This window comes from Dipodomys merriami, unplaced genomic scaffold (genome assembly GCF_024711535.1).
Source record: "Dipodomys merriami isolate MVZ:Mamm:240054 unplaced genomic scaffold, mDipMer1.0.p SCAF_526, whole genome shotgun sequence".
NCBI lineage: Eukaryota > Metazoa > Chordata > Mammalia > Rodentia > Heteromyidae > Dipodomys > Dipodomys merriami.
The window spans coordinates 301,730-373,818 of NW_027206098.1; the positions used below are offsets into that span (position 1 = coordinate 301,730).

Here is a 72,089-nt window from a genome sequence, read left to right on the forward strand (position 1 = left end):
AATTCATAGAAGGACTACCAGAGAGTAGGTTAGTTAATGGTGGGCTTTCTAAGGAAGAAGATGACTGGAAGGGCGTTTCCAGTGGATCAAGTCAAGTTTCCTGGGAGGGGAGGATAGGAAACTGGTAATGCATTGAAAGTGAAGAGAAGGGCTAGAAAAAAATAGTTAGTACTAATAAATGCAACATAAGACTACCATTTTCTGTCAGTGTAGAATTAAATTACTTTTATGTATGAGAGAGATACTGGATAAACTAACCAAGTAATTCCTTCCTAGTGAACTTTTTCTAATAAAACCACAGATCACATCAGGCTCAGGGGAACAAAGTAGATTAAGACATATGAAGCACTGGACTTGATTCCCCACCACCACCTTTGGAACACAAAAACTATAAACTGTCTCATTTAGTCATAATGGACACTCTATTGTCCTCAAATTATGAATTAATAGAATTTTTCCTCTGAATATTTTAGAAATACTAAAATCAATTAAATAGTAATGATTTAACTTTATGCTTCTATATTGAACCTAAACTAAAACTAAATACTTAGCAAAATATAAAATATACAGAATGTTCAATCTTCCAGCATTAATTTTAATCTAAAAGAATTTAAAACTAGAAAATTGTCATATGGTGAGATTGCAGTATGGTTTTCTTTTCAATCATCCAAATGGTGACTTGAGCAATTATCATTGGATGCACCAATACTTAAAACGTATCCAAGAATATAAAGCAGTACTATGCAGACCCTGAAGAAACTCAGAGGGCACCATAAAATGATTTTGGAATAAAATTAATGACTGCTTCCACTAGGAATTGATCTTCATGAGGCCCACAAATATTTTCCAGAAGAAAGGTCTATATTGAAAAATAATGTAAAGAAATCAGGCAAGCAGACCATGATGTAAACATTATCCAATGAACAACATCTACTGAGGCATGATTGAGACCCTTCATTTACCTAGGGTACAGTACTGAGTTATGTTCTTCCCTGAAGGCAAATAACAGGCAAAGCAGCGAAAATACAGTAATCATTATCAAGATATTAAATGTACAGAATGAACTCAATGAATGTATTGCTAGAAAGTAAAGATATATTTATGAAATAAAGACTAAATTTAATATTCCCAATATCTGGCCCTCTGCTCTGAGAGGGGTACAGGCCAAGTCACAAGGAGAATGGAGTGAAGTAAAATAGTATATATCAGTAGTTCCCAAATACAGTGATGAAAGCAACAGGGGAGAAAATCAACATGACCATCATAGGATTTACAACAATGAAAATCAAAGGAGAATTACAAAGGATGCCCTTGCATATTTGGCAGAACAGTGAACGCATATATGGTCAGAAATGTGTCTGGCAGTGACTTCTAAAACATGTGGAGTGATTACAGGAAACTACCTGGTACCCACATAGTGCCACAAGAAGAGATGAACTTATGAATTACAGGATATTGAATAATCATAAAGGTCTTGCTTCAGTAGTACAGAGATAAACTTTAATAAACTATTGTGAAAAAACTAACACATTATAAACCAAGACAAGGAAAATTATATGTATATATATATATGACTCTACTGTGTGAAACAATAGAATTCAAGAAATCAAATTAAGTAATGTACATACCAAGTAATAAAAGTAATGCAGAAGAATAGCATAATTAAGGTAATCTTTCAACAATACGTATTTTATTTGAAGAGTGCTGTTTATGAATAATTTGCTTTCTTTACAGATTTTGAATGAACAAAAACAACAGCAAGAAACAAAACAAAACAAAAACACTTGATAATAAAGGTGGATGCCAGTATCCCATCAATATTCCTATATAAACAGGAGGCTAAGATTGAAAGATCAAGGTTCACAGCCTTTTGCAGTAGCAATCCATGAAACATTTATGTTCACTTGTGCAGACAAAGGCAGAGTGAAACCTTGGCTCAAGTAGTATAGCTTCAGTCATGAGTGAAAAAAACAAGCAAGAGTTTGAGGTTTGGAGTCTAATCTCATTACTACACACACACACACACACACACACACACACACACACACACACACAGATTTGAGGCTTGGAGTCTCTCTTTACTACAGAGAATAGAGGGAGGGGGAAGGAGAGAGAGAAGGAAAGGAAGAGGAAGAGGGAGAGAGAGGCAGAGGGAGAGAAAGGGAATATTAAGCTTATAAAGTGAATCTATTCTATAAAAATATCATTTTCAAAATAATACATCTGTAAGAATACATGTGAGGATTTCTACAGTTGAGTCATGAGACCTGGAAAGGGATAAGAGATCGAAAAGCCATCTCTAACAGCACTCAGAAGAATGAAAGCTATGCCCTGGAAGGGTCAAACAGTCAAGTGAAGACAGACACATAATTTTTTGCCTTAAATTTATTTAAGTTAGAGCTGTTAGGACACTAAAAGATTAAGGCCTTGGAGATAATATTGTTGTCTGTGTTACGGTTGATATGATTATTGCTCCCTTCTGCACCCTAACAGTAAGGGAGTTACATACACAGTGACAACTATGTATACAAACAATACCTCATGTTAATGACGAGATTATGCCATAGTTTGTGCACATACCTCTAACCACTGACCAAAACCCTGTAATAAAATGAATATAAAGCATATTAAGAAGGATTTTGGGATCCAGAACAATGAGCCTTCTGATCCCCAGGTGTCTTCTTTCCTATCCCTCTCTGTGATTTCTCAGTTCTTTGTCCAGGTATCCCATCATCTGTGCTGTTCTATTGTTGCAGTTAGTGACAGTACTGATATTCAGAACACCTCAAAACAAACTGTGGAAACACACTTTCCCAACTTTTCTTTTTCCAAAGAAGATCCTCAACAGTAATGATATGAACACCTCTAAACAAACTGTTGATACACTTTTTTCCCAAAGAAGATACATAAAATTATATGAGCATCTGGAAAGACACCAAAGCAGTCATCCTGTGATACACTAGCAAGGAAGTACATTTCTGGAGTATTGTTACTTCTGCTAATATAAGAGATGGATAAGTGTCCCTTTTATACATTTGGTATGTGGTTTTGCATAAATTTTCACAAAAATATATACATTGTGAAATAATATGATTTATTTCATAGGTCACAAACTGACTGGAGTGAATGACCCTAAAGTCTTATCTCAGTTGCCTGAATCAGACTTAGATTAATCTGAATTGGTTAATTATTAATATTTCTCCATGAAACTCAACAACATAGAATGAAGTTTGAGGGTCGGGTCATCCCATACCTCTAAGGTTTATATGTGTATTAGAGTAATACACACCTACCCTGCTCACTGCTCACACTCATTGCACACAGAAGTGTTATAATTGTCTTCAGATCAGAAATATGCTAGAGCCTAAAGTAAAATGAGATGAGCTGTACATTCTCAACGCAAGAGGGAGGATCACCCCTGCAATTTTTCTCAGTGGAGAATACTTCCTATAACTTTTACTGACTTAGCTTCGACTCTGTACACTACCATTATTAGGGAGGGTCACACTGAATATGCAGCAACAATACTGCAGCAACCTTAGCTGCCTTTGAATTGTACCTCCAATGTTGAGACCAAGGTCAATCCTGCAATTTAATCACATATTTAATGACATCTGATCATTTCAAGCCCTGGTTTAAAATCCAGCTATCAATGCTCTTACCAGTGTGAAAGGTCTCACTCATTTAGGTTTTTTGTTTATCTTCTTGTATTTCAGATACTGATTAGATGTTGGTTTTTGAGATCGAGCTTTTAGTTTGCATTTGATTTGTGGAGGTGTTAGTGATTCCAGGTGAACTGCATATATTGTAATGTAAATAATTTGATGTTTTGACATATAAATTTAATTTTGGCAATTGAGGAAGTGAATACACATCACTTACAAAAGTTTCTTTATATGTGTTAGTATTGCTTTATTGTGAACTTCCTTAAAAGCAGTCATAGTAGCACATATCCTTAATCCCATCTCTTCTGTCACTGAGACAAGGCTTGAAACGTCTAGATCATTTGTCACTTCATAGTGAGAACCTTTCTACAAAGAAGGGGGAGAGAATAGCAAAAAGAGCAAATTAACCTACCATCAGTTTTGTTATATATTCCTTACACTTTGTCATTAAGACCACCATAATAGTACTTTTTATTATTCCTTACAATGCTCTTTCCCTGTTCTGAGCTATCCTTTATGGGTCTAAAAGAAATTAGAAATATACTTCAGGAAAGTATTAAGCATATAATATGCAATGTTTGCCTAAATTGTCTTGTTATTGGAAAGACACTTGTATTTTTTATTCTGGTAACAAAGATTATAAACTAAGTTACAATTGTATTCCAGATGGAACACAGACTAGAAACATGAAGGGCAGCACTAAAGAATGCTACTGGTACCACTAATATAGTAAATAAATTTAGGCAAACCTCCTTCAGAATAAAAGCCACAGGACAGCCCCAACATTACTTTCATTGTTTCATGTGAAGAATAGAACATTTTTTTTAGTAAAGACAAATTTTCACAGATATTACCATCAATTGGGTAAATATTTCTGAAGGCATTCAGAAAGGATGCTGTGACCATGGTGAGAGAAGCAGATTTATCTGGGACTTATTCAAAACACCATTCCAAGCACTGCACCTGCACTAGAGTATTTATAGTCCTCATGACAGTTCTGCAATTTAGGAAAGGAATTCAATATATCACTCAAAAAGACCTAGCCAACAAGGCCAAGCAAATTTCCCAAGTACCTAAGACTGACCATAATTCAAATCCAGTTTTCCACAAGGCATATCTGAGGCAATTTTTTAAATGTCACATTCATTACCTTTTAAGAACTATGGAGTAGATGAAGCCACATTATCTTCTTCATTATGGTTATAATGGCAACAAAATTGCTACAGAATATAAATATTTTTAAATGAAAAGGGTATGGGTAATGACTTTGTATCAAATGATCTTTGTATCAAATAAAGATCGGTTTAATTTCTAGAGATATAGCTGAATGAACATCATACAGCTTTCAATGTTTGTGGAAGTAATTGGTGTAATAGTTTAAGGAGTAACAAATCCATGTCAACGACACCTATGCTTATGAACACAGGCTTTTATCATTAAGTACCTTGAATGCACATGGAATAGTTTGTTAGTGATATATAATCCAAAAGGAATATTTTTTTGTGAATAGGTACTTTGTTGTACTAAAAAAATCTATTCACTGTTCTAAAACATGTATTAATTTAATGGATAGTATTGTTATTACTATAATGTATGTATAATATATGTAATGTTATTATAATATATAAATGATATATGTATAGTATAATTACTGATATTCTATTACTACTATAAATTATATATGTATAAAATTTGTTTTATTATTATACTGTGAAGGATACAAGGAATGACTTTATTTAAATAAACATATTTGTATGTTTTAGGTGCATAAGTTATTTTGCCAGTACTGAGGTTTGAACTATGGCCTGGTGTTTTCCTTGAACCATTTTGCTCAGTGCTAGCAGTTTAAAACTTGAACCCCAGGACAACTTCATACTTTTTTCTTGGCTAATTGTCTGTATGAGTCTCAGAGTTATTTTCTGTTTGGGCTAGCTTCAAACAGCTATCTTCAGATCTCTACCTACTAAGTAGCTGTGATTATCCGTGGCATGTTCTTAAGTCATTATTATTGAGTGTTCAATAATATTTTGATATTTCATTTCTAAACCAATTCAGAATAAACAACTACTTATTGGGTAAAATTTTATTTTGCAACAGAAACTGTAAGGACCCTTACTTTAAAATCAGTTTTCAAAGGTATTGCTAGTATAATTCTTTGTCTTACAAGCAGAAAAATTACATAAACATCCCTATCTTAACCGTCTCATTTTCAACAGTATACAAACTACAATATAAACATTCATCTTCCAGAAATCACACCTCTCTAATTACATATTCACCTTTGATTATTCTCCACATGATTATGAACATCCTCTAAGATAGGCTAAACTTATCCACTAGAGTCAGCCTACCACAGCAAACACATTGTAATACTTACTGAATAAATTTGCTTGTCCTCATCCTTATCAGATTTGCAGCTACTTCAGTAAAGAGTATTTTCTGCTGCTTTGCTTGTAGAAAACATCATCCTGTTCTATTTCCCAGCAAAGAAACTGTGGTTGGAAGGCTTGAGAACTGTTAGATTCAGAGGTTCTTTAGTTTTGAATTTTTCCTTTTCTTTCTTGGTAGGTAAGTTGGAATAAGAAAAAAAATTAAGCAGTGTAATTTAGTTTAAATGAAAAGACATTTATTTGAAAATGTATATGTCTGAGTCAAGCAGAAAAGTTCAGATAAGTTGATGTTAGGAAAATGAACCCTAAGATATGTATTCAAATGTTTTTTTTCTTTCAGGTGATTGTTTCTAACACATTTATAAGATTATTTCTTTCTTGCTTTGTATGTCCCTCCCTCATGGTATAACCCCTGCTTTCACTGTATTTGAGGTTGGTATAATTTGTGGAGGGGAAGGGAAAAAACAAATCGTTTAAATAGGTATACAGGTGGATTCATTGCAACAATGAGATGTACAAGTAGTTATGTGGAAAAACGAACTTTACAACTTTGATGGGTGGGGAGACTAGGATTGGGGGAGGGGTGAGGGGAGGATGGGAAGGGATGGGAAAGGGAAACAAAGGAGGAGGCTACAATGCATGATTGGAAATGTACTTATTATCTTGACCATGTAATTGTAACACCCTCTGTAGAGTATTTTCACAATAAAAATGAAAAAGAAAGAAAAGAAAGAAAATACTACAAGTTATTGTTATTTAAATTAATTTTTAATTCAAATAGAATAGGGTTGGGTTTAGTGGTGCTTGACTTACTATTTAGAAGGCTGAAAGTTGAGGATCATAGTTTCAAGACAGACAAGCTAAAATGGACCATGGTACTCACAGAGAAGGTGAAATGGACTATGGTACCCTTACCTTCAACTAAGAACCAAAAAGCTAAAGGTGGATCTGTGGCTCAAATGGAAGAATGCCAACCTTGAGCAAAAAAGAAAAGCAAAAGGACCTGAAATTAAGTCCTAGCTCTAGCACATAGATAATATATATATATATATATATACATATATATATATATATATACGCACACTATATGTATATATATGTATGTCAATATGTAAATTATATATGTATATGTATGTATATATAATTATATAATAAATTATTTGCAAGTGTCAACTATATAAATCAAGCATTTAGTCTTGCTCTTAAAAACAGAATCATACACAATTATGAATCCCTGTGATTTATAGGAGCCAACATATATAGAAATGTAAATGACTAGATTAGGAAATTAATAGAATGATTTTTGTTATAGAATAGACTGTATGCACAAGATTAGGCAAATGATACTAAGTCTTATAGTACAAGAAATCGCATTTAGATATGGACTATGCCACTCAGTAAACAGGTTGATCAGGAAAATATGATAGCTATATGCATATAAATATGCATATGTGTGTATAAACATTCACAGTGGAATTTTATTTATCCATTATAAAGAATGATAATGCATCATTTGCAAAGAAAGGAAAGAAATTGGGGGAAATCATGTTAAGTGAAATATGGGAAGAAAGTCAAACCCAGGGAGATATGTTTTCTTTTATATAGGAAGGTAGACATGATCAGGATCAATACAATATGCACACTTTGGGGTGGAATCCAAGTATACACCTAGTTATGAACTGAAATATGGTTGGTTCAGAGAATTTAAATAATGTAATTCCTTAGACTAGCTAACTAACCTTCCAACAAAATAAACACCAGGAATCAAGTACTCAGAAGTAGGGCTGGGATCAAGGTAGGGAGAAATAGATATATGAAGCAATAAAGTGGGGATAAATGCAATGATCTAACTTAATGCATATCCCATAAAATGAAGAAATTGAGGAAAAGTTGGTAGTGAGAGCATTGGGGAAAATTATGAAAGAGGTGACATTGATCAAGATCCAGTGTACTCATGTACTCATGTATTGAATGTCAACTCCTATGTACATGTTGAAATCAAAATAAACTTTAAAAGCCCAATATTCGGTATGCTTATGGAAATATTACAGTGATGGTGGTTCTCTGAATAACTAACCAAGAACGAAGAGTTCAAGAAAGTAAGTAGCAGAAAGGAAATCATGTTCAGCTGGGGAAGAAGTTTAAGATGGGGCAGATTAATGAAAACAGGAAGGGATAGCAAATACAATCATAATATTAATGATACATATGTAAAAATGGAACCAGGTAACTTGGAGGATGGGTAGTGTTGGGAAAGATGGGGTAGATCAATGTAACACTAATCAAGATGCATTATACTAATAAACTCATTGAATTGAAACCTCTTTGCACAACAACTTTACGATAAATACAAATGAATGAAAACAAACACAAGAATTGAATTTGTATTCCATTTCTTATAGCACAAGTAATATATAGTAAGCTATAATTTGGACAAAATACAAAATTAATAAACTACATGACAAAATAGGAAACTGGAAATATGGGTAATATTGCCTTTGGAAATATACATGCCTTATACATTTCAAAAATATCAATATTGTGATTACTTCGATTTTCTTTTGAAAATAAAGTGATCTATAAACTTTGACACACGATTATCATAATGTTTAATGATACATAATTTAGCTAGATTTCCTAAGAAAACCATTTTTATTTATCTTATATTATAAAATATAAGGAACTGTTATGACACCACTATACTGTAACACAGATACTGAAGGTTCGCTCTTAAATCGCTCCACAGGAGACTGTTACATATAAGCTGCTACAAGTTGCAAAATCCCAAATATAAGTTAAATTACTTAGAAGGAAATGGTAGGAGGACAATTATTATCGTTCACAATCAATATCAGCCTTGGACATCCTGAAAGAGAGTAAGTCAGAGACAAATGTGTTTGTTTCACCAGGCCTCTACTTCCAAACTAGAAGTGTTGGAAAGACCCATCATGGCAACCTACTACTAAAAGCCAGACCACTAGATAGTCAGATCCTCTAAGACTCCTACATGGAAGACTATCTCTGACCCGCATGCTCTTCTTTTCACCAAAGAAACAGTGCATTTAGTAATTTATGTTTTTTGAATTTAGATAATGAATGAACATTTTTCATACAAATCAAGTTTGAAATACCTTTGATATATTTTCCCATGCTTAAAACTAGCAATACAATAAATAATAGTAGCCACAACTTGGAACTTTTATGCATCAATGGAAAAACAATCTTGAAAAAATGGATTCTGGGAAGAACCTATTAAATCCAGGGATGCATCTATTTTACACACAATTGTTCAAGTGGAAGGAAGGCCAACATAGTTTCATTAAAGTAAGAATTAGTCAAAGGTCTGCACATCCACACTTAAAAAATATTATATTTGTTTTAAACTTGCTGATTGTACTCTAGGTAGACTTTGTAGACTTGGTTATTGTTGACAGACAAAATCTACTTGAGTGAGACATAGGAACCTTAAGCAAGACTTCCTGATAAAGCACATGGTAAGTTAGAAGAGGAAACCAGAGTCAAAAAATGAAACTTACTTTTTGTTGGTCACAGCGCATGAACTCAGGGACTGAGTACTGTCCTTCAGCTCTTTGGTTCAAAGCTAGCCCTCTCCAACTTTGGTACAGAGTACCACTTCTGATTTTTTGTTGGGTAACTAGAGAGAAATCTCATAGACCTTCTTCTCAGGCTAGCTTAGAACCCCCATCCTCAGATCTCCGTCTCTTGCATATGTAGGATTGTAGTTATAAGCCATCAGTATCCACCACCCCCAAACGGAAACGTTTGAGATTCTAATAAGTTCAATTTTCAGTGAAAACCTCAAAAAGTATGGCAAGGAAAGACCTCCTAGAATTGTTCTTGCTACTAAAGAATTGAAGCTACAGAGTGAGCAACCAGGAAGTTGTCTGTTTGTATAGATGCAAGTCTAGAAGGGTGCCATTAATTTCAGTTATTTTTTTCAATATGATGATCTTCAGTACAAACCTGAACTTGTTGTCACAATGCATCTACCTCTTGGCATGAGCTGAGCCTGGACCTATTCTACCTCAAATGCAAGAGATGCAAAAGAATAGCTCACAGTTTTGGAATGAGTTTCATCAATGTACACCAAATATGCATATACTTCAGTCGAGTTGACCATGCAAATGAATCTGTTTTTCTAACCTTCTTCCATCTTCTATCATTCAACAGCTTTTGATGAATCTCATTTTGTACCTCTTTATTCAACTTCTCAAGATAATTTCTTATTAAGCTTCTAAAATTGTCTTTTCCCCCAATTGTTGCCTTCTTAACATTGCCTCAAATTATAAACTATATATGATTGTCCTGTATGTGTTCACTGATATATTTAAATTTTGGTCTACCATCCATATATTATAGGATATCTTTAACCTGCTATAACTGCTCTGAAAATCATTATGGAGGTTCCTCACCAAAGCAAAAACACAATGCCATAAAACCAAGTGAAATTAAAATTGTGTATATCCAAAAATATTTTTGAAATGAAATAGTAGAAGCATTCACTTCTCTTATATCCCAGTATATGTTTATAGCTATGAATATTACATTTTATTTATTCCCTCTTTCTGGTACACCTAGGTGGACTGCAGAGATTGATTGTTATGAATGCTCCTGCCATGAACATGGATATTCATGTTGAATCATATTCCTTCAATATGTATCCAAGTTGTTGTAAAGGTCATTAAAATATGTGTCTTTTTTGGCATTGTGTAAACTTCCATTCTGAGCTGCTTATGGGTTGCACTAGTTTATAATGCCACACAACTGAATATTCCTGATTTATTTCAACCTCTCCAGCATTTGTTTTTATTTGTTTGAGTTGTGATAAGTATTCTGATGTGTAATATGGAATCTCAGTGACTTTTTGATACATATTTCCTTTGTGGATAAGAATTTCAAATATTTCATTTATTTATTAAACATTTATATTTGTAATACATTCCTAATCAGTGACTTTCTTTTTTTTTGTTATTTGATCAATTTTTAAGTTTTAGAATTTGTGATTTTTTTCCCATTCCAACTATTCACCTTAGTAAAAAAAAATTATCACTACAGTGCACAATTTACTAAAATCAAGCGATTGTACATTTATAACACTGTTTTTGTTTTGTTTTTTTTTACAACCAGGCAATTATTTCAATAAAGACGCCCAACTTCTTTCACTAGAAAGATAGATTGAAAGGATAGTATCTCATATTAGCCCTAAGCTAATCTCAGAATTACCAGTCACAGGGAAGGCCCCAAGAGTTGGGCTAAGTAAAATGCACTTACACAGTAAAAACAGCATTTCAAGTGATCAAAGGGCTTCATAAATTTTTTAAAAGGCACCACCTTCAACAAGCAAATGGTGCAGTTCACAAGCAGACCATAGGAATCTGAACATCCAGAAGATCCAAGGATAAAAGTATACAGAAGGGGGGCTGAGAAGGTGGTTCAGTGGTAGAGCGCTTGCCTTGCATGCCTGAGGCCCTGGGTTCGATTCCTCAGCACCACATAAGAAAAAAGAAAAAAGCCGGAAGTGGCGCTGTGGCTCAAGTGGTACAGCGCTAGCCTTGAGCTGAAGAGCTGTGGGACAGTGCCCAGGCCCAGAGTTCAGGCCCCACAACCGGACCCAAAAAAAAATTTATAAAGAAAGACAACTTTAGAACGTTGACTCAGAATTGGGGGGGGGGGGACAACCACTAGATACCAAAACTCAATGCTGAAGTGAAGAAGTGTTTTACCCCAAACCTCAGCTGTGTTTGATTCTCTCACATCACACAGACACAGACACACACACAGACACACACACACACAGACACACACACACACACACACACACACACACACACACACACACACACACACATACACACCCCTCATGTACACAAAGAACCCTAGGGGCAGTTGTTTCTGGGACAGTGAAGCTTTTTTATTCTTCCTTTTAAATAATCAAATGTGATGTTGTGGTTGGCTTCACAGCCACCCCACACCTGAGCAGGAGGGAAAGGATTCCTGAGACTGCAGGATGGCCTTGTGTACCCCTGGCTTCCTGTGTAAGATTGTAGTTCGTGGACCCCTAGGCCAAGCTGAACAGCGGGTACAGTTTGGCTGGAGGATGGCACCCCAGAGCTCTGCATGCATGCATGAGAAACCCTGTGAGCATGTCTGGGATGGCCTTTCAGCAGTGTGGAGAAGTTAGTTGACACCTGTAGTTGGACATGGCAGCAGGCAGGAGAATAGCAGGAATCCTAAAGACAGGAGAGGCACAGGAGTGAATGCGCTTTTCCATGGAGAAACCTAGACTACACGAATGAAGTTCCCAGCCCACACAAGACGGCCACCGCTCAGGTCCCCAGATGCCCTATCTGGTCTTGTCCACAAAGCCTGGTCCTGATCTAGAGCTGGAACCTCCCCGGCTGTCCTGGGCTCAGTGCCGCAGGAGCAGTGAACTCCAGATGTGCTTCCTACGCCCAGTCATTGCAACTCAATGATTATAGTCACAATTCTTCTTTCCCTGGTATCCTAGTTTCTGCTACTCTGTTCTACTACCCATAATTCATAGTACCATGGCTCCAGCCACCTGATTCCCTGACACCCTTGACACTGATACTCCATTCCCTAAGTAAAAAAGTGCAGAGTGGGCACAGCCAGTCGACTTTGGTACTCCTGGCATCTTTCAGGCACATTGGGACCAATTATTCCTCAGGTATTTAACATGAGCTACTAACTGCAGGTGGAAAGGGAAAAAAGTTATACGGAGGTGACTAAAATGTAGAGTCATCAACATATCATCGGTTGCTAGGAAAAGAAGGCCTTAAGGTAAAAGTTAATGAGAAGAGAAAATTTTACAAAGAATGTTGGGGATGATGAAATAGGTTTAGCTTAGTCTCATACTAGTGATCTGATTTATTTTATGACACAGATATGCAACTTTTGCATTTTAAAAATTGATGAAGATGCATATATGTGGTACTTATATTAATTTATGGAATAGTTGCATATAATTAATGCTATTCAATATTTTATGTTCTATGATAGTTAACTCATGAGTCTACCATTGTCAATATGAATTGAGCTATTAACAAATGGAATTTCACTGTCAAATACTACAAGGAGATTACTGGTGCTAGTACCGAAATGAAAGCTAGTAAAACTGAATAAAGCTACAAGTTTGAAAGGAGGGGGTAGTGTTAAAGACTTCTTCACCATGGAATCTGGGAAGACTAGAATGTGTTTTCTTGAAATACTTGTTTTTTTAACCTTGTTAGAAATCAGAACATTATTATTTATTCTTGCTTTTTGGGACCTTTTTAGTGAATGGTTTACAAAAAATTATCAACATGACTTTGAAAATTCACTGATGTGAATTATCAGATGAACATTATATGCAAAGCTTCCCTGAGATGCAGGCAAGCTGGATTCCTTTTCTATTAAATTAATGAAATGATCTTAGTTTTGAATGGATGGACAGTCCATGACATTTGTTCCCAAACAAGAAAAGATACAGGAGAAAATAAAAGAGAAAGGAGACCCAAGCCTCCTGAAATTAGCGGAAATATATAGAAATATAATTTAAAAAATCATGGTTCAAAGTAAACCATGGTTTTAAAGGTTGAAATAATATAGTTAATATATATTGCTGTAATAAAACATAATATTTCTATGTTCTGGTTCTGTTTATATCACTGAAGGAAAATATTAGAAAATAGAAAGTATATGTGGCACATGTTGCTTCCGGTCCCAAGAAGGGGAGTGGAACTTCTGAATGTGTGTCCTGGGAAGGTCCCCATCACCAGCCCACGAAGACCCATCAGAGGTCCGTGTGGTGACCTTGCAGGGGCTCCAGGGTACCACAAGGATACTGCATTGTATCTCTAAAGCCTTCACCTTTGTACTACACTGAGATTTAGGGAGTAAGAGGGTAATGGGGCTTAGAAAAAGAGTTGTGATATTCTAAGAGAATATCTAAAACACCAGTCCACAAATCCACATTTTCAGTAAGGTACCTTTCTACCTGAATATAGGGAAAATACAGTGAACCAAAGAAAGTGGGCCCTAGAACTAAGCAAATGTTACTAACCAGATATGACTGAGGCAAGCAAATTTAACCTAACACATAAATATGCAAAATCTGCACTGTTTATACGAATACACTTGGAAACAAAATGCAATAGAAGATAGATACCTTGTATTAATACTTACTCAGCTAGGCCACGGTGGCTCGTAACTACAGTCCTATATAGGAAAATTGAGCTTTTGTGAATAACAAGTATACAAAATTCCATTTCACAAATAACCAGGAAAAGATTAGCTGGACCGGCACTGGTGATACATACCTGTAATCCTACTTACTCAGGAGGCTGAGATCTGAGGATCGTGGTTCAAAGCCAGCCCAGGGAGGAACGTATGTTAGACTCATCTCCAAATTACCAGTAAAAAAACCGGAAGTGGCACTGTGGCTCAAGTGGTAGAGCACTGGCCTTGACTTGAAGAGCTCAGGAACAGCGCCTAGGCCCAGAGGTCAAGCCCCATGACCAACAAAAAAAGCTAGGTTGGAAGCACGACTTAAGTGGTAGAGTGACAAGCAAGCAAGCTGAATCCTTGAGTTCAAACCCTGGTACAAGCTAACAAGGAAGGAAACATATTCCCAACATTTTCTTTTCATGAAGGGAAGGAATGAGGTGGTTGTTCCATCAATCTTATCTAGGGAAATAATCAGTGATCCTTCTGGCAATCCCCAAGATGACAGAACCGATATCTTCTCTTTTTAAGAGAAGTTCTCTCTCTCTCTCTCTCTCTCTCTCTCTCTCTCTCTCTCTCTCTCTCTCTCTCTCTCTCTCTCTCTCTCTCTCTCTCTCTCTCTCTCTCTCTCTCTCTGTGTGTGTGTGTGTGTGTGTGTGTGTCCATTGTGGGCTTGAATTCAGAGGCTGGGAGCTGACCCTGAGTATTTTTGCTCAAACTAGTGCTCTACCAATTTGAACCAAATTGCCACTTTCAGTTCTGGTGGTTACTTCAAGATAAGCATCTCATGGACTTTTTCTGCCTGGGCTTGTCTTTGAATATCAATCCTCAGATCTCAGCCTCCTGAGGAGCTAGGATTATAGGCCTGAGCAACCTGTGCCCAGCTAAGGGAAGTCCCTAACAGGATGATCATCTGAATGCCAATGAACGATTCCTACCATTCTCTGTCTGATGTACTGTTAGACTCAAATTTTGTCTGAGTACTTACTAATAAGTTGTTTAACCCCTGTGCTTCCATGTAAGAAAGTTAACAGTTAACTGCTCAGAGCAATCCAGAGTTCAGTGAATTAATACACAGAAGTTCTATAAAGAGAAGATGTTGGCACACAGTAATACTTAGGAAATGTTATTTTTTATAACAAAATACAAGTAGTGACAGTTATCCTCACATATTATTGAACATATGGGACAAGGAACATTTCAACTTCCTCTAAGGAAGCAACATCAAAAAAGAAGAGCAACTGTGATTGTCAGTAAAAAGAAAACAGTATCCATCTAGAATTTATATAACTGAGAAGTGCACATTATATATTATTGAAAGCAGCAATGTTAAATCAGTATTAGGCAAGACTGAGATCAGCCAGTGTTACTGTCATTTGATATAGTTTTTCCAACTTTCAAAAGCTTGACAAGGGAGTACAGAAACAAGGATTTCTCAGCATGGTTGTCCAACATGGCTACTCTATAGGGCAGCACCAGGAGTTCAACTAGATGCTTAGTAACAGCTATAGTCAGCAGAGATTTGTTGACTAGACCTCATGGAGATTGCCATCTCTCAGATAGATCACACAATCGTTAGTCTTTTATGAATGCTACAGTATCTCCATAAATATGAAGGTTAGGATGATGTTATAATTCATTCTGTTACTCACCCTTATATCACCCAACTATATATAAATGTTCATTGGTTCAGAAAGAATATTATGTGTTCCCAGAGGTATCCAGTTCACATAATTTCCCAACATTCATATAAATTTATATCTCTTTAGACAACTCATGGCTTAATTCATCATATTAAATATTAATCCTATTTTTCCAACATATTTTGTAGTTTTTGTTAAGAAAAATAGAAAAAGAGATAGGAGCAGGTTGGACTCTCCATCTTTTCAAAAAATATTTACAATATTTAATATACAAAAAGTAATAAGAATTAAAGATTAATTTTATAGTTGTTTTCCTTACTCTGATGTCTTTGTTTTTAATGGTTTCCTTTGTACAATTTAAATCTATTGTGTTATCCTATTTATTTAGGTCTGATACTTAAAAATGTTGTTTCTTCTTTCCTTGTATATAATTCAGTGACTGTGAACTCAGTTTTTCTCAGGTTTTCATGTGTTTTAGCCTTTAAAATTTTTCAGAAGTTTAATTTAGAAGTAAAACAGAAAGATCCTTGATAGAAGTCAGTACTATATTTTCATGTTTAGTCATTCTCAGAAAGAAAGTCGTCAATGAAAATATGTATTATGCAAAGTTATGATATGCTTGAGTGTCAAATTTCTGTACAAACTGGGGAGATGTTTAGGTTATTATGAAAACTGACATGTGCCATGCATTCACTTGATTTCAATCTCCTCCCACTCCAATCAGTGCCAAATTAAAACATCCTTTCTCTCCCACATCATCTGAATATTTCATATTTCTGATTTTATATCAAAACATACAAGTAAAAGAAGTGAAATGAGAACATCATGTGTAATAAATAAAAGGATATCTGCTAATCATTCAGGTAATATAACCAATTTCCAACCTCAAAACAAAATTGTTTCTTATAGTGGCATGCAAAATTCAATATATTCTGGCCAGATACAATGGATTGAGGCTTATGTTTTTTTTTTTTTTTTTTGTAACACTCAGGGACTTTTACATGCTAGACAAGAGTTCTACCACCATGCCATACCACCAGCCCACAGGGAATAACCCTTGCTTTCATTGTATTTGATGTTGGTATGAATTGTGTAGGAGAAGGCAAAAACAACCCATTTAAATAGGGATACAGGTGGACCCATTGCAACAATGATATATACAAGCCATTATGTTGAAAACTATCTTTACAACTTTGGCCGGGCAGAGGGGCAAGATGGGAAGGGATAGGAAGGGGAAACAAAGGAGGAGGCAACAATGCTTGATAAGAAATATACTCATTACATTTCCCATGTAATTGTAACCCCTCTGTATGATATTTTCACAATAAAATCTTTAAAATAGAAAAGAAAAAAGAATGTAGTAAATCTTAAAAGCTGATATAAACTTATAACAGCTCTTACAGCCTCACCCACTCCTTGTCGGCTGGTGGTATGGCATGGTGGTGGACTCTCCATCTTGACAGGCTAGGACTACTTACTGAGAATCAATAAGGGGCAACCAAACTTCCTGGAGGAATGGAGGCTACAAGGAGGTGGGGTTGGAGGTGGACTTTTGTGGAGTCTCAGTCAGGGGGCAGAGGTTATCAAGGAGGTTATCAAAAGGCTATTAGGGCTGAGAGATGGGGACATTCAATCAGCTCACAGTGGAATGTTGGAGGCCAGGCTTGGGTCAGACTGCCCTGCCTGCACATCAAGTCCACACATACCTGGGTTTTGCTTGGTGTCCATATGCACCTGGGACAGTAGGGGGGTGGTCAATCTTTCATATTCCATCCTTAGGTATATAAGAAGTTTGGGACAAGACGGGAGAAGTAAGTCCTTAATATAGGTCTTTGGATAGATAAAAGGATTGGGCTGGAAGAAGAGATCAGGAAAGAGTTGTTATACTCTTCTTGGAGATCCTTCATCTGGTCCTATTGGGGATTTATTATCCAAACTGTTCTGTTTGGAATTTATATTCCATTTGGGATTTTCTAACTGAGGTATCATCCTAGTCGTGAACTTCCCTTTGCTTTTCTTTTGTCAGTCATAGGGCTTTAACTCTGGGCCTAGGTGCTGTCTCTCAGCCCTTCAGCTCAAGGCTACTTCTCTACCACTTGAGCCACAGTGCCACTTCCGGTTTTCTGGTGGTTAATTGGAGATAAGTGTTTCATGGACTTTCCTGCCTGAGCTGGCTTTGAATTGTGATCCTCAGATCTGAGCCTCCTAAGTAACTGGGATGACAAGAGTGAGCCATCAGTGCCCGGCTTTGGTCTTGCACTTCAGATGGGGTCAGGGATGAAGTACTCCTGAAAACCAGGAAGGACCCGGAGGTGGGAGGGGTGGGAGGTGAGTGATCATGGGAGAAATGTGGAGTTATGAGAACAAAGCAGCTTCCCATCAACTTTGAATAGCAAATTAATTCTTCTGATAATCACCAATCATTGTGGCCTTTTTATTCTTATGTCACAGTGATAACATTGTTATTTCTATATCTATATCTATATCTATATCTATCTATCTATCTATCTATCTATCTATCTATCTATCTATCTATCTATCTGTCTATCTATATATATATATATATTCACAGTGATATTTCTATAGTGCTAACCAGATGCTAGGCATTATGTTTACATTCTCTCCCTTACACATACACACACTCCTTAAAACAACTCTGTAGCATAAGTACTGTATTATTACAATTTTACAGATGAAGAAAACAGAACTACTGAAGAAAGATTAAATAAATTTTCCAGTCTGGTGAGTGGTGGAGCTACAATTTGTACTCAGCACTCTGCATCCAAGTCTATGCTCTTTAGACACGCTTCCTTAAAAGTTCTAATGGTTTGAAGGTGAAGATGAGTGGAAGAAGTATAGAGAACAGGAAATCAATACTTGTGAAAGCATGTCAGATGTGAGGATAGTAGGAGAGGACAGGTATATGTCTGAGATTAAAAATAGGAGACATGAGGTGAACCCAGGGAAGGCACGGGTGGAACTGGGGGTCCTCTGGGGGAATGACCATGTAGGACTGTGTAGGTCAGGTCAGAAACTAAAAAAGAGCAGGAAATCACTGGGGGGAGGTATCCAGTGAGGTAGAGGGAACAGCAGTCTGAATGCCACTTTGGTACACAAGGTGAAAATGCAGGGAGCCATGTGACAGCCAGATGACTGTGCTGTTGGAGGTATGGTACAAATCACACAGAACAGAGGGACGGATTGAATTTTGGAGAGGGAGTCACAAAGGGAGTTCCATAGGTTATTCCTAGGCTTCTACTTTGTGGAAACAACTGAGGAGGCTCAGAGGCTTGTAATGAAAGTAATTTGCTAAATCCTGGAGATGTGGAGTACAAGGAATATATGGGATCAGGGGAGGTGGCCAGAATTATACTGAAGGAAGGACTCAGAGATAATTCTGGAGATATACCTGACAGTTTAAGGCACAGGATACATAAGATCCCACAAACGGGCTCTAGAAGAAGAGAAGCTGAAAGAGATGGCATTTTAAAAGACCTACAAGGCAAGGATGAGCCTTTAAAGGAGATGTTGAGACACAGAAGGAAAACCAGTACTGTGATATCAGAAGCCAGTTAGAGGACATGTTTAAGAAATCAATAAAGTCCAATGATTCTGAGAACCAAGAAGACTCAGGTTGAAACATCCATTACATCAGGAGACATGGTGACAGCTTCCAGAACACAAAGAGGGCAAGAGTGAAGTGAGGAATGAAGATGGGGTATGTAAATGAAGAAAGAGTGCACACAACTCAGAAAGAGGGAATCATGAGAGAATGGAGGCTCAAGAGAAGGGTCAGCAGATTTCTGAGTGCCAAGCACCAGTGCCTCACACCTGTAAGCCTAGCTACTCAGGAGGCTGAGATCTGAGAACCACAGTTCGAAACCAGCCTGGGTACACAAATCCTTCAGACTCTTATCTCCAATTAACCAGCAAAAATAGCAAAACTGGAGGCATGGCTCTAGCAGTCATGAGCAAAAATCCAAGTGACAACACGCATCTCTGAGTTCAAGTCCCAGAACCAGCATGAGAATGACTGTGTTTAAACTGTTGATTCCAAGACCAGAGCTGGGAGAAATGAGATGAATACAGAAGGGAAAAACCTGACATATGAAGCTTCTATGAAGTAGAGAGAGAAGACCAAAAGCTCTAAGAGCTGTGAGAAGATGGGCTTTTACCAGGAAGGCAGGAACTTAGGAGATGAGTGGCTATAGACAGGTTTGTACCTTTGACAGGGAAAAAACTGTGAAGTTCCCATCTGATGACTCCCACCTTGTTTATCACACAAAGCTGCACAGGGAGAATGAAAGAGGAGGTGTGGGGCGAAAGGGAAAGGGTAGTGTCAGAGTTCTGAGTAGATAAGAAGGACTAAGCTGTAAGGTGGTAAAAGTGAAACCCTGAAACAGATTGCTATGTGGAACTGAGGACTCATTTTAGAATACTGGGGGTCAAGCCTTGCAGAGATTTAAAATGATTACAGTGCCTGCCTGTGGGTACAGGCACGTAGGACAACTGTGAGAAGTCATCCTGCTGGGGTTTGGCTAAGCGAGATCCCATACGAACTCCAAAGGAAAAGTGGACTTAAGGTATAAACCTGCTAGATACGGACCAGGCACCTGAGCAACAAGAAGTAAAGAGAGAAAAGAGGGACTTGGTGATAATAACAGGAACAGAAAAAAATGAGTTGAACAGCTACTGATGGAAAGAGGTGGGTAAAGAACAGAATATTTGAATTTAACCCATTAATTTCATTAAAACCCATTAGAAGTAGACACAAGTGGGTCATGCTTCATGTTAGCTCTTCAGAAGACAGATACAGAGGATTGCGGTTTGAAGCTGGCCCAGGCAAAAAGTCTACTAGACTCCATCTCCAAAATAACCACCAGAAACCAGGAGGTACAGCACTAGCTGTCAGCAAGCTGAGCAAGAGCTCAAGGCTCCAGTTCAAATCCCAGTACCTAAAAAAACCACTCATTAGCAATTGTGTAGATTTTAAGTCAAAGCCCAGCAAAATAAGAACCAGGAAATGGGTGCTAGTAAGAAGGGAAGGGGGAGGGGAGGAGAAGGAAGGGGTTGATGAAGGGGGAAGGTTGGAGAATGCAGGCAAGAATCCAAGCCACAGAATTGAGACATAATAAGGGAAAGGGTGTGTCAAAAGGGTGTGTGTGAAGATGTGACACAAATCAAGATGCAGAGTACACAAAAACAGCTTTGGTAAATTGCACAACTTTCCATACATAACCTAGAATTAAGATAAGTAAAGGAAGGGGTGGCTTGGAGAATTGTGGGAGAATGCTGAAAAGGTAACATTGATCAAGACGCATTGTATTCATCAACTGCTTTGTACAACTACCTAAAGATAACAAAAATATTTTTAAAAGGAAACTGAGAATGACTATGGTCATAATGCAAGACACAATGCTATCTACTGTTAAGACAGAAAAAAATGGGAATGCAAGTTTTAGAACCCAAATAAGATGATTATGCTAAAAAAATTACTCATTAGATAGCTTGAGCTGGATTGCTCCTTATTAATACATTAAGATGTATGAAAAGATTACAACCTAATGAGGAAAATACGTGAAACACCCTACTTAGTTGGAGACTCTTCATCCAGGACACACAGGGTCTCCTCCACTGAGTCCTCTTCCTTCAAGGCCATTAACTCCACGCCATTGAAAAACAGCAAAAGCCTCTGCAGTCATATGAATGCGTTTACACTAATGCTTTTACAACCATAAGATTGCAAAAGCAAATTTTAATGGCCCATTTCTTCTTTTTCTAAAAAAATGCTTTATTAAATTTTAAACTTAAGAGCATTGCACTGAAGCAAAATTTTCCTACTTATGCTTTCTGCATAGCTGAGATTACAGATGTATATCCCCATGTCTGGCTTGTTGATATTCAGTCTTTTCCCCCAGATAACCTCAAACCATGATCCTCCCAAGTTCCTAGAAATTACAAGTGGGGGTCACTGAGCTCAAATTTAGTGTCTTATTTCTTAAGTGTTTGCTTTTCAAGGAGTTATGTGCACATACAGTTGCCACAGTAAAATGAATTTTTCATCCATATAAATTTCCAGAATATGAAAATTAATTTTATCACTAGAAAATTCCATAAAATAAGAATGGGCTATATGCCAGGCAACAGTGGCTCATGCCTATACTCCTAGCTACTCATAAGGCTGAGATTGAGAATCACAGTTCAAAGCCATCCAGGCAGGAAAGTATGTGTGAGTCTTATCTCCAGTTAATCACGAGAAAACTGGAAATGGAGCTGTGGCTCAAAGTGGTAAAGCACTTGCTTTAATGCACTAGCCTACGTCCTGAGTTCAAGCCCTACATCCAAGAGAGAGAGAGGGGGAGGGAGAATGGACTATAAATAAATCAAAATTCTTATCTTAGAAAATTCCAGCTACTTAAAGGAGTCATAAACTGAGGTGTTCACACCTGTAATCCTAGTACTCAGGAAGCAGAGGACTGCAATTTGAAGCTAGTCCAGGCAGGAAGGTTTGTGAGACTCCAGTTAATCACCACAAAGGAAGTAGAATGGTGGCTCTAGAGGTAAAGCACTGGTCTTAAGCATCCAGGTCCTGAGTTCAAGCACCATGGTCAACATGAGAGACAGAAAGAGAGACAGAGAGAGGGAAACAGAGAGGACATCATAAATATTATTTTTTTGGTCAGTCCTGGAGCTTGAATTCAGGGCCTGAGCACTGCTTCTGAGCTTCTTTTACTAGCACTCTGCCACTTGAGACACAGCACCACTTCTGGTCTTTTCTGTTTATGTGGTACTAAGGAATCCAACACAGGACTTCATGCTAGCTAGGTGAGCACTCTACCACTAAGCCACATTCCCAGCCTCAACCATAAATATTCTTAAACGACAAGTATTAAAAATACTTCCTAAAAATAAGACTATGTTGGGCCTGGAACTACAGTAGAAGACCAACAAAATGCTGTGGCTTAAGTGACAGAGTGTTTGTTATAACAAGCCAAGTTCAATTCCCAACACTGTTGTAAAAAATTTACAGTCACATATGGAATGCAGCATTTTTTACAACCTGGTTCAGAAAAAAAATTTTCAGTGATGGCTTTTTAAGGTTTAAAAGTACATATAAATTATATTGCATTAATAAAATACATCTCAACTTAAATATTTTTTGTTCTAAGTATGTAGAAACAACATTCAATTTTTAAAAACACTCACAATTAAAAGAGGTATTCTTAAGGAAGGGACCCAAAGGTGCAATGAATGCCTCTGTGCCAGTGAACATATAAAATAATACTTATCAACAGGAATTTCAGGAAATTGCAACAAGTTTTTAATATTTTTTTTCCTCTTGTTGATGAAGATGGTGTTTTTTTCTTTTTTCTTTTTGGTCTTTGTTTCTTGCTTTTTGCCTGTTTTTCCTTTAGCTGTCTTTGGTGGGTAATAGGAGGCAAAGCAATGGAAGAACCAATGGTGAAAAAATGCAGCAGTGGTACTCAGTAGACACTAACAGGAAAATGAACTGTGGAACTATACAATTTGTAGGTAGAGATGGGAGAGGGAAACGGAGATAACAAAGGAAGGGGTGAAATTGCCCCCAAAGAAAAAATTCATTACATGCTTATGAAATGGTAACCCTTCTATACAACTCTTTAATAATTAATAACAGTTGCTGGGAAGGTGGATCAGTGGTAGAGTGCTTGCCTTGCATGCATGAGGCACTCGGTTCAATTCCTCAGCACCACATAAGCAGAAAAAGTTGGAAGTGTTGTTGTGGCTAAAGTGGTAGAGTACAACCCATGAGCTGAAGAGTTGAGGGACAGTGCCTAGGCTAAGGTTACAGGCCCCATGACTGACAAAAAATTTAATAACAATTTTTTAACCTCACAGTTTCTTTTTGCCATGAACTTTGATTAAATTCTACTTTAGTTTTGTTTTTCTTTTGTTGTACGGGTTCCGAGTCTTGAATTTAGGGTCTCTCTCTCTCTCTCTCTCTCTCCCCTCGCTCAGCTTTTTCTCTCAAGGCTGGCACTCTATCACTAGAGGTACACTTTCACGTCCAGCTTTTTATTTTTTTTTTCTTGTTTAACTAGAGATTCGAATATCTATCTCAGTTTCATTTGCCTGAACTGGTTTCAAACTTTTAATTCTCAGATCTCAACCTCCTGAGTAGCTAGGAGTATAGATGTGAGCAACAAGTCCCTTCCTTTAAAAAATTATTATATATTAGTTATACAAGGGGAGATTTTGTTGTGACATTTCCACACAATGTTATCCTTCTCCCTCTTCTTAAAACAATTTCAAAAAGTTTCAGTTTTACTTTGACAAAAATCTACTTAACCATATTCATTCTCTTTCCCCTTAGTTAGCCAACCTTCTTGCTAGTTCTCTGCCTCAGCCTCTCTCTCTCTCCCTAACTTTCCATTGATCAACAGTTTTCATGTTATGTTCATATATAGTTATAATGTATCTCAAAATTATTCACTCTCTTTTTCCCTTTCCCTTCCTATCTTAAACAGTCCTGTAGACTCAATTTGTAAATCTGCCCATATACACAAAGGTACAATCATGTCTATGAATATATATGCTCTTTAGGCCTAGCTTCTATATCGGAAACAAACACATATCTTGTGTTTTTTTTTATTTTTATTTTTTAGCTTGGTTCATTATGATGTCCTCTGTTATATCCACTTTTCTGAGAGCGACATGATTTCATTTTCCTTCATGGCTGTGTAACATTCCATGGTACATCTATATTACTTCTTTATCAGTTCAAGAAGATTCCAGGTGTCTGATTCCATCATTTGGCTATTGTGCACAGTGCTGTAATAAACATGAGTTATGCTGGCATCTTTCAGGTATATTGATATATTCTACTGACATACGCCTCATATTGGTATAATGGAGTCTTTGGAAGGGTCTGTTTCTAGACTGATATCCATAGTGGTTGCACTAGTTTGCATTCCCACCAAAAGAGTATAAAGATTCCTTTTCTATTTCATCTTACCACATTTTCTTGGTGGCTGTCATTCCAACTGAAGTAGATTTAATCTTATTGCAGTTTTAATTTGCATGTTCTCTATTATAGCTAAGGCTGTTGAACATTTCCTCATGACTTTATTAGCCATCTTTTTCTTCTTCTGAAAACTATGTAATTAGATTATTTCTGGTTTTTTTTGCTGTCTAATTTCAGCCCTTTATATAGGATGGATATCAATCCTTTATTTGTTGAATAGCTGACAGCCCTAAGAAACTCCAAATTGTCATTACAGTGTTTTCAGCATGAACAAGGGATGAACTGCACATCTCTTGGCTTTCACTTCCGCATGGATCCAAAGTTCACATGACAGCACTGACTGCACATTAGCTGATTAAAAACAACAGGAGGGCCTGGGGACTTGCTCAGTGTAAGAGAACTCATCTGGCAAGTGCAAGGATTTAAGTTCAGACTTCAGCTCTGAAAACTACAGAAACAATTAAACAACAATCAAACTCAAAACCACAAAAAGTGAGTCTTACCTGATGCTGGTGGCTTATACTGGTAATCTTAGCTACTTAGGAGGCGGAGATCTGAGGATTGTGGTCCAAAGCCAGGCTGGGCAGGAAAATCAGTGAGACTCTTATCTCCAAAAATCCAGAAGTGAAGACAAGGCTCAAGTGGTAGAGTGCTAGCTTTCAGCATAAAAGCTCAGGGTGAACACCCAGGCCCTATGTTCAAGCCCCAGATCCTTCACACATTAAAATGTCTTACTCTAAGACTGATTTATTAACTATCAACACCTAAATTCCTGTCACAAAGAAACCCAAAATGAATGCCATGAGACACGTCTTTCCAACACCACTCCTGGAAGCCCCACAAGTGACACAGCCACCTCTTCATACATACATATAGATATTATGTGTATATGCGTATATATGTATATCTAGATACATACATACAATTGAAGTAAGAAAAAGATCATTGAGAATATGGAATTCCAGATTGAGTAACCACTCAAAAAGTTTCTCTTCAGGTCCTATAGAAGAGAATGGTAGTAAAACTAATGTTACATTTGGCATTATTATTTTATACATTTGTCTTTTAGAACAGATACTCAAAGAAGTATAGTTCTGCCTGGCATTGTGGCACATGTCTGTAATGCTAGCATTTAGGAGGTGGCAGTAGTAAGCTAACAATTTAGAGACCAGCCTGGGACACAGAGAACTCCAGGTCACCGTGGAACTGTCTGTATCCAGAATAATACTAACAACAAATAAAAACAAGATTGCATAAAAACTTAGACTCTTTAAAAGAAGAAGAATAGAAGTACAGATGCATCAAGTTTCTAATTTATGGAAAGCTGGTCTTGCACAGTTCCTTGCTCTACATCATCCCTTACCCTACAGTAAATCCTACCACTTGGTCAGCAGACACCATGAAGGTCAACACTCCTGTAAAACCAAATACATACCTACTCTAGCAGAACTGGCAAAGATCGAAAGTATCATTAAACCATAAAGAAATGTCTAACAGGAGGAAGATACAGGAGAAAATTCTCTTGGAGCTGCAACCCACATCTACAAATGACTATAAAGTAAGAAGCAATACCAAGAAGCTAAAAGGACTCTGAAAGGTCTCCAAAAAGTATATAATATGTGGGAATTAAGAAAGCTTATTAAGACATACATAAATATGCCAGGCCATATACTTGTTTGGGCATCAACAAGTATGTAGACATCTGTCACAAATCATTAGCTAATATAAAATACGAAAAGATCCTTAAAAGCAGTTTCAAATCTAAATGCAACAGAGCAAACTTGTTTTAAAAAGTTATCACCTAGAAGCTGGGCACCGGTGACTCAGGCCTGTAATTCTAGCTTCTCAGGAGGCTGAGATCTGAGGATTATGGTTCAAAGGCAGCCCAGGCAAGGAAGTCTGTAAGACTCTTATCTCTAGTAAATCACTGAAAACTGGAAGTGGCACTGTGGCTAGAGTGCTAGCCTTGAGCTGAAGAGCTGAGGGATAGCACCAAGGCCCAGAGTTCAAGCCCCACAACCAAAAATATAAAGTTATCACCTAGGTCCTTCACCAAAAATATTATGTCAGTAAATCAAAGCCCCAAATCAGTCTCTGCTTAAGGATACATAATTATAAAGCATAATTCAGTGATCACAATTCTCAATAAAAGCAAATAAAGGTACATAGATTTACACTACATCGTAGGCTCTCAGAAGACACACATTCACCCCTTACCTGGTCTCTTTACCTAATCCCCAGGTACAAGCTCCATATCTACCTATGCAGTCTTCAGTTCTAATAGCTCTAAGGAAATGAATAGTATTCCTTTAAGCTACTACTGACGCTCTAGTCAATTTCTACATCAGAAAAAGCGATCATAAAAGTTGTCCCAAGATAGCCTTTCAAAAAGTAATAGCTTAATAGCATACTGATATGAATTTGGCTAAATATTCATACATAATGAACAGATTCATATATTATTGAAATTTATGTAGAAAATAGCACATATAAAATGACTTACGTTTTATCATTCCCACTGTATGTTTCAAAATCTTGTTTCCGTGTGTGGTCAAATGCATCAAAACCTCTATTCCTGGGACCGCCTCTCCCTCTGCTTCTCATGCCCCCTTTTGGGCTTCCACATCCTTTCAGCGGCCTGTCTCAATCAAACCTGTCCACTGGTCTAGTCAAAGATGACAATGCAATATGATAAGAGAGCCCAAGCCTCTGCCCGTGTTCTGCCTCATCCAGGCTCCTGTATGGTGTGGTACACTACCAGGATCTGGTGGTGTAATCACCTGCCCGCTTTCCCTTCTGCCCATCCTTGTGCTTTCTGAGGACCTACTTTTTTTCTACTAGACTCCAAGATGTAGTTCTAAATGAATACATCTTTTTAATCATTTTAACACCTTGTTTATTAACTTTTTTAAATTTGTATAGGCTTTCCAAAACATTTTCCCTAACAACAAATTACTTATTTAAAAGAGATCCTGGCTGGGCGCCGGTGGCTCACGCCTATAATCCTAGCTATTAAGGAGACAGAGATCTGAGGATCAAAGTTCAAAGCCAGCCCAGGCAGGAAAGTCTAAGAGACATTTTATCTCCAATGAACCACCAGAAAACTGAAAGTAGAGCTGTGGCTTAAAATGGTAGAGCACTAGCCTTGAGCAAAGAAGTTCGCAGAAAGTTCCCAAACCCTGAGTTCAAGCCCCATGACTGACCAAAACAAAAACGGATCCTGAAATCAAGTAATCCGGATTATTAATAGCTTCAATACGTGCACCAGTAAATTATCCTACCATTCTCTCATGGCTAAGAAAAGCCATTCTTACCACAATAAAAAAAAGATCGAATTTACAATTTTCTTTTTTTGAAAACAAATGCAGAAATGAAGATTAATCTTACATTTTTCATATAAAACATTATGCTAAATAAATTCTCTACATTGGCTTTTCTACCTTCTAACAAAACCCAAACCAATTTTAAAACAGAACATTTTTTTCTGATTTAAAATTCTATTCTTTTCCAATTTTCTTTATTAGCATTTAATGTAATTTTGAGAAAAGAGAAATTATTTTTTTTAATTGTATTTTATTTTATTTGAGAACATACTGTACAGAGGGGCTACAATTACATGGGCAGGATAATGCATACATTTCTTACCAAGCATTGCAGCCTCCTCCTTTGTTTACCCTTCACTTCCCTTCCCCGCCTCCCCCCTCCCCCCACCCAATTTTACCCCCCTCCCCCCACCCAATTATACCCCCCTCCACCCCCCACACCGACATTGTAAAGCTGGTTTTGACATGACCTTTTGTACTTCTCATTGTTGCAACAGGTCCATCTGAATCCTTAAACGACTTGTTTGTCCCCATCTCCTCCACATGTTATACTGACATCAAATATAGTGAAAGCGGGGGTTACACTGTGGGGGAGGGACATACAAAGCAACAAAGAAATAATCTTATAAATGCGTTAGAAACACATGCATGAAAGAAACGAAAACATTAAAATACATATTTAAGGGTTCATTTTCCTAACATCACATTATCTGACCTTTTCCGCTTGACTCATACCTATACTAGATATTGCAAATAAGGGAAACCTATCAAAATTCCTTACGTAAATTAGACTAGACATAGAAATACAGAAAAAAATCATAGCACATTATGAATTGTTAGAATATAGTCCAAAGGCTAATAATTTTTAAAATAATTTTTATTGAGATTCAGTGATTACATAAAATTCACAAATTTCACAGTATTGTGGGATAGTAATACTTAAAGTCATATACACATTTTAACCTTTACAAGGCAAATTGTCATTATCATGGTCTATAAAGTTTGTGAATTCTATAAGTTTTGACAATACAACTATTTCTTCCAAATCGGTTGATATGTACCTTTCTTTCCTTTTGTTTAGTGTAAGCTGCTCCCTCTTTCCCTCTAATTCTCTCCCTTCCATTGCTGCCCTTGAATTCCTTAGTTCATTTTCATTCAATGTCCAATGTAGCTGATGTGCCCCTCTGTTATATAGTCTCCTATTTTCCTCTGATTCTGTGTCCTGCTCCTAGCTCCCCTCAGATGTGCACATATATATGGTAAATATATATGGTACATATATATGGTATCTATCTATCTATCTATCTATCTATCTATCTATCTATCTATCTATCTATCTATCTATCTACCATATATAAGGTCGAGAACATGGAGTCATTTAGGAATGATATGACAAATTAAGTAGAGGTCCTTTGTTTCTTGAATCCTGTTTATTTTGTCATATCTCTTTGCATTTTGGATTTAACATTCACATATCAGGAAGCCATGTGCCAATTGTCTCTCTGATCTTGGCTTACCTTGCTTGAAATGATTTATTCTAATTCTATCAATTTCTGGTGAATACCATTATTTTATCCTTTCTAATGCCTGCATATTTCACTGTATGTATGTACTACAAATTTTTGATACATTCATCTGTAATGAGGCATCTGGGTTGTTTCCATATCTTAGCTATTGTGAACAGTGCTGCAATAAACATGGAGGTGCATGTGTCCTTGTATCCTGGTTCCTGTTGCTCAGGGTAGATGCCTAGGAGTGGTATGGCTGGGTCATATGGGAGGTCTATATTTAGCTTTCTGAGGACCCTTCAGACTGCTTTCCAAAGTGGTTGTGTTAGTGTACATTCCCACTAGCAATGCAAGGGTTCCTCTTTCTCCATATACCCTCCAGCATTTGTCATTGGCTGACATTAGGATGTGTTCCATTCTGACTGGTGTAAGGTGGTATCTCAGTGTTTTTATTTGCATTTCCTTTATGGCCAGGGATGATGAACATTTCATGTGTTTCTTTGCCATTTGTATCTCTTCTTCTGAGAAGTTTCTCTTTAGCTGCTTTCCCATTTAATATTTGGTTATATTTGGGAGGATTTAGTTTCTTGAGTTCCCTGTATATAATGGATATTAGGCCTTTCTCTGATCTATTGCTGGTGAATATTTTTTCCCATTTACTTGGTTATCTTTCTAGTTTGGTTTCTATTTCTTCATCGATGCTGAAATTTTGTTTTAAGATAGTCCCATTCTTCGAGTCTCCAATTTGTTGTGACCCGGGGACTTTGTTCAGGAAGTTCCTGCCTGTGCCTGTAAGTTCAACTGTCTCTCCTACTCTGTCCTGCAATAGTTTCACAGGTTCAGGTTTGATGGGAAGGTCTTCAATTCATTTTGAGTTGATGCTAGTGCATGGAGACAGGTTGGGGTTCTCTTTTAGTTTTGTGCATGTGGCCACCTTGTTTTCCCAGCACCACTAGTTCTTCCACTGTATGTCTTTGGCTCCTTTGTCAAGTGTCAGATGAATATAGGTATGTGATTTTACTTCTGGATCTTCTAGTCTGTTCCATTGCTCTTCGGGTCTGTTTTTGTGCCAATACTAAGCTGTCTTTGTTATTATGGCTCTGTAGAAGAGCTTGAAATCTGGTATCGTGATTTGTCCTTCATTGTTTCTTTTGCCTATAATTGCTTTGGCTATTCTCGGTTGTTTGTAACACAAATCTTTAAAAAAAAAGTCTACACAATACTTGAACAACAAACACATACATGGGAAACAACATCAGTGAAAATCAGTCCTACATTTATAGAAATCTAGATCAGATAACAACAAAACACCAAAGTCTTCTCAAATATATTAATGATAGAAACCAAGCCTAAAATCATCCCTGTGTATATTGTAATCCTTGAAAACAGTATATATTCCATATATTTTTCCCATTTCCTTTGTTGTTGTTGTTGTTGTTGTTGTTGTTGTTGTTGTTTTGAGTTTGCATTTTTTGAAACGTAGTCTTCCTAATCTAACCCAGGATACAAACTTGCAATTATCCTGCTTCAGCCTCATAATTACTAGAACAACAGGTGTGAAGCAGCACACCAGGTCTTCTGTATTTTAAAACTTGATGAAAATTAAATAATCTTGTACTCAAGAAGTTTAATTCTTGACAAACTCCAACACAAAATGCAGAAGATTAACATATGGATCATGAAACCTGAGCTGGGTGTCAGTGGCTCACACGTGTAATCGAGCTACTCAGGAGGCTGAGATCTGAGAATTGTGGTTCAAAGACAACCTATGCAGGAAAGTTCGTGAGACCCTTATCTCCAATTAACCACCAGAAAACCAGAGAACACTGCCATTTACATTTGGTAGGAGTATCAGAAGTTGTGTCCTCTCAATGGGTCATGTGAGAAATACGTATGCTACAAAAATAACTGGTCTACACTTTATTCCAGATTAAAGAAGATAGAACACTTCGTGAAATTTGAATGCAAATTAAATAATTTAAAGAATCAGATAATAGTGCTATATCAATATTAATTACTTTAATAATTCTCTCATGGTTTTGGGCAAATACATAAAGTATTTAGGGATAAAGGAACACTCACAAATCTTATTTCTAAATGACAAAGAGAAAACTGTAGAAAAGGAGAGAATGGTAAAGCAAATATGTTAAGAAGTTGATATTCAGGGAATCCAAATGAAGGGTATAAGAGAATACTTTATGTAATTCTTGCCATGTTTTTATAAATCAAATTACTTTAAAAGAAATAAAGAAAAGTCACTTCATTGTCTCATATCCCTGTGCCCCTACCATTACATATGTTATTTCACTTCACAGACAGATTTTCATGTCACAAAAATCTATCTTTTTAAGCCTACCATACTTATTAAAAAAAGAAAAACTGACATGTTCAATTATACTTTTTAAAGTTCCATACTTTTTAAAAATGATGGCAACGACGGTTTCTGCATTTGAACAAAAATTTCATTTTTTCCATAGAATAAAAGTCTGAGTAGAGAAAAAATACATAAACCTTTCAAAAATTTAGTTCTGCTCCAAGAAGCTTTACATATAAAAGTGGCCATTACAGAGAAAATTTGAAATAATCACCAAAAATAAAAAATAAAGTGAGCTTTTCCAGAACTTTCTCTAACCTTGTGAGAGATCCACCAGGTTGTGCATTGCTCTCTTATGTGTCCCTTCTAGTTAGTCACCATATGCACACCACTTCAGATGTGCTACTCTCTGCTACAGGTCCTTTATTTACTTATTTCTAATTGACTCTAGCAGGGATGAGGTACACTTGACCCATGGGCCCTATAAGGCCTGAAAAATCATTTAGTACATGACAGGTTATAAATATCCAAATAGCGCTTGGTGGAAAATGGTTCCTTACTCCAGCCTTATAAAGCCATGTTCTTTGACTAAGACTTTGTTTCGGACAGGGTCCTAAATGAATTTGGATGGCAGGAAGTCAAAACACTTTGAGAAACTTGACTCCCTGAATACAGAACTATCTTACTAACAGGAGGCATAAGCAAAATAATAACTACGTTTGTAGAAGGCTTTGCTCTGACTCAGGAGACATGGTAGAATGCACCAGTCCTATGCATTACTTCACACCAGAGAACTTTCCAGAGTTTGGTATCATGTATCATATTAGACTTTTCTTCACATGTCTCATGATAGCCTACTTAGCTGATCATAGAATTAAGAATCTGTTTCAATCTATTTAAGAGACTGAATTCATAATGCTAAATCAAAACCCTAATTATATCCCTACTCTAAAATTAGCTCCTTAGTGTAAAACTTCAAAGTAAAATTTTAAAGAATCCAATATACTCACCTGTTTTGGTTTTGTTTTGTTTTGCTGTGCTGGGGCTTGAGTTAAGGACTGTATGCTTGCTACAAAGGCACTCTACTTGAACCATGCCTCCAGTTCCTTTTGATTATTTACTTGTTTATTTTTTTCTGGTGTCAGTATTGGTCCTTACACTCAGGACCTTGAGCTTTTACTTACCTTTTTTTTGTTGTTGTTTACAGCTGCTGCTGTATTAGGCCTCAGTTCTAATCTGGCTAATTGGAGAGAAAATATTATGGATTTTACTGCCTGGGCTGACTTCAAACTGTGATCCTCAGATCTTAGCCTTCTGAGTAGCTAGTACTACAGATGTGAGCCACTAGAGTCCAGCTATTTTGTTACTTTTGTATACTTGCTTTTGATTAGGCCAGCCTGGACCCCATATTTATGCTTCCCACATAGGTGAAAGGCATGTACCAGGACACTCAGCTTTTTATAAGTTAAGGTGGTGTCTCGCAAAACAGCTATGTTAACTCGTGTGAAACACTGCACTGTGTGCTTCTCATATTATGGAAAATATTTTTTTCCTTTGCAGTGGAATTAGACATTGATACTAGGGCCTTGTATATTCTAAAGAGCTCTCCCAATGCTCTACTGATAAAGTACCTTCCAAGCCCATGGTTAATTTATTATTTATTTATTTTTGTTGTTCATGGGGTTTGAACTCTGGGCCTGGGTGATATCTCTCAGCTCTTCATCTCAAGGCTAGCACTCTACCATTTAAACCATAGCACCACTTCCTGTTTTCTGGTGGTTAATTAGAGATAAGAGTCTCAAGGATTTTCGTGTTTGGGGTTGCCTTTGAACCACGATCCTCATATCTCAGCCTCCTGAGTAGCTAGAATTACAGGCATGAGCCAACAGAACCCAGCTCCACATTTAGTTTTAATTATACAACTGGCCCTGAATCTTGATATAAGGTCATCTCTGAAATACATGAAGATCTTTCAGGTGTCATCTAAAATAATAATGACTTGTTGCCTAAACTATCAAAATGTTCCTAAGATCTGTAATATGGAAAGGTCACAAAGGGTTATGGCTGTTCTGAAAATCCTCTGGTTCCCCAACCAACCCAGTTGAGGACTGTACATACATTTCAGCTGAAAACTTCTCAGCTGTAAAGTCGGCCTGCCTCTTGGCCTCAAATGGTCCATATTCCCTGTAGGATCTCTGCTCAGCTCTATTAAGTATCACCTCTTTTCTCCAGCTGTCATTCCAGCATTGTTGCTCCCCTTTTCTAGGAGTCCATTTCTGGCCTGCCAGCAGAAAACCAAAGCAGAGGGCTAAAACACAACATCCATGAAACACTAGGTACAATTCTATAGGTTCCTTAAGATTTCATTTTTCCAAAAACCAGTTGGAATACCACTGGATAAATGGGAATTTCAGGGGAAAAAGTTGCTGATGTTATTTTCTAGAATTTATTCATTTTAATAAAACCTTATTACTATTATGACTTCACTTATGTTTTAGAGAGTATACAATAAACCATATAATTATAGGTATCTTTTTATTTCTTTTTGTTGTTGCTGTGTTTTGAAATAAGGTCATTACATATGTTTGAGATTAGCCTGGAACTCACAATCATTCTGTATCAAGACTCCTGAGGGTTAAAATCATAGGCATGCACCACACCTGGTTAATTATAGATGACCTCTATTAACACAATTTAATAAACTAACTACATTTCACATTTCAAAAGCAGCTTTATGAAACCATAGTTTTAAACCTCATCCAGGAAAGTAGTACATACCAATACCTTTGATTGTAGTTTAAAGTACAATATTAGATTGTACTTAACATTGTATTTTAAAAAGATTTTCCTTCCCTTGGATGGGATTTATATATTTGCCATATGTCTCTAGTGTGGGCCTCAACTCAGTTTTCAACTCACTCAAGAAGGTATCTTTTTTTTGTCCATTTGAGAATCCAGCATCCAGGTGAAACAAGGACAAAGTGCTAACCCTCTTTTGTCTTTTCTCTTCTGCTGATTTAGAATATGCAATCAAATCCTGTATTTTAAGCCATCTAATAAGTTAGTAAATAAAATTTGAACTTTGTCATTTCTTAAACTGTCTTCCAAAATTGTCTTTTTCCCCTTAGATTTAGAAGGGTCCTCAAATATTATTTATAGCTTTTGCTATACTTCTTTGATTTTCCTTAGGAGTAATTACACCACGCTGATAGTACATATAGAAAAATATTAAAATTTATTCAAATAATGGATGTACATCTCATTAAATTCCTCTCATGTATCCACAATAAAAATACAGGCATAGAGCTGGGAATGTGGCTTAGTGGTTGCCTACCATGCAAGATGCCCTGTACCACATAAACAGAACAAGGCAGAAGTGGCACTGTGGCTCAGTGGTAGAACACTACTCTTGAGCAAAAGCAGTTCAGAGACAGTGCCCAGATCCTGAGTTCAAGCCCCAGGACTGGCAAAAATTACAAACTTTAAAAATACAGGGATTTTTTTTCAGTTTTCTCATTATTATTTCCTAACTAAACTTTATACTCTAACACAAATAAGTAAGTACTATCAAGTCTTAAAATAAAAATCCTGTTTGTACATCACGAACATAAAATTATGTAATTACCTTGAATATAAAATGTTTTTGAGTGTCAAATATTGCACAAGGGATTTAAGTTCACTCTATGGCTCTAATATCCTATAATATCAATAACTATTTAAATCTAACTTACATCACTTTATGATATTTTCATAGAGGATTATACTTCTACTGTAGAAACAAATCAGATCAACCAAAATAGAAGGGGTAGTTGAAATCAGGGGGAAAATGTCACTAAGTTGTTAATAAGTTGAGCCAGGCACTGGTGGGTCACACCTGAAACCCAAGCTACTCAGAAGGTCAAAAGCTGAGGATCATGGTTCAAAGCCAGCCTGGCAGAAAATCCATGAGGCTCTTATCTCCAATTGAGCACCAGAAAAACTGAAATTAGCACTGTGGTTCAAAGCGGTAGAGTGCTAGGCTTGAACAGAAGATCTGAGGGACAAAATCCAGATACAGAGCTCAAGCTCCACAACAACAAAACAAAACAAAACAAAACAAAACAACAAAAAAACAAGTTGAAGGTGAGTACTGGTGGCTTATTCCTGTAGTCCTAGCTACATGTAAGAATGGAATTTGAGGAGCAGAGTTCGAAGCCAACTTAGGCACAAAAGTTATGTGATCTCTAAGAAAGCCAGAAGTGGAGCTGTGGCTTCAAGTGGTAGAGCACTAACCATAAGCAAAAGAAAAAGCTAAGGGACAGAGCCCAGGCCTTAAGTTCAATTCCTAGAATTAGCACCTACATAAATAAAGTTAGCAAAGTGAAAAATTAAAAGATTTGCTTTAGATTTTCTATTTGCAACCCATAAGCATTTGTGTTTTACCATTATAGTATCTCCATTCAACTACAGAATTACTTCATTGATTATTCTACCTTCTTTCTGCTATCTCATTTTTAACTATATCAATTAAACTTGCTTTATAGTAAAGTCATTTCCATCATTTCTGTATGTAAATTGAAGTGTTAAATAGAATTGGCTACTTACTAGGATATTTACCAATATCCTGCAAATACTATATTCTCCCTCTAAATCTCCAAAGACCAAAGCTAATAGTGACAGACATTTTCCCCCCAAATCAGTTGTAAGAGGTCAAAACTGCAATTGAACCCACCTTGCTTTTCCACACTAGAACAGCAGCTTGCATTTCACCAGCCCTTTCCAATAAAAGGCTTGCATTAGCATTTGATCACTGATCTAAACACAAGCTTAGAAAAGGAAAAGAATACAGTAAAATTTCCAGCAAGAGTTCCCATAAAATAGTTGCATTTTGGCTCAAAGGGTTTCTAGGCTCTGAAGAAAGCTGAGGAAAGCGAGCTGAAAGAGTCTCTGATGGTTCGAGAATATACTGAGCAAAGGGCCTCTCATAGGTTTCTGTACAGCTTTGGATAGTTTAGTACAGTAAAACTTCCAATTCCACGGGGCAAGCATCTAATTCCCACATTCTGGAGGATTAATGTTTCTGGTGTATGTCAAAAAGTGTATTCCCAAATGCTTGACATTTCTCTATGCTAAGCATTCACTCAATGTTCAGACTAAATTTAAAATGTTTCATTTTGCCTAACATCAACTTATCTGACAGTTTCTGTTTGTCTCAGACATATACTAGTTGTTGCAAATAAAGGAAACCATAGGATCTATGTTTCTTTGGGCCCTGCTTACTTCACTTAATATGAGTTTTGCCAAGCATTTCTATTTCCTAACTAATGGGGCAATGTCATTGTTTCTGATGGAGGCATAGACTTCCATTGTGTATACATACCACATTTTCTTGATCCATTCATCTATTGAGGGGCATCTGGATTGGAACCCCAAGATAAGGATTCAAATGTTTCTTCTTTTCTTTTTTATTATGAGAATACCGTACAGAGGAATTACAATAACATGGGCAAGATAACGAGTACATTTCTTATCAAGCATTGTAGCCTCCTCTTTGTTTCCACTTCCCATCCCTTTCCATACTCCCCCCTCTCTCCACCCGACACTCCCCCCACCCCTCACCAAAGTTGTAAAGTTCGTTTTTTGACATAACGATTTATACATCTCATTATTGCAATGAGTCTACCTGTATCCTTAGTTAAACGATTTGTTTTTTCCCTTCCCCTCCACAAATTATACCAACATCAAATACAGTGAAAGCATGGGTTATACAGACAAGGGACTCATATCTAAAATATACCTAGAACTTAAAAAATTAAATCCCCCAAAACCAAATCTTCAAAGAAACAACTGCCCAATAAATAAGTGGGCTAACGACTTAAAGAGAAACTTCTCTGAAGAGGAAAGGATAGTCAATAGATACATGAAGAAATGTTTTTTTTTTTTTTTTCTCTCCTGCGGTTGTTTCGAACATATTTATAAGATGATTTCTTTGTTGCTTTTTATGTCCCTCCCCTATGGTATAATCCCTGCTTTCACTGTATTTGATGTTGGTATTGAAAGGTTAAAGTTTTGAGGCAGTGACCACTTGTTGCTTGTTTGTAGCAAAGCAACAAATGGGGCTAAACTGCACTGTTGTGTGCCTTTATAAGACCTGAAAATCCTTAGCTCAGGGCTCTCCTCCTGGGCTCCACTGTGTCGGAGTTGAAGACGAGGCCCAAGCTGCAGCCTGTTTAAATAAAACAGCTGTAGAATCTGACTCTCGGTGAGAGGTCTATTAGGGATCTAGTAGCCGTGGCAAAAACAGGAAAGGAAGGACAGAAAACATGAAATTGAGCGTGAAAAGAGCGACTGGGTAAAGGAAAAGAGGCCAGACTTGTTGGAATCGCCACTATCACATGCTGAGCATACATGGTTCACAGAGGGCAGCAGTTTCATTTGAGATGGAACAAGATACGCAGGCGCAGCAATCATCATGGACACTGAGATAGTGTGGGCAGAAGCACTCCCCCAGGGAATGTCTGCACAAAGAGCAGAGCTAGTGGCACTAACAAAAGCCCTACAAATGGGAAAATGGAAGAGACTAAACATTTACACAGACAGTCGGTATGCTTTTGCCAACGTGCATGGCCATGGAGCCATTTCCCAAGAGAGGGGGCTGCTGACAGCTGAGGGAAAATATATTAAAAACAAACAAGAAATTTTAAGCCTCGGCCAGATGGGAACCAGCAAATATTGCCATTATGCACTGCCCTGGCTATCAAAAGGGAACTGATTCTATAACCAAAGGAAATAACTTGGCCGATCAGGCAGCTAAGGAGTTGGCCCTCCAGCCCAGAGCTGACTCTAGTAGACCCAGGGCCACGAGCTTTGCCTCCTGAGCCTCAGTACCCCCAAGAAGACTTGCAGTGGATAAAGAAAATTCCCATGGCCTATAAACCTCTGGACAGAGAAGGAAAACTGGTGAGGGGAAAGTTATCTTGCTAAAAAGATTGGGGAAGGGGATTCTAAAGAGAATCCATTGCGTCCCTCACATGGGAACACGAAGACTGCAGGACATGCTCCAACACTCCAAAGTAAAAATCAACTCATCAAGGATATTGTTAAAAATTGTGAAGCCTCATAGCTAGCAAGATCAATAGAAAACACACGGATTGGGAGAAGATCTTTACTAGCCATACAACTGACAAGGGTCTCATATCTAAAATATACTTGGAACTCAAAAAATTAAACCCCCCAACAACAAATCCTCAAAGAAACAACTGCCCAATAAATAAGTGGGCAAAAGATTTAAAGAGAAACTTCTCTGGAGAAGAAAGAAGGATGGCCAATAGACACATGACGAAATGTTCAACATCCCTAGCCATAAAAGAAATGCAAATCAAAACAACATGGAGATATTACCTCACTCCAGTTAGAACGGCAAAAATCAAGAACTCTAACAACAACAGATGCTGGAGGGGATGTGGACAGAAAGGAACTTTACTTCATTGTTGGTGGGAATGTAAACTTGTTCAACCACTTTGGAAAGCAGTATGGAGGTTCCTCAAAAGACTTCACATAGAACTCCCCTATGACCCAGCAATCCCACTTTTGGGCATTTACCCAAATGTATACAAACAAGACCACACTAAAGCTACCAGCACAACTATGTTTATTGCAGCATTATTTACCATAGCTAAGATATGGAACCTACCCTGATGCCCCTCAGTAGATGATTGGATCAAGAAAATGTGGTATATATACACAATGGAATTCTATGCCTCCATCAGAAAGAATGACATTGCCCCATTTGTTAGAAAATGGAAAAACTTGGAAAAAATTATATTAAGTGAAGTAAGCCAGGCCCAAGAAACATAGGTCCCATGGTTTCCCTTATTTGTAATATCTAGTATATATATGAGTCAAGCGGAAAAGGTCAGATAATGTGATGTCAGGAAAATGAACCCTTAGATGTGTATTTTAATGTTTTTTTCTTCCATGCATGTGTTTCTAACGCATTTATAAGATTATCTCTTTGTTGCTTTGTATGTCCCTCCTCCACAGTATAACCCCTGCTTTCACTATATTTGATGTCAGTATAACTTGTGGAGAAGATGGGGAAAAACCAGTTGTTTAAGGATACAGGTGGACCTGTTGCAACAATGAGAAGTACAAGTTGTCATGTCCAAAACGAGCTTTACAACGTCGGTGTGGGGGGGGGGAAGGAATAGGATTGGGATGGGGGGGAGGGGGGAGGCTGGGAAGGGATGTGACGGGTAAACAAAGGAGGAGGCTGCAATGTTTGGTAAGAAATGTATGCATTATCCTGCCCATGTAATTGTAACTCCTCTGTACAGTATGTTAACAAATAAAATAAAATTAAATTTAAAAAAAATTGTGAAGCCTGTCAGCTCACCAATGCCCCCAATCAACTGGTTACAAAAGGAGCTTGCCTCCGTGGAGATAGGCCAGGTGTGTATTGGGAAGTAGACTTCACAGAAATTAAAACTGGAAAATTTGGATATAAATATTTGCTAGTTTTTGTAGACACTTTTTCAGGATGGGTTGAAGCCTACCCAACAAACATGAGACTGTGAAAATCATGGCTAAGAAGATCCTGGAAGAAATCCTACCCAGGTATGTCTTCCCATCCACTGTTGGGACAGATAATGGATGGGCCTTCATCTCAAAAGTAAGTCAGGGAATAGCCACAGCACCTGGGATGGATTAGAATGTGCACTGTGCTTATAGACCCCAGAGTTCAGTGCAGGTAGAAAGAATGAATCAGAAAGGAGACCTTAAATAAATTGGCCTTGGAGACTGGCGCAGATTGGGTATCACTCCTTCCTTTTGCCCCTGTTTAGAATAAGAACTTCACCCTATCGGTTTGGCTTTACTCCTTTTGAAATAATGCATGGACCCCCTCCACCCATTATCCCTAGTCTTCAGACTGAATTGCTTGCTGATTTGGATGATACTGAATTTCTGTGTAAGCTTGACTATTTACAGCTGTTGCATAAGAGTATGTGGCCCCAGCTTAGAGCATTATGATTCTGCTTCTATTCCTACCCCCCATTTGTTTAAACCAGGGGACTGGGTGTTTGTTCGAAGGCACAACTTGAGATCTCTGGAACCACGGTGGAAGGGACCTTACATGGTGCTACTGACTACTCCTCCTGCCCTTGCTGCTTGGATCCACTGCTCCCATGCCAGACCAGCTGAACCCTTTGCCCTGGATGACCGTGGGGAAACATGAGAAGTCTGCAAGCATCCTACCCAACCACTCCGCATACACCTCAAGAAAAGAAAAATAAACTGATTGTTATTGATATTATTGTTTAATATTATGGCTAAGGTCAGAGAGGGACTATACCCGTTCAAGTTCGAGAGGTATTGGAATTTAGTTTTGGCCCAGAGCTACAAGATTGTGTCTCAGGACTATAAGTCAATGGGGGGGAAATGAAGGGGTAAAATTTGGAGGCAGTGACCACTTGTTGCTTGTTTGTAGCAGAGCAATAGGTGGTGATAAACCACCTGGGTGTGTACCTTTATAAGACCTGCACATCCTTAGCTCAGTGCTCTCCTCCTGAGCGCCACTGTGTCAGAGTGTAAGATGAGGCCCAAGCTACAGCCTGTTTAAATAAAACAGCTGTAGAGTTCTTCTTGGTGGGGGTCCTGTGACCTTGGCATAACATGTATAATTTTAAAGGGGAAGGAAAAAAACAAATCGTTTAAATAGGGATACAGGTGGACCCATTGCAACAATGAGATTTACAATACATTATGTTGAAAAATGTACTTTACAACTTTGGCAGGGGTGGGGGTGGGGTGGAAAGGGGAAAGGACGGGAATGGGAAACAATGGAGGAGGCAACAAGGCTTCATAAGAAATATACTCATTATCTTGCCCATGTAATTGTAACCCCTCTGTATGGTTTTTTCACAATAAAATAAATAAATAAAATATTTAAGTAGAGAAAATCACAGACCTTCATAACAGGGCTTACAGAAATTTGTGTAGAACTTTAACACTCATTACAGATAAATTTAGTACAGTAACTACATAAATGGAAATTAATGAGGTGCTTTCTTCTATTATGCACCTTGAAAAAACTACAATGTTATTCTACCTATAAAATTACCTCAAGATTTGTAAATATATATCTCAAAAGCCAGATTGCCTAGACTCTAAATGGACAGAAAAGTTGGTAGTGCACTGTCAGGCAGGAAGTGGACTGCATCCCAGATTATATCACTTAAGTTTTGAAAAAAGAAAAAGCACTGTGCATTTATGTAATTAAATTTGTGTATATAAATTCACAGTGCTGATGTCAGGAAAAATAAAGGGTGTTCATTCAATGTCATACATGTTTAAAATTTCCACCACAGGGTAGGACTATAGTTCATTGATAATGTCCTTTGGCCTGGCTTGCTTGAGGCCCCAAGTTTGATCCTCAATACTATAAGAAAAAAATGACAAAAATTTATTTTAAAATTGAAAACTGTGAAAAGTCAGCTTATTAGCAATACTAGCTGCAGTGTCACACTCTTCTAAAGGACACAACATTTTCATTTGTTTAAAAAAATGAAGCTAGACATGAAGTCATGATGGCATGCACTTCTAATCTCAGCTTTGTAGGAAGCATAGGGAGACAGCTATATCTAAAAATTAGTGAGGCCATCAGTTCAAACTATTACAGCAAAAACTACGTAGATCAGTAAATAAATGGAGAATCCTTGCCTCATTTAATTTTATATTTCTCTAATTTGAGAAAAAAAGTAAGGTAAAAGTGCATTATCTCATTTGATTAAGTAAGGTCATACACTTACTGACATACCGAATAGCATTTGGTTTTCAGCATCTTTATTTTACAGACTTTATTTTACAGACTTCTGATTCTCAAGCAACAAATCTTCTCCACACAGATAAAGGTAGAGTCGCGATTTGCACAAGTCAAGGTGCTAGCACTTAAAATTTTCTGACAGGGCATGAACTCACACTTTGTGTGTGTATGTGCACACATGTATATGTGAGTGTGCACGCATGTCCATGCTCAGGCCTGAGCACTGTCCCTCAAGATTTCTGGCTCAGGGTTGTCACTCCACCAATGAACTGCAGCCCCACCATGGTTAACAGGAGGTAAGTGTCTCCTGAACTTTCCTGCCAGGCTGTCTTTGAACCTTGATTCCGTTTTAGCATCCTGAAGACCTAGGAGAACAGGCGTGAGCTTCTGCTGCCTAGAAAGCAGTGGATGAGTCTTGACCAAGCCAGGAATAGGCAAACAAGCTCTGCTAACGATAACAACTACACACCTAAGATCACTACTCAGAACATTGACAACTACACACCTAACTGCAGTACTCAGAACATTGACAACTGCACACCTAATCTCAATACTCAGAACAGTGACAACCACACTCAAAACTACAATACTCAGAAAACTGAATACAGAACACCAAACCTCAATACTCAGAACAGTGAAAACTACACACATAAGCTCAGTACTCACAACATTGACAACTGCACACCTAAATTCAACATTCAGAAAAGTGACAACTACAAATCTAATCTCAGTAATCAGAACAGTGACAACTGTACAGCTAACATCAATAATTAGAACAGTCAAAACAGTGACAAATGCACACCTAATCTCACTACTCAGAAAAGTGACAACCACACACCTAACCTCAATACTCAGAACAGTGATGACAGCACACCTAACCCCAACACTCAGAACAGTGACAACTACACACCTAACCTCAACACTCAAAACAGTGACAATTGTACACCTAATCTCAACTCAACAGACACAGCTACACACCTAATCTCAATACTCAGAAAAGTGATAATTTCACAGCTAACCCCAGTACTCAGAACAGTGAAAAATACACACCCAACCTCAATACTCAGAACAGTGAAAACTACATAGCTATACTCAATACTCAGAATCGTGACAACCACACTACTAACTTCAATACTCAGAACACTGACAACAGCACACCAAACCTCAATACTCAGAAGTGACAAATATACACATGAACTCACTACTCAAAACAGTGGCAAGTACACACCTCATTTCAACACTAAAAACAGTGACAACCAAACACATAACCTCAGTACTCAGAACAGTGACACCTGCACACCTAACATCAATATTCAGAACAGTCAAAACAGTAACAAATGCACATCTAATCTCAATACTCAGACTAGTGACAACTGCACACCTAACTTGAATACTCAGAAGAGTGACAACAGAACACCTAAACTCAACACTCAGAATGGTGACAACTACACATCTAACCTCAACACTCAGAGCAGTGACAACTACACTCCTAACCCCAGTACTCTGAACAGTGACAACCACACACCTAACATCAATACTCAGAACAATGACAATAGCACACCTAACCTCAGTACTCAGATCAGTGACAACTGCATATCTCAAACACTCAGAAAAGTGACATCCACACACCTAACTTCAAAACTCAGAACAGTGACAACTGCACACCTAACATCAATATCAGAACAGTCAGAACAATGACAACTGCACACCTAACCTCACTACTCAGAACAGTGACAGCTATATACCTAACCTCAGCACTCAGAACTGTGACAACCACACACCTAACTTAAATACACACAAAAGCAACAACTGTACATCTAACTTCAGTCATCAGAATAGTGACAACTACATACCTAAACTCAATACTCAGAACAGTGACAAATACACACCTAACCTCAGTTTTCTGAACAGTGACAACTACCACATAACCTCAGTACTCAGAACAGTGACAACCGCACACCTAACCTCGACTCAGACCAGAGATAACTACCCACCTAATCTCAGTCAGAACAGTAACAACTACACACCTAACCTCAACACTCAGAATAGTGACAACTACACATTTAACCTCAGTACTCAGAACAGTGACAACTACACACCTAACTTCATTTCTCAGAAAAGTGACAACCACATACCTAACCTCAATACTCAGAACAGTTACAATTGCACATCTAACCTCAACACCTAGGACAGTGACAACCACACAGCTAACCTCAACAATCAGAAGAGTGACAACCACACACCTCACCTCATGACAACCACTCGCCTCACTCAGCACTCAGGGAAGAAGTGGGAGGCAGGTGCAGATGCCTCAGGCCAGGGCGGGTCAGGTGGAAGTGTTTTCTGAGGTGCCCTTCCTCTTCCTGCACCAGGCCATGGTCTGATGAGGCAGGAGACATCTAGAAGCTTGGAGGTGCCAGGGTTAGGAACGCCTGTCTTAGAGCAGTCAGGGGTGATTCAGGAATGCAAGTGCAGCCAGGCCAGCGCCAGTTAGAGAAAGGCAACCCCACCCCCCGTCCTCTGTGGCCCCCCACCGGCCACCCCCTTCCCTTCATGCTGGTAGCACCAGCGCGCTCCAGACTTGCTTGCTGGCTCGGTGGCACCCCAGGACCACCTGGGGCGCCAGCCAGGCTCCACGTTTCATAGGCTCCCACCTTCCTGGCCAAGAGCACTCTTGGCACATGAAATGCCTCCAGGGCGCTCACCCTCGCTGCACACAGTGCCTTGGTCTCATGCCGAGGATCTAGGCAGCTGGCCTGGTTGTCCTGCACCCGGTGCCCTTCCTCTCCTCTCCTACCCATGTACCTGGTGGCTGAGGGCCTGGGCTGTACTGCCAAGGCTCACCGGGCACCGGGAGGCTCTTGAGCTCCTTCTGAGACTCCCTGTGGCTGCCGCCAGCGTCCGGCCTGGGAACCTAAGTTCCTGTGTAGCTCCACCGGAGCTGCAGCCACCATGGCGGTCTTGTCTTGCTTGCGGCTATGCAGCTGCTGCTGCTGGCGAGAGCGATTGGCATCGCACAGGATGTGGAACTGGTCCTACTCACCTTCCAGCAGCTGGTAGAAGCGGTTGGCCACGACCCAGCAAAAGCTCTCCTGCATAGAATCGCTGGTGGTTGTCACAGGGCACCAGAACACCCTTATCCAGCTTTGGTCACTGCAGGTCTAGGCTGGCAGCCCACACAAGCAACGCTCAGCACATCCTGTGGCAAGGACCCATTCCGCCTGCCTCCTCCCTCTCTGCTGGGCTCTGTCCAGTCCCTCCAAGCACCTGCCCCTGCCACTGCTGCTACCGCTGCCTACCCAACCGCAGTGAGACAGCCAATCAGCACCCAGAGACATTCCCCTTTCCCAACCGGCGAGCCAGAGAGCCCAATCACAGGCCGGTGGCTGTTACTTCACTTGACCTCTGCACCCCACCCCCGGCCCATTCCGGAGAGGTGGGGCCAGAGGTGAAACCACAACAGATGGACGCAGGTGACTTGCACTGCCAACCAGGGGGTCAGTCTTGGCTATCCTGTAACCGCATGGAATTGGGGTACTTTCCATGTCTGCCACACTTCTGTTAAGGTTACACATTAACATAGCCATTCAACAGCCATGTACTTAGCATTTAGTGTGTTGTTGAAGAAGCACCAGCTGCTTCTTGTTATGGACCTTAGACCTTAGTCTGCATACTGAGAAAAAAGAAGGAATCCTTTCTAACTTCCAGTCCAAGGTTCTACCTTGAAGACGTGATTCCTAGTGCAAGGAAATAGCCATGAGGACATGACTCCCAGCACAAGTGCAAGGATCTAATCATGAGGTCGTGACTCCCAGTGCAAGGATTTGACCATGAGGATGTGATTCCCAGTGCAAGTGTCTGACCATGAGGATGTGACTTCTAGTGAAAGGGTTTGACCATGAGAATGTGACTCCTAATGCACGAATGTGACCATGAGGATGTGACTCCAAGTGCTAGTGTCTAGCCATGAGGACGTGACTCCTAGTGCAAGGGTCTGAGCATGAGGACATGACTTCTAGTACAAGAATCTGACCATCAAGATGTGATTCCTAGTGCAAGGGTCTTACCATGAGGATGCGTGGGAAAGCTTTCCTTTGGAAATGAAGGTTAAGGTGAAAGGGAAAAGTGATAAGGGGCAGATGAAGACGTCTTGAGGTGGGATGGAGTGCAAACCTTATTAAGCTCAAAGGAAAGCAGTGTGACTGGGACTAGAAGGATTAGACAAAGACCTAATTTTAGTCTTTCTTCCAGGAGCAGTGCCTTAAACACAACCAATTTATATTTGAAAGGACCACTCTAACTGTGCTGTGAAGAAACTACAGTGGATTATCCAGGGAAGAACTGATGAGGTCACTTGGACTTAGGATGGTAGCAGTGGATATAAGTAAGAGTGACTAGATCAGCAGGACTTGGGACTGTGTTTGGTATGGATGATAAAGCTGATGTGATGATTCTTTTGCTGGCATGGGCATCTGAAATGGGAATGCTTGTCACAACTAAATACAACACTGGGAAGGGACCATGAGTTTCATCTTGGGCATGTTGAGGTTGGTGATTGGATAGTTTTGTTTGTCATTTCAGACATTCAGTTAAGGCCTGGAGCTCAGAACAGATGGGTTTCTTTCAGGAAATCTTTCCCACATACTAGTGGCTGCCCCATCTTACAGACATCACTTTCTCTTACATTTTGGATTTTGTTCAGGTATCAGGTAACTGTGGACCACAGGGGAAACAGGGCCCCTTCCAGCCTCAACCTTCATTAATCTTACATCATTCATTGTAATTCCATTTCTTTGCCAGCAACTGCTGAGGAATAGGTTGCCTTGAATATCTGGCAGAGCAGATTGGAGGGGGAAAATTCAGGGCAAGCTTTTCTTATACGTAAAAAGAAATTGAAGCTGGGTACGGGTGGTATGCCTAGCATCCTAACTACTGAGAAGACTAATATGTCAGGATTGTGGTTCAAAACCATCCTGGGCAGACAAGTCTTGAAAAAACTCTTCTCTCCAACTAACCCTTCATTGCAACTACACATATGGAGAAAGCCTAGATCCTGAATTTTTTGGTACTTCCAACTTAACCCACTTGGGAACCTCCCTACCTCCCTACTTGTCATTAAATAAGTTCACCAATAAAATAAAGTGGGAAAAAGATAATATGGACAGAAGGCGTGTTTCATTTTTTACTTTTTTGTGGTCATGGGGCTTGAATGCAGGGCCTGCTTGCTGCCCTGAGCTTTTTTCTCTCATGGTTAGTGCTCTACCAGTTTGAGCCATACTGGCACTCCTAGCTTTCTGGTGGTTAATCGGAGATAAGAATCTCATAGACTGGGGTTGGGAAGGTGGCTCAGTGGTAGAGCACTTGCCTTGCATGCATGAGGCCCTGGGTTCAATTCGTCAGCACCACATAAGCAAAAAGACAAAAGCAGGAAGTGGCACTGTGGCTTAAGTGGTAGAGCACTAGCCTTGAGCTGAAGAGCTGAGGGACAGTGCCCAGGCCCAGAGTTCAGGCCCCATGACCACACCAAAAAAAAAAAAAAAGAATCTCATATCTCAGCCTTATGATTAGTATTACAGAAGTGAGCCACTGCCTTCTGGTTGGACAAAAGGTTTTGATAAATGCAGTGACATAGTTAACCTCCCAAACACTGTATTAACTAAAAGAAGCCAGAGGTAAAAGGCCATTTATTGTATGATTCCACTGATATAAAATATGTGTAGAACAGGCAAATCCATAGAGACAGAGTAGATTGGTGCTAACAGGAATTAGGAGCAATGTAATGTTGGAGAATTACTCCTTAATAGGTCTTCTGTAAGGTAATAAAAATACTCCAGAAATAATGCAACAGTAACACAAAATTGTGAATTGCTAAATGTCACTGATTTACACATTTCACATTGTGAAAATAATAATTTTTAACCACAACTTAAGGAGAAAATGTACTTTGTACCCAGATCAAGATTTGAACCCTGTCCTGCCACCCATTAACTCTGTGATTTTGGACACGTATTTCTTGGCCTTGTTTTCTCATCCATAAAATGGAGACATCACAGTCCCTACCTCCAAGGGCTACTTTGAAGTTGGAATGAGATCATTCATATACAGTGATCAGCACAGTGCCATCACATAATAACTCATCATGAGAAGTCTTGTTATTAAATGTTATTAGTGTCATTCATCATCGATCACATAATTTTCAGTCAGACTTAATAGCAGATAGAGTCATCTTAAATTTTCTTAAGATTTGTTTTTGTTTCTGTTTTGGGGCTTGATCATAGAGCCCGAGCGCTGTCGCTGGACCTCTTTGTGCTCAAGATTAGTGTTCTACCACTTGAGACACAACTCTATTCCCAGTTTTTGAGTGTCTAATTGGAGATAAAAATCTCATGGGGACTTTTCTGCCCATCCAGCGTCAAATCTCAATCCTCAGACGTCAGCCTCATGAGTAGCTAAGATTAGAGGTGTGAGCCACCAGCACCCAAATTCTGAAGTTTTCTTTTTTGAATTGTGCTGATACTGGGTCTTGAATTCAGGTCCTCTCATTCTTGCTTTGCTTTTTTTTGTGAAGTTTGACATTCTACCACTTGAACCACAGCTCTACTTTTGGCTTTTTCCTGGTTAATTAGATATAATAGTCTCACGATTTTCTACAGAGGCTGGCTTCTAACCTTGATCTCCGATCTTAGCCTCCTAAGTAGCTAGGACCACAGGTGTGAACACAGGTGTGAACTACCAGAAGATTATTTTTTTGGTCTGTTCTTTTTTGGTTGTGGGAATTGAACCCAGGACACTGTGCTTGCTAGACAATCACTTTGCCACTGAGCTACATCCCATCCTGAAGATTCTTTATGCAACAACATTAATACCTGTACAAGAGACCATACTTTGTGAAGAACGGTAGCAAGCCAATGTTGTCTCTGGTACCTTTAAGCTGTCACTATACTACCATAAAACCATCCACTTGAGAGAAGGAGTTATTGTTTTACTATTGGACTTCTGGAATCAGACAACGTCCCCCAGTTATTCCTATTTTCCTTCCAGCAAGGTTAGCATACAAGTTCTTAGGGCTTGTCCTATGAGCATTGAATCTTAATGTCCAAATCACAAAGGACCATAATAACTGTAAGTAAACCAATCCTATTTGCTTCAGAACTAAGAACTGCTTTAAGATGGCTGAAATGGAGATAAGTTGTCTCTTGCTGATATTATCTGGTCACTGGTTTCTGAATTTACTGTAGACCTTATAATAATAGGTCTCACCTATTTTACTGATCATTTTTCTGCTGGGAGATTGCAATCTTAAATACATTCATGAAATACAATCAGACTGCATTAGCATGAGTTACTCACAACACTGTGTTTGATGTGATCAATTTTGCAAACATCAAATAACTCAAGATGTGAAAATGATCTGTAGTAATTATAAATAAATACACACATCCCCATGAAGTAGAAAATATATATATATAATATTATATATATCCCAGTGGTTATTACAACCAATGGATACAGAGTTAAGGTAAACTGTACACAAAATGTAAAATGCTTTGAGTTTCAAAAGTTTCATTAAATATAATATAAAATTGCCAAGTACCAGTGGCTCATGCCTATAGTCGTAGCTAATCAGGAGGCTGAGATCTAAGGATTGTAGTTCAAAGCCAGCCCATGGCAGAAAGTCTATGAGACTTTCATTTCCAATCAACCACAAAGAAGGCCCCAAGAGGAGCCATGGCTCAAATCTTAAGCTGAAAAGCTTAGAGGCAGTGCCCAAGCCTTACATGAAAGCCTTGGTGCCAAAATCTTCAGATAGACTTAGAATTTAATTCAATTGAGAGTTCAACTCTCAATAGTTACTCCTTGCAATTACATTTTGGTGAAGCCAACGAAGAGCAGCTTCAAGCGCCTTGAAAGTCACCTTTCTTTCTGTAATTATTTATTCTCTGGATGAATGAATTTCTTGTTTGTGTGTCTTTGCTCAAGGCAAATATTTTTAATGTGTTAAAATTATATAAAGGGCTAGGTGCCTGTGACGTATTCCTGTATCCTAGTTACTCAGGAGGCTGAGATCTGAAGTTTAAGGTTCAAAGCTAGCCCAGGTAGGAATGGCCATGAGATTCTTATCTTCGATTAACCACCAAAAGCCCAAAGTGGAGTTGTGGCTCAAGTGGTAGAGCACTAGTCTTGAGCACAAAATCTCAGGGACAGCACCCAGATCCTGAGTTCAAGCCCCAGGACAGGCAAAAAGAAAAAAAGCATAAAAATTCAACAAATTAATATATGACAAACAAGATACATCACAGGATCAAGTGGATGTGATACTGTTTATTTTTGCTGGTAATTGCAGCTGAATCTTATACAGTGCCTACTAAGTGCCAGTCATACTTCTGACCTGCTCCTGGAATCCATGTATCTCCTTAATGACATGGATGCCTTCATTTCCCCATGTTCTGTGGCATGAGTGTTCTAAGAAGAAGAGCTAGGTTTGTCAGTCCAGGGAGAGTGTACTGAGTCTTCTCTCCTGACCTGGTGTTTTAGTGATAAGCACTGAGCTAAAAGTTGGGGTTTTAGTAGGGCAAGCTCTTCTTAAAGACCTATTTACAATAATAATGGGAACCAGTGCTCAAGCCTGTAATCCTAGCTACTTAGGAGGCTGAGATCTGAGGATTGCTTGTGCAGACAAGTCCATGAAACTCTTATCTCCAATTAACCAGAAAAAGAAGTATGGCTCAAGTGGTAGAACACTGCCTTGAACAAAAAAGCTAAAGCCTCACAACCAACCAAAAATAAAAATAGAAATGAAGGAGGAGGAGGAGGAGAAGGAGGGGCAAGAGCAGGAGGAGGAGGAAGGCCTATGTAAGCAAGGAACAAACAATATTGTTAGCTGGAGGTACTGTTTTTCAGAAACACCTTAAAAGCAGACTTCTGTATAGATCCATAATTCTATCATTAATCCAAATTATATAAAGGAGCTAGTGGGTACAGACAAGATACTTAGATCCTCCAAAATACTGTTTTGCTATCTGAAAACTATACCAGGTCACTGCTAATGCTGGATTGTCTAAGATGCTGAAATATAGCTGCCATTCTACATCTATTTCAAATTTGTGTTCAGAAGTAAGCTAATACCTTTCTCCTCCAAGGATGATTTGTTGACCGGCAGAATTTCAGGCCTACCTTAAGAGCTGCCAAATATGAATTTATACTTTATAACATCCCTAGGAAATTCCAGTGCTCTGTAAAACTTGAGAAGCTTTTAGCTAGAGCAAAAAAATACAAAGTCAGCATTTGGATCTCTCAGAACCATCTTTTGGGAGCCCAATCATCATGTACGGCTGAGATATTTGCGTTGGTCATTTTTGTGTAGTTATATCCATGTTATTAGAGATGTTAGTTCATCATGGTTGAGGGTGGGATAGAGTAGAGCAGCCCACATCACGAAGGCCACGATGCAGAGAAAGGAGAGGAAACTGGAGACCCTGTATAACCTCAAAGCCTCCGCGCTGCCCAACTTCCCCTGTAACCTACTTCCTCCAGGCAGTCCTCCCTCCCAAAGATTCCATGGTCTCACAAAACAGCAGCACTAGTTGAGCAGTATGCCTTGAAAATATGAGCTGGTGGGGGACATTTCATATTAAGGTATAACATTCTGACCCTGGGCCCTGCAGGCTCATGTTCCTCTCACAAGGCAAATTCTCCAAGACTCTCCAAAGTCTTAACAGTTCCAACAATGGTCAAGAGTCTAAATATAAAGTCTTTTATAAGGCTCAGGGAACTTTAGACTCCTGTAAAAAAAAAACAGTAAAATCATAAATACTTCTTCTGGATTCTGGTGCTCACATCTGTAATCTTAGCTACTCAGAAGGCTGAGATCTGATGCTGCTTGTGGTTCAAAGGTAGCCTGAGCAGGAAAGTCAGTGAGACTCTTCTCTTCAATTAACCGCCAAAAAGCCAGAAGCAGAGATGAGTCAAGTGGTAGAATGATAACCTTGAGTATAAAAGCTCAGGGATAGTACCCAAGCCCTGAGTTCAAACCCCAGGACCATTACGTACATGCATACACACACACACACACACACACACACACACACACACACACACACACACACACACACACACACATACTCACACACACACACATACAGAAGAATTTTTGTTTTTGGCTGGGCAATGGATGGATCTGATGTGCAGCAACCAGGCTCAGAAAGATAAGGAGCTCATGTCTTCTCTCATATGCAAATCTTTTTAAACTTCTTTTTTGTTGCCAATACAGGACCTTGAATTCAGGGTGCTGTCCCTAATTTTTTTCACTCAATGCTAGCCCTCTACCACTTGAGCTACAACTCCATTCTTAGGTTTTGGCTGGTTAATTGGAGATAATAATATCACAGACTTTCTTGCCTGACTGGCTTTGAACTACAATCAGACCTCAGCCTCCCAAGTGACTAGAATTATGGCCATAAGCCACTAGTGCCTGGAACACATGTGGGTCTTACACCTAAAACAAATATATATAAATACATACAGGTCTTACCAAACTTACTATGGTATAAGCTGGCATGACATATATCTAAAACATAAACATATATATGTAGATATATATGTATATATCTACATATATATATATATATATGTCATACCAAATTGACTAGAGTATGGTACAAGCTGTAGTGAGATTCCATACCATAACCCCATCAAAAAGCTAATAGTTTAACAAAAATGACTATCAAGAAACTGAAATGTGTCTTGACTAGAGCAGGTGGATGCTAATGGGAGTGGAAATGAATAGAGAGAAGAATGGTGGGAGAATGTACATATCAGTCTCAATAGATGTATGTGAAAATGGAACTTGGAAACTGAATGAGATAGGTGAGTTTGGGTTTGGGATAGGTGCAGGAACAGAAACTGATGGAGGGAGAATGATTGTTGAAGAAGCGCTATGCACATAAATCAAAACTCTTCTGTAAAACTATTTGAAGGTATCAATAAGAAACATGGTAAAAATTAGGCAAAATTCATCCAACAGGTCAAAAAAGACCCTGTGGATATTATGAGAGGTACAGGGAGAACATGCCCAACACCAGTGATTAGGGAAATGTGGATCCAAATTAACATTAAATTCATTAAAGTGACAAAATCAGAGAGGACTGATTGTGCTAGATTCTAAGAGGTGATGTGCTTAGAGTTTCCTGGAGGTTTACAGAGCAGAGGCTTGTTTTCCAAATGGCGGTGCAGGGAGATGGTATGCACCTCTAGCTCCCAAGTGCATGACAACAGCAGAAGGCAGTGACACACACCTATGTGCATACTACATTGCTCACCATAGTCAATGAAGCCAGAAGCACCCTAAGGACCCCTTGGCAGGTGACTGTGCACAGAGAACATCACATGTATGAACAGTGGAGTATTTAAACGCCATGGGCTGTACACAGAATATGTGCCCACACTGGAGTATTGACACATAGTGGGCTATACAGAGAACATGACATGCACACACAGTGGATTATTTACACATAATGAGACTCGGAGAACATGGTATATGCACACAGTGGAGTATTGACAAACAGTGGGCTGTACACAGAGACATGGCATGTGCACACAATGGAGTATTGACACACAGTGGGCTGCACACAGAGAGCACAGAGTGTGCACAAGTGGAATATTGACACACAGTGGACTGTACATGGAGAACACAGCATGTGCCCACAGCGGAGAACTTATACACAGTGGACTGTACATGGAGACATGACCTGTTCACACAGTGGAATTACAAACTGTGGACTATACACAGAGAACAGGGTGTGTACACACAGAGGGGTATTGATACACCATGGGGTGTACATGTAGAACACGGCCTGTGCATGCAGTGGAGTATTTACATACAGTGCACTGTACACGGAGAGCGTGGTGTGTCCATGCAGTGGAGTACTGACACACAGTGGGCTGTACATGGAGGACACAGTGTGGGCACACAGGGGAATACTGACACACAGTGAACTGCACACAGAGAACACAGCATGTACACCCAGGGGAGTATTGACACACAGTGGACTGTACACGGAGAACATTACATATACATATAGTGGAGTATTTACATACAATGGACTATACACAGGGAACATGATTTGTGCATGCAGTGGAGTATATACAAACAGTGGACTATACCCACAGAACATGACGTGTGATTGCAGTGGAGTATTCACACATAGTGGACTACGTGGAGAACACAATACATACATGCAGTGGAGTATTGATTCTGGGAAGAAAGGTAAGAGGCTGACTGTTGGGCCTACAATGGCCGTTCCTGAGAATGGTTGGCACTGAGGACCTCCTGGACTTCTCGGAAATCCTGTCTCCTCAATCCGGCTGCCTGAAACCTCATTCTGGCCCTCAGCCCCTCATCCCAGCTGCCAGGGGACCCCTGTTGGCCCTGGTCACTCATCTCATGGTGCCTGCAGATCCCACTGGCCAGCCTTGGGCCACTTTCCCTGGGTGGCCCAACACCCTATCTGGACCCCAGATCCTCTGCCCAGGTTGTCTTGAGATGCTGTCTGTCCCTTAGCCCATGACCTCCCTAACACCAGAGCTGGAAGACCTTTGACCCCTTGCCCTGGAGTTTTCCCAGTCTCAGCCAGCTGGCTCTTGGCCTCTTGCCAAGAACATGTCCAGCCCTCAGCCCCTAGACCTGGTCTGCCCAGACACCCTGCCATTTGCATTCCTCCTATTAGAGGCTCAGCATGCTCTGAGCTGTGCACTCCACATTGAAAGGGTTACCTTGGGGCTCAGGGTAGCCCACTGGGAGCTTCTCTCAAGTATGTAGACTCATGAAGGTACTGGTGTGGCCAGGCTGTGGCTGGCAGGCTTCCTGGCCATGTGTAGATGTCTTCTATGAAAGACATTTTGTTTTATTTTGTGAGAAATGAGACAGTGACTCAATCAAGCCCAGGCCATCCTTGAACTTACATTCCTCCTGAGGAAACCACCACACTGTGCTCATTTCTTTGCCACATTATAGGGGCAGTGTGCCTAACTCCCAGTGTGCTGCTGAGGAAATGCCTTGGGCAGTTGGCAGTGGGCAGGAGAAGCCACAAGGTCTCTGAATTGATGAAGTGGATGTGCAGCCTGGCCTGGCACCTTGTTGCAAGACTAGAGGGATCAGATTCCTGGAAGTTGAACATGCACAGTGTTTTGTTCTGGTAAGTTAGCCCAGGCAGGTGTCAGTGATGTGTAGGATAGGAGGACTTTAAATGTGGTTTTCATCCGGTCTTGACAACTGAATGGATTTAGGATTAGAAGGGGGGAGGGGTGACAGAGTTCAGTTGCCTCTGACCACATACATGTGCTCATGTGTCTATCCTCTCTGCCCACCCCATTTTTTCTTTGTGCTGTGTATGGGGAACTGATGCTAAAGCTCTTGTTAAATGTGGAATTCAGAGGTAAACAATCATTCTTCTCTTAACTATCTTGAGAACAGGGCTTGCTGTGTGCCTTAGGCTGGACTTTGGTGTAGCTTTCCTCATGCCTCTTTTTCCCAAGTGCTTGGATTATGGGGTGCCTGGCTCATTTATTTTAATTTTTTGGCAGTACTGGGGTTTGAACCCAGGGCATTGCCTTTGGTATATAGGCATTTCAACCTTAGAACCACACTTCCCACCTTGGCCCTTTTTCCATTATTTTTCTTATAGGTTCTCACTTCCCCCTTCCTTCTACCTATGTCTCCCAGGGAGCTGAGATTACAGAAATGAACTGTCATACTCAAAGGAGTCTAATTTTTAAAATCTTTTGAAGTATCCTGGTGAGAGAAGATTTTAGGATACGATTCTTTGTATTTTACTCTAAGCTTGCTGATTAGCCTAGCTTCTTTTGCCTTCTGATTGTTTTCATTAATTTATCAGAGATAGCAGGAACGAATAACCAGATCCTACAATGGCTACAAGATCTTATACATCTGACCTTACCTCTGCTCTTTCTTCTCTACTTCTACCTCTAGTTAGCCTGCTTTGAGCTTGAATTATGTTCCAGATTGGCTTTTTCCACTTCTGTTAACACAGAGCTATAAATTAGGCATACAAGTTTTGCTTTGACTTCAGTAGCAATAACAAAAATCACTTTTCTTGCAAAGATTACTTGTGTCAATTTTTCCTTGTTGTGGCAATTTTTAGGATGTAATATCACTTAAGTGTTAATACCGTTCAGTGTGTCAGCAGCAGGGATTCCTTTGCTTTGATCATTGTTCTAATTGTCTATATTGGATTTGGAACATTTCGGTGTTCATATTGTTGAGTCTTGAAGTCTTCCCTGTGTTCTAGAATTTCCTTAATCTACACCTGAGGTTTAGTTTTTGTGAGGCTTGTTGATCATGGATGTGTAGTTGTAAATCAGAAGGAGTGGTGGACTGGCTGTTGTTCACATTTAACCACTGCCCTTGTCCTGCCTTTGCAGGCATTGATTCTGACTCCCAGAGGCCATACATTTAGTGGGTATTCCTGTGGGGGTTGTGCCACCGGGTTGCTGACCACCTCTTCTGTGCCCCATTCTGTGCTTGGACTTGGTGGCACGCTTGTTTTCCTAATTTCTCTTTGGAAACAGACAGTCTTGGCTCAAATTACTGTGAAGATTGTACCTGTGGGCTCAAAGGGGGTTTAGGGGAAGAGGTTATCCAAAACTCTGATGTCTGCAACAGTTGATGTGGTGTGGAAGGTTGGCTCTGACCTTTCTTTGCCTTCCAGAATGATGTTAGCCATGGAAGACTTAGGGGGGAAACACTACCATCTTTTCCAGCACGAGGACTTGGAACTTCATTTCTTAGACATTGGAACAACTTTTCCACTTCTGTTCCAGGTTCTCTACAGATGCAGTAGCAGCAGAGCAGGCAGGTGAACTGTGTATGCCCTGTGAGATGTCTGGGTAGATACATGGGCATAGAGAGGCCTGGCAAGTCCTGAATAGCTCAGGTAAGCAGCCCAGAGGGATAGGCTGGTAAGGGTAATGTTTAGGGAGAAACTTGGGCCTAAGTAGGGCTTGTTCCCATACTATGTCATTGAGGCAGCTATCTGTCCTCCAGATCTCATCCTGGTATACTGACATATTTTGGGTGATTATAGGAGACCAGGGAATGATGTAAACAATTGTTATAAAGGCTTCCTCACCCTGATGAGTGCTCTTTTCCTCATGAGTGCTCTTTTCCTGGTGAGTATGTGCTCTCCTCCTGGTGTATATGTTCTCCTAGTGAGTGCTCTCCTCCTGGTTGAGTGTTCACCATTTTACTCCCACTCGTGGACTAGTGGATGCTGATGACATTCTTGGAGAGCCTGGGAGGAGGAGCATCAGTGTGTCTTCCTCTTCTTTTTTTTAGAAACAAAGGACTTTATTAGTCACAGTAATAGCAGTGGCCCAAGAACCCCCATCTTCTTGTCCTGGTTCTCTGAGACCCAATTCACGCAGCAGGGTAACATGAAGACAGCTGAGTGATCACTGCTCATGCAGTAAGTTGTATGGTGAGAACGGAACATCAACTTTAGGAAACCTGAACACTTTATAATACAAAATAGTATAGGTGTTCTTTATCCAAGGAGAGACAGTGTCTTCTATAGTGGTTCACAATACAAAAATATTTTAGAAGTTAGTTCCGGATTAAAGCAGTCATTGCCTTTTGTGGCAAAACATGGACATTGAGAGCTATGTGAAGAACTGCCTCCTCAACAGATATTTCAAATAATTTATTGAAAAAAACTAATAAATTCTGTGTATCATATATGATACTTTCCCATAAGAAAAATTTTAACTTGATTTTTGAAAATTTCACAGAACTGTAAACATTTTTATTTTTACTTTTTTTTCTTTTGCCAGTTTTGGGGCTTGAACATTGGGCCTTGGCACTGTCCCTGAGCTCCTTTTGCTCACAGCTAGCACTTGAGCCACAGCACTACTTCTGGCTTTTTCTATAATTAATTGGAGGTAAGAGTCTCACAAACTTCTCTGCCAAAAAAAAGCCAGGCCTGGCAGGAAAGTCTGTGAAGCACTTATCTCCAATAAACGACCAGAAAACTGGAAGTAGTGCTGTGCCTCAATGATTGAATGCTTGCCTTGAGCTGAAGAGCTGAGGGATAGCACCCAGGCCCAGAGGTCAAGCCCCACAACTGACCAAAAAAAAAAAAAAAAAAAAGAATGTTTACTTTTGTCAAAGGCTTTTTTTGCATCCAGAGAAATGAGTGTGTGATTTTTGTCCTTGATCAGCTTATGTGTTGCATTGCACTTAAAGATTTATGTGTGTTAAACAATCCTTCATCACTGAAATGAAACTAAGTTGACCATGATGTATGCTATTTAACTAAATAATTTTTCCCTCTTGTTCCTAATTTGCTTAGTGTTTCTTGTCATCAAAAACCAATTAAATTATAACAGATAGCTTATGAACACAGAGTGAAGCAAAGATGGGTTTTGTCTAGGTTTGAAGAAATTGAAGAAAAGAAATATAGGGACAAGCCTTAATGATAATTCAGAAAACATTTTCCTAAAATAGAGTCTTTTCTCTCTGGCTGAGATTTGCTGTCAAAAATTAGAATCCATAGTTTGCAGATATTTTGTAACCAAAATCCAGATTTCTCATCACTTTTAGTCAAACCTTCTTGGGTGACCTTCAGAACTGAACAGAGTAAGCGTCAGAAGATAAATGTCTCCCAAATTCTATTGATGAGTAAACTTTCTTCATGGTTCCAAGTAAGAGAAGAAGCCCTAGGAACATCTGCTTCTTTTTCCTGATCTCTTCTGTTCTTATCATATTCATTCTAAGGTTCAATTCATATCCACAATAATCACTACCACTTATTTTATTTTCACAATATTTTAGACTTTATTTTAAATGTTCCATGAACAAATAGATTTCAATATTACAACAACATAATGAGGCAAATAGTAAACTATAATCACTTACGTGATGAGAAAACCGAAATCTAAAAATGTATTGTGTCTGAGATCACACTTAGTGGTGGTGAAGTCTACCAATACATTTTCTCTAAAGGCACTTACAAGTTCATAAATACTTACACAGCATTATAAAGTCTTAGCTATCTTAGCCATTCACACCTTCACACCATTCACTGAATGATTGTTCCAATCTCTGTTCCAACCACTTTTCATTTTGTTATAACAAATTGATAGATGCAACAATAAATCCACACTATTTGTAAGTTTTAAGAAAAGTTTACTGACAACTAAAAAAAGTGACATAATATTTTACATAGATACATGTCCTTCTGAGGCTAATTTCAAATGTGAATTCTGTGAGGAAGAGGAGGATTGGTCCCTTCTTCTGAACTTTAGTTAGCTGATTCTGGAACTTTCCATAGTTGTTTGTTTAGCTGTAGCCTTTACATGTGAGTCTTTTGAGTGGTTGGACAATAACTGATCGTTCTTCAGAGGTCTGAAGTCTCAACTGAACCCCCCTCAATATTTTCAGGATAAACAAGTTATAATAAATATATATCATAATTAATCAGTTTTGAAATTTAAGTAAAAGTAACAGGCTCGAGAAATACTGAAGTTAATGTCTTCAAATTCAATTTCAACTAATTTATTTCAACTAGGGATGTCACAGAAAGTGAATTTATATCAGGGCTCAAAAACAAATAATTAGGGGCTTGGAATGTAGCTTAATGGTTGAGTGCTTGCCTAGCATGCATGAAGCCCTTAGTTTGATTCCTTAGTACCACATAAACAGGAAAAGCAAGCTGAAAATGGTGCTGTGGCTCAAGCGGTAAAGTGCTAGCCTCAAGCCAAAGATGCTCAGGGAAAGGGCCCAGGCCGTGGACTGGAAAAAAGAAAAGCAGAAAGAAATGCTTAGTCCCATTGATGCTGTATTTTAAGAATTCACAAGATTCAATGTTAAATTTTTGGTGCTGGGCCTGAAACTTACAATCAGGACTAATCATTGTTCCAGATCCTTCCTTTTGTGCTAGCAAGGCTAGCACTCAACAACTTGAACCACAATACCACTCCTGGCTTTATGATGGTTAAGTAGATATGAGTCTTACTACTCCTTGGGCTGGCTGCCAAGCTTACTCCTCAGCTCTCAGCCTACTGAATAACTAGGATTACAATCACCAGTCATTAGAGTCTGCCTGATGAACATTTTCTTTTTTTACCATATCACATTTTTTTTACCTTATCATCTCAAAAACAGACATGTATACCAATTTATACAATTATTATATGGTACATACTTTTTCAGGCAAAATTGCATAGAAAAAAGTCAAACTAATTTCAAAGTCATCTGTTATAACTAGTTGCAATTTTAATGTACTTAATTGTCCATATAGATTTCTGCCAATAATTTCTTCCTATTCTCACTGCTCTGTCATACCTTTTTCCAACCAAGTTTTGTAATTCTCCACTTTCCCCGTGTTCTCTTTCATTAAATGTCACCACTAGTCATGTCTTCTTCCAAGCTTCATTTCCTTCATTCACAGAACTTGTTTGCTTTTCGGTTTGTATTCTCAAGTGCTCTCCCTCACTCAGTCTAACTTATATGGATTTGAGAGAAAACTAATAGGAGATGGAAGGCTTAGGAAATACATTCCAATTCTATATGTGACTTTCATTGAAGGGAATGCCCAAGACAACCTTAGGTAAGGAACCTAGTTTGAAGAAGTTCTCAGGAATTATAAATTTCTCAAAGTCAAGTGGATTAGAAGAGGCCCAGAAACCAGTGTTCCCTCTTGGAGAAGCAAGGACAATACTGCAAACAAAAATTGGGTAAGAGAAAATAATTTGGGAAATTTACTAATTTTGGTAATTCTAGCAAGGTTGCTGAGGGTAATCTGATTATGTGAGATGGACTTTGGAAAGTTCAAACATAGGCTGAACTAAGCTGTGGAACTAGTAATTAGGTTTCCAATGAGCAGCACATAAGAATTTCACAATGAAGTTACACACTTGGGTTATTATCCACCTGGAGGCACTTAGGCCATGACACATTTTACATTCTCCCTGAACTTCTGAATGTTAATCTAAAGAACATAGATAAAGATGCACAGACTGCACTGGGAACGTGGCTTAGTTGTAGATTATGTGTCTTGTATGAATGAAGCCTTTGGTTCTATTCCTTAGAACCACATGAACAGAAAAGGCCAGAGGTGGCAATGTGGCTCAATTGTTGAGTGCTAGCCTTGAGCAAAAGAAGCACAGGGACAGTGCCCAGGCCCTGAGTTCAAGCCCCAGGACTGACAAGAAAAATGTGTACAGCCTGCATGTTGTCTGAAAATGATAAGTAAAAGGTAAAATAACAGATAAACGCAAAGTGTCTGATAAATCTGTGACCACACATTTTCAATCCTGTATGTCCACGTCTTTGCTCAATACTTAACATACCCTCAACAAATATTCTGAATGAATAAATTCATCAAAGAGCACTTTATAAGAAATTTAATGAAGCCGAAATTAAACCTGAAAATGGGAATGGCCAAAACTTAAAATTGAATTAGAAACCTGTAGTTAGTGTTCAAATGAAGTCTTTGTATCTCTGAGTCAAAGGTTAATGGGGGACCAGAGTATGTGAGAAGAATAGATGATAATTTGGTAGTAAGAGATTTTACTTTTCTGAAGAAATAGGGACAAAGATTGTTGATCCCCAACTTAAATAACCATTGTTTTTCAACTTGGACGTAGGAAAAAGGAGGTAAAAATGAGCATGTACATCCTACAGGAAAGAAAGAGTTATGCTTATGAAGATATCTGTAAACCCCAGGATGATGATTACCTGTGTAAGTAACCCTCTGTGCTTGTTCAAACAGAAGGCAAATGTGCTTTTATAATAATTCATCAGGTCATTTGGCCCCCAATTACTGGTTTACTCTAGTAACTTCACATGAAGAACTAAGCGACAATGATATACATTCTGTGCTCTTTCTCATGATTGTTAAATCTGGGAATGTACATATTTCTTGACTAATTTTTGCTTCTCTTGCCTCAGATTGTGAGCAGTGTCAGAACTTCTTCATCACCAGCTACACTGTTCATGGGCCACCTATATTTGTAAGAGACAATGTGGTGGACAAGGGGCATTATGACCATTCAGTCCTCAGTCTGCCCACTGGGCTGAGAATTCGTCAGTACAGTACCCTGAGGCTAGGCTTAGAGTATGGAATGAGGAATCTGATCTGCCATTGGGTTTGCACTTCAGCCCCTATGAGGGCTTGATCATAGAAGATGAAGATGCAGACAATAGGTACTCCTAGATGGTAAGAAATGCCCTCCCTTTCCCCCCTTTCTCTAACTCCATGTGTCCCCCTGTGCCTCCAATGAAACATTGCTAGGACATGGACAAAATAATTGTATGTGTTTGTGGAATCTGCATAAACATGGACATGCTGATTTAGGATCAAAGTATAGTGCATATAAACAGAGTGTGTTAGAGGCAATGTGCATCCATGCTTAAGGAGCCTCTGTTAGGACTATGACAAATCCCCTCAGATGTGTAGACGGCATCTTATGTGTTCACAACTACTGAGTCCATGCAGGCTCAAAGAGCATCACTGGAATCAAGTAATGTGATTTTGCCGATTATTACCCAAAAGCCTTTAGCTTGTCTTTCTGAAACTCAGATCACAAAAAGGAGTAACTTCTATGTGTAGATGCAAAAAATAAATCCCAGGCCAACTGGAGTGAGTCCAGCAGTCATTTTCATGGTTCCTAAGAGGATATTATCCTCAGAAGACTTGCACCCTGATTATCACACATATGGATTCCCATATCTCCATTTTTCTTTTGCTGTACTTGGTGCTTTCAAAATTATGAATATTTGATGGACAAGAAATAAAAACATAAATAGTATAGCTGGGTTCCATAGCTCAACCTTTAATTTGGACTTTTGAGATAGAGATGATGAGATCTCAGTCTGATGCCATTCCTAGCATAAAAGATTATAAGACCCCGGTTACTACCAATGGCTGAGCACGTTGGTGCACATTTGTTATCCCAGCTACTGTGGAAGTACAATGGCTGGATAAAGTGAAGTATCTCCAGCAACCCAGGCAAGCACAAGCAGGATGGCAACCCAGGACAGCAGGGTAAATAATACCTCAAAAACAAACTGTGCACTGGTGGCTCAAACCTGTAAGTAGCTACTCAGAAAGCTCGGATATGAGTATCATGGTTCAAATCCAGCCCATGGAAGAAAGGCTGTGAAACTCTTATCTCCAATTAACCAGCAGAAAATCAAAAGCGGCGCTGTGGCTCAAGTGGTAGAGCGCTTGCCTTGAGTTGAAGAGCTGAAGGACAACATTCAGGCACAGAGTTTATGCCCCTTGACAGACAAAAATACCTCAAAAATAAACAACACAAAAAGGGCTAGTGGTTCAAGTGGTAGAGTGCTTGTATTGCAAGAGGTAAGTTTAGTTACTGAGTTCAATCATTAGCTCTGGTATGTATGTATGTATGTATGTATGTATGTATGTATGTATGTATGTATGTATGTATGCATATAAATATGTGTACTGTATCAAAATAAAAATTTCCATGAGAGACAAAATTAAGACATCAGAAGAAAAACCAAAGGGCCAAACTTCATTCATAGATCCTGCATCTGTAAAGCACATACTGTATACGAGTCAAAGAATTATCCTCAGTAGTTGAATAAATCATATTCCCTGAGTAATTGCGAAACACATGTGGAGATAGAAAGGACAATTTCATTGTAGGAGTATTTAACTATAATTTTTCTTCGTAGTTTTTGCAAAGTACATAGTGCCCTAACAACCTACAAGAAAGAACTTTAGTCTATTAGGGTATACTCAAACACGTAGAATCAGAGTTGGAGCAGTGGTGAGGTTCAGAAAGCAATGGTTGTATGATATGTCCTGCAACCCTGTGCCATGGGGAACCATTGTCTTATCAGGAAACAACATCATGAATAAACAAATTTCCCTCTATTGTCTTTATAAGACAAAGGATTCTCTGAATTTCTATGGGACCATAGTGGAGACAGGTGCATGAGTGAGTCCAATCTAAGGAAAATTACTTGGGCCAAATGTCAAATGATGTGTGCTAATCTAGAAACAGAATGCATGTCCCCACCAAAATCTATGACATAAACTTTAACTCAATTTAGAGAATCTGGAAATCAATCTATTTGTGACAAATAAGGATTAAGAGAAGTCTGGAACTGAGCTTTGAAAACAGTGCACTTAGAGTTCTAGAGTGGATGAGTATAAGGAGTAGATCCAAAGGGAGCAGAAACTTACCCTCTTATGTTTCCTTCCTGTGCCTGCTTCAACTTTAGGTATATGAACTGTGGCAGGTGTGCTGAGAATCAGAATCCGAGGGCCTTTCAGTATCAGAGGTAGATCTTCTACCAAACCTGTCATGTCATCAAGGCAGGATGTGAGCTGCTTGTCTCGTATGGGGATGAGTATTGACAGCAACTGGGCAGTAAGTGGAAGAAAGAGCTCACAGCAGAAACAGGTGGACCTTACTATGGTTCCTTAAAAAGGAAGAAAAGAAAAAAAATAATTCTCTTTAGGAATTTTCGAATATCAACTCTTCGGTGGAACAAAAGGCAATTTAACGTGAGAAAAATTTCAAGTTAAGTACCTCTGAATTTAAAGATGCAGTTTGTATACTTTATTAGGAACATTTCCTTATTTTTAACTATTTGTCCTGATTTTACATTTTAAGAACTTCATATGTTTGAATGCAATACAAAATACCGTGCTAAAAGGCGTAGAGACCAAACAAAGAACCTACCAGCTCTCTTTCAAAGAACCAGTTACTTCTGGCCATTGCAGTTTTTTCTTAATTCCCTCCATATTCGCAAATATTATGCATATGTCATTGTTCATTCATTACATAGTCTACATATTCTGTGAATATATTACTAGGAAGAAAATCAGTTAGAATGAGAGTTCCTATAGAGACTTGTGTCTTTGACAAAAATGAATCCATCTTTTCTCAGGGCATTTTGCTCTAGCCATGGCCCTCAATTCTTGGTTCCATGGCTGCAACTAGGCCTTACTTTTCATCCTCACTAGAAACAACTAAAAAGTTTTTAGTAAGGATGTTCTTTCAGTAGAAAGGCCTGAGATAGAGGAGGAAACATAGCCCTGTGAATATCTCCGAGATGGCCTGTCATCGGCGTGGAGAAGTTGACTCCTGTAGTTGGATGTGTCAGTGAGAGGACAAATAGGTTGGCAGTGATTTCAGAAACTCTAAGGAAAATATCTGTTATCTGCTACTGGAAAAAGAGTGTCAGTTCATGTTCTAAGAAAATGTAACAGTAAAAATAACTAAGAAACCAGACAGCCCTGATCTGTCCAGGAATCTCAGACTGCCCTGACCGATTATCTCCCAACTCTATCAGGAAGCAATTTAGGTCGGGAAATAATCCAGGAATAGTGCCCTCAGCATTCCTGTGATTGGCCCCACCTACCCCAACTTATAATATGCTTGCTATGTATGATTTAACCTATCCTGTAACTGCTAAGCTAGAAAGTCCCTGCCCTTACTGGAAATGATCATTCCCCAACCAATAAATTTAAGACTAGATTTACTACGAACCACCGACCTATCACAAAATCAGTGTTGTAATGATCCTTCCACCTGCTTCATACAAAATAAAAAAACCTTGCTGACCAAGAGATTGGGACTGACAATTATTGACCTGCGTGTCAGGGAAGATTTGTGAGTCCAGCTCGAGCTGTAATAAACGACCCCCCTGCATTTACATTGGCAAGGGCTCTCTGCTGGCCTTTGGGGGCGGTCTATGGCCTGGTACTTCAGCAGGAAGCAGGAGGACAGCGAGAGTCCAGAAGACAGGAGAGGCACAGGAGTGAATGCACCTTTCCGTGGAGACGCCTGGGCCATGCTTATGAAGTTCCCAACATGTACGTGTTGGCCTCCATGCAAGTCCCTGGAAGTCCCACTGGTCTGGGGCACACTGCCTGCTCTAGATCTACAGTCTGAATTCCCCGTTGGCCCTGGACCTGGCTGGGCTGGAGCTGCACCCACCAGCCATGCTTCCTCCACCCTGTTGCGCATAGCTTCCCAGCCACTGCTTGGTCTTCAGCATCTATGCCAGTCTGGCTCTCTGGGGCAGGCTGAGGCTGAGGTGACCATTCTGGGTGCCCGTTCAAGTCGTGTGAGGCCAAAGCTGTGGTGGAGCCAGTCCTCACACACTTCCAGGTATGTCCAGAAAGGATTGAACTCCACTGGCCCAGTGCTGCCGTCCTCTCATCCCCAGAGTTTACCTCCATGTCCCCACCTTTGTTGTTGAAATTGTTCAGCCACTGTGATCTTAATTTTCATTGTCCTCCTTTGCAGTACTTGAGATTCCTTCCTCTTCTCACCAGGCCAACAGGCCCCATGGGATCTGCCCCAACAACCCCACCTCACAGACACTCTCCAGAACCAGGCAGCCTTTGGGCATGCTGCTTCCTGAGCCTCCGGCTTCCTGCCTCTTTCCTTGCTTCACCAGCTTCTGCCAAGGCCTCCTCTCCCCTCCACACTGCCCCAAACCTCAACCCCAGTGTGGCCTCCCATGTGGCCAAACTCATCTCCCTACCACGCCCAATCCAACCCCAGTGTAGCCACTGCACTGGAGAAGACAACTAAGGTCCAGCAGCAGCAAAGATGACAAAGTGTACAGCTGGTTGAGAACTGGAGGCAGCATAGGTCTCTCTGATCATCTTTCTCTTCACTTACTCAGGTATTAATTGAATTTAGTATTTAATTTTTGGTACACAAAATCTCATAAGTATCTTCTTATTAAGCCTTTGCAGAATAGCTGGTAGAAATGCAGTCCCGGATTGTGTGTTGTTTAATTTTTTTGAGATTCAGAGATGTTTAAAGTAGTTATAATCATCATGAATTCTCACTTTCACAGTAGAGCGCTATTCAGAAAATAATTACTTATGCATCTATTATTAATTATTTACATGACTTGAAACTTAAAGTTTCAAATATTACAGGAAGATCTTTGATTCATGTTGAGTGTATGTGAGTAGGTTGAGCTGTTGCATACATTCATTGTGTGTGTGTGTGTGTGTGTGTGTGTGTGTGTAGGGGGTGTATATGTATTATTGAAATCAGGGATAAGGATGAGCACTGGTCTGAACTTGTTTCCTTTTTCTGAGAGATATGGTATTTCTGTGTTGGTGGTAAGCTCTGACTGCTTGCCTTTGCCTGATGTGCACTTTGCAGTTTTTTTTTTTAATAAGCTTCTTATTTCTTATTGAGCAGATAGGGCTCTGATATTGCTTTGCCTTTAATCTGCCATCTAGGATCTTATTTTCCTCTTTAAAAATTAACATACAATATAAATTTTATCCCCTGTCTGATTTTCCCTTTAATTTGCATTTTGAAATAAGTAGTATAAGAAGTTTGAGCTCTGTATTCATGAAGTTTGAATTTTCTGTTTAATGTAATAACTGGACACATTTGTTAGCACAAAGATCTTAAATTTCTTTTGTAGTTTTAGTTTAAAATACCCTCCTCCATGTTTTTAGCATGGGAAGACAAACAATTCCTAGTAAAAATGATAACAATTTATCCTTTAACTATCAGATAATTCATAATTAATGTCTAGTGGCAAATGAATACATTTCTGAATAGATTTCCTTGATAGACCCGTGCACAAAAATACCCCTCATAGGTGCTGAGAAGGTAGATTAGTGGTACACAGATTACCTTGCATGCATGAGGCCCTGGGTTTGATTCCTCCTCACCACGTAAGCAGAAAAAGCCAGAAGTGGTGCTGTGGCTCGAGTGGTAGAGCACTAGCCTTGAGCTGAAGAGCTGAGGGCAGCGACCAGGCCCAGATTTCACCACCAGCGACAAAAATAAATAAATAAACAAATAAATATATAAATGAATAAAGAAATAAAACAAACTCATACACAAGTAAATTAATTTCAAAGGTTGATTACTATTTTAGTTAGGGGCAGGGTGCCAAGATATAGCAGACCTCTGTCCCAAAGCTTCAAGAAGGATTTCAACAGTTGACAAATACTGAAAACAAAAAGTAAAAAACATAGCTCTGCCAATAACATATAGAATCTCCATTCAAACAGAAAGAAGTACTACGAATGAAATACTTTTTATAACATTTGTTAAGAGATTTTGGCTCTATATTAATTATCATATCAATTGACCTTCGAAAACTCTATAGGTGGCCCTGAGTCTCAAGGTCCTCTAACTAAAACTGGAGGAGAGAATCATCAACCTGGACTTTAAAAAATTGTTATTGTTAATGTAGTGGACATACGGGTCACCATTTTGTAATTTAGATAATGAGTTCATTTCATTTTCAAAAATCTAATCACTTCTTTGCTCTCTCTCTGTTTTTCCCTCCTTTCCCTGCCCACAAGTGGTATAGTTGATTGTCAACATAATATCTACAGAGTATCACTGCTGCATTTGTTTCCTTGTTCTCCTTGAATTTCTGTGGCTCCCACACTGCCCAGAAATGGATAAACAAAAAAAAGAAAAATCCATCGTTTTCAATTCCTTTAATTCATTTCAATATAAACATCAGTAGTTTTATGAGATTGTCAGGCTCTGTCTGCACATTCCGAACACTTATACTTCCTATACCTAGTCATAACTCCCACCAGATTCTAAGATACACAAAATAATTCTGTTCACTTTCCACAAAAGAAGAAGCTGAGATTCAGAAAGATTAAGTAACTTACTGGAAATACTGGGCTGAGCATAGTGGCTCACTCTTATATCCTTACCTACTCCAGAGAATGAGATCTGAAGATCATAATTTGAAACCAACCAAGGTTGACATATACCTTACATGTTTATCTCATTAACCAACAGAAGTCAAGAATTGTGTGATTCAAGTGGTACAGCTAGAATGCCACCAGACTTGAATGGGAAACCTAAAGATAGTGCCAATAGGATAATTTTTAAGAACCAATGCTGCCCCATACAAAATCTCAGACACCACACACACACACCTTTAAAAAGATGTTAGTACGGAAACCCAAATAGTTTTTTTTTTAATTTTTATGTTTAGTTATTACCTTTATTGATGTATGACTTGATAGTCTTTACTGATGAGCCACAATTTAGAACTTTGTTGTAATTATATCCATGTCTGTGCCAGAGAAACATTCTCCTAGTTGTCTTCCCCCGTTTCTAGCAACGATAAGTTGTCTCGCCTTGGCCCAGTTTCAAGTTTATTGTTCTAGTAGATCACAACCATCCTAATAACAAGGGTTATAGGTGGTAACTACTGTACTGGACAATACCTGCCTTGGGAAAATTGTTCAAATTTCTCCATTCAGTGGAGGTTGTTAGGATACACCCATGATCACTTTGTGCTTAGAATTGGGAACTTTTTAGGTCCAGGAATTCAGGACAAGCACTGTGTGCTACTTCATACTTGTTAACTTTAATTTCAGCTTCCTATTATCTACTTTAAGCATTGTGTGAAGAGAAAAATTGCCCCTAGGAGAGAGAAACACAGTACTAACTGTTGTTTTCAAAACACAGGAGGAGGAAAAGAAGTTCTGAAAGAGGCATATAGCCTAGACAATGAGTTCTTAGAAACTTGGGCTGCCTGTTAATCTTAACTTCAACATAGAAAGTCAGAGCCTGCAGTGGCTTGTAAGCTCCATTTATATTCCTGAGCATGCGGCTCCCTTCCCCTCAGCCCTCTGATCCTTTACATCAGGGTTTCTTAGTGTGTCTTAATGTGTTCCTGTTAGTTCAGTGCACAGGTGAAAAATTAAGCATGCCCAACCATGGGTTTCCATTGCCCTAGTAGACGTTTTGCATTTTAGGACATTCTTCTTGGGCCCTCATGTGCATATGATCACAGAAGCGAATGTCTCACAAACCATGGAACGCAGTTGTTCAATGATGATTAACTCACACAGAGGCACAGACAGGTTGGGTTAGGAAACTTTGTGAGAGGCCTTGGATTGGCACATGGCAACATTGACAGTAATTCCTCAGAGAAATACCACTGATTAGAGGGCTATGGAGAGGTAAAAGGAGAATGAATTTAACCAAGTTCTTATCTCAGAGAGAGAAATAGATTAGACAGAATGATAGGAGAGTGATTTAAAAGAATAGAAGAAAAATGGAAATAAAAATTTAAATTTAAACAGTGAAACACTTAAAAATTATGTAAGTTTAAAGAAATGGTATTGAGAGAAGGATAGAATGAGAGGAGGTGAGGCATAGGAGACATGAAAAACTAAAAAATAGAAGTGCTTAAAATTAGTTATTAAAAATTAGGGCTGGGAAAGTGGCTCAGTGGTAGAGTGCTTGCCTTGCATGAATGAGACTCTGGGTTCGATTCCTCAGCACCACATAAGCAGAAAAAGCTGGAAGTGGTGCTGTGGCTCAAAGTGGTAGAGCACTAGTCTTCAGCTGAGGAGCTGAGGGACAGTGCCCAGGCCCAGAGTTCAGGCCCCATGAATAGCAAAAAACAGACAAACAGGAAATTATATAGGTATAAAGATATAATATTGCTACTAAAGAATTTAAGCCTAAGAGCTTATGAATTGAGTAATAAATTTCTGGATTAAGTGTATATACCATGGGGTATAAGGTCTAATAATTGACGACGGGTATATATATATATATATATATATATATATATATATATATATATATATATATATATATATATATATATGGGGATGGGCATAATATCAATTAAGTCACTCAAAAAAGAAAGAAAGAGAAAAAACAGAAAATAAAAAAGTACCAAAAGATCAGAAGATATAAAAAAGCACACACACACATACACCTAAAATAAACATTATGAGAGGAAAAAAAAGATTAATAGATAACAATTAAAAAATAAAACTTAAAAAAAGCTACCAAAAGAGTTATTTTTTGGAGAGGTGATGAGAAGATCCTTTATCTCCACTGTGTCCATAACCACTCTCTTGGTGCAGTCTCAGGTCTGCTTGTGGTGTTTGGTTTTCCTGTGGCTTGATTGGATTCTTAAGTCAGTTTGTTTGAGCAGGCAGAATAATGCTCTGCTTTACCCAGGATTTTGTGATCCTCTTCCCAGGCTAGTTCAATGGGAGGAAGATCTGCTTTGAGTATCACAAAAGAGGGAGATGGCTGTTTCCTCTACTTTCAAGATGCTGTGATGAGGATAGGTTCTGGGTAGGGTTGAGGCTTTTCAGCAAACTAGCTTTTCCCTGAGGGGATAGTTCCAGAGACATTCACAGAACCCAGC

General features: G+C 39.0%; 1 protein-coding gene and 1 pseudogene across 3 annotated transcripts; one reads left to right on the forward strand and one right to left on the reverse strand.

Annotated features, from left to right (window-relative positions):
• Positions 1-24,458: 24,458 nt before the first annotated feature.
• LOC138811421 (intracellular hyaluronan-binding protein 4-like) lies at positions 24,459-46,108 on the reverse strand. Of its 3 annotated transcripts, XM_069999173.1 has the most exons (5): positions 45,936-46,108; positions 34,210-34,372; positions 28,740-28,853; positions 27,450-27,611; positions 24,459-24,753 (listed from the first exon to the last, which is right to left on the reverse strand). In XM_069999173.1, the coding sequence occupies exons 1-3, from the start codon at positions 45,988-45,990 to the stop codon at positions 28,781-28,783; spliced, it is 291 nt and encodes a 96-aa protein (XP_069855274.1). In that variant the 5' UTR covers positions 45,991-46,108; the 3' UTR covers positions 24,459-24,753; positions 27,450-27,611; positions 28,740-28,780. The 3 variants fall into 3 exon arrangements, 1 of the variants encoding a protein (XP_069855274.1); XR_011367380.1 differs by lacking the exons at positions 24,459-24,753; positions 27,450-27,611; positions 28,740-28,853 and adding exons at positions 32,652-33,327; positions 36,803-36,896; XR_011367379.1 differs by lacking the exons at positions 24,459-24,753; positions 27,450-27,611; positions 28,740-28,853 and adding exons at positions 32,652-33,331; positions 36,803-36,896.
• A 16,468-nt stretch (positions 46,109-62,576) lies between these two features.
• Positions 62,577-66,844, forward strand: LOC138811422 (histone-lysine N-methyltransferase PRDM7-like; annotated as a pseudogene).
• The last annotated feature ends 5,245 nt before the right edge of the window (positions 66,845-72,089 follow it).

Excerpts from the sequence above, each read along its gene's own strand:
- LOC138811421 (XM_069999173.1), bottom strand. The coding sequence starts at position 45,990 with ATGCAGGAGAGCTTTTGCTGGGTCGTGGCCAACCGCTTCTACCAGCTG. Across the intron at positions 34,373-45,935 it reads CTTCTACCAGCTGCTGGAAG|GCCAGAAATGGACTCCTAGA; the intron begins GTGAGTAGGACC and ends TTCTGCTGGCAG. Across the intron at positions 28,854-34,209 it reads GAGAAGTTTTCAGCTGAAAT|TGTAACCCCCGCTTTCACTA; the intron begins GTATGTACAGTC and ends CCTCCCCCACAG.